At 38.7% G+C, this 72,089-nt stretch overlaps 2 protein-coding genes across 3 annotated transcripts; both read left to right on the top strand.

Moving 5' to 3' along the window:
• The first annotated feature begins 3,134 nt into the window (after nt 1-3,134).
• APO1 (APO RNA-binding protein (DUF794)) lies at nt 3,135-8,622 on the top strand. 2 transcript variants are annotated; one of them, XM_028204733.2, is made up of 5 exons: nt 3,135-3,305; nt 4,085-4,143; nt 4,423-4,496; nt 6,982-7,349; nt 7,469-8,622. In XM_028204733.2, the coding sequence occupies exons 2-5, from the start codon at nt 4,089-4,091 to the stop codon at nt 8,307-8,309; spliced, it is 1,338 nt and encodes a 445-aa protein (XP_028060534.2). In that variant the 5' UTR covers nt 3,135-3,305; nt 4,085-4,088; the 3' UTR covers nt 8,310-8,622. The 2 variants fall into 2 exon arrangements, with proteins under 2 accessions (XP_028060534.2, XP_028060533.2); XM_028204732.2 differs by having other exon boundaries at nt 3,141-3,305; nt 6,976-7,349.
• A 43,852-nt stretch (nt 8,623-52,474) lies between these two features.
• On the top strand, nt 52,475-53,263 carry LOC145805634 (uncharacterized). Its single transcript, XM_082900801.1, has 2 exons — nt 52,475-52,633; nt 52,994-53,263. Exons 1-2 carry the CDS (start codon nt 52,475-52,477, stop codon nt 53,261-53,263), a joined length of 429 nt encoding a protein of 142 aa, XP_082756927.1.
• The last annotated feature ends 18,826 nt before the right edge of the window (nt 53,264-72,089 follow it).

Here is a 72,089-nt window from a genome sequence, read left to right as displayed (position 1 = left end):
TAGAGGTGGTAGAAACTTTCAAAGAGATGAGCGTTCATCGTGAGGAAAAGGAAAAGGCAATGATATAAATGAAACACCAAAATTAGATTACGTCGCAAGTCGAACATACTATTTGTAGATTAGGTAAGAAATGAGAAAATTATGTCAGAAATGTAGACTGAAGGTGTCGAAAGAACACTCAATTGAGATCCAAAGGTAGGATCCTAATAATGTTGATCTATTATGTCAAAGACTTTAACTTAAAATTGATCAAATGAATCATAATAACCATTGTTAAAAAAGGATGCCGAAAAGAACAATCAGATCTTATTGAGGCCATAAAGTCTATTATGGAGGATCCAAGGGTAGTCGTTGTCGTTGATATTTCATATTATTCATACACTAATTCCGATGATTCGAACATTGCCATATCAATTTCTGATCAGGATTCACTTTTAGTTTGTCTTTAATTTCAACATGTTTTGTATTGTGGTTCTTTAATAAAAATCTTATGTTATGCATTTATTATCTTTTAGGGTAAATTATACTAACGACCTCTGAAATTTGAAAAAAAATATATGATATAATTACATTGATCTCCCTTTTAGTAAGGTTAAATGGATTGAAGCTAATACAGATGTTGCAAAAGTATAAAAATAAATAACGTAAAATATACATTTTCGTGTGAAAGAAATGCCAATACCATTTTTTTTATCCATATAATTAAAAAATTATTGATGAAAATGGTGAGTATTATAGAAATTAAAATCACAAAGAAACTCAATGTAATTATATCAAAATTATAGGGCTTACTATATTACCTCAAAAGACTACTTTATCTTTTATCAAAATTCACTTTACTATATATAGAAAGGGAAAAAAAAAAAGGGAAAATTAGTCTAGGGTCCCTCTCCCACTTTTCGTAATGGAAGAGATCCAAAAAAATATTTTTTGATGTCTAAGGTCCCTAAACATATATCAGAGAAATTTGACTCTTTGTCTCTCTAAACATATATCAGCTCAGCTCAGCTCTGTTTTCTCCAAATGTCTCAACTCTCTCTGCTCCTATTATGTTTTTTCATTTACATCCAAAATCTCAACTTCACACACTCTCTCTCCCCCGACGGCATCTCTCTCCTCTCCCTAAAATCCGCCGTCGTTCACAGAGGCGCCGACGCATTCTCCGACTAGAACGAAGGAGCTCGGAAACCATTCTAAGCGACGTTGAGGCCGAGAATCCGGCACTGATTTCCATCAATTCGCCGGAAGATGTGTCGGTGGAGAGGTTTAGGGAGGTTCTCGCGGAGCTTGATCGACGGAGAGAAGCTCTACGGCACAATCACAGTCACTGACGGACAAAGTTCTAAATCCATCTACAACCGATCAAGAGATCATTACGAATCCATCAGCCCGGGCCAAACCGCTTTGCTGACTGGCCCAGCTCGATCCATCTCAGCCTGCGATAGCTTCACCATCGATGTGGCTCTCAAGGATAAGGACAAATTGTCTTCGGACGATGATGTCAGCAGCGAGCAGATACCGTGGAACGTTTACAACACCGCCAATAAGTATGATGAGCCCTTATACGACGACGTTCCTGGCAAGAATGGTTCGGTGACGGTCAACTACGTAGTGTTGAGGAATGCGGTGGGGACTACTGTGGAAGTTACGCTCGTAAACTGAGGTGGGGAAAAATGGCTTCATGTTTACGGACTGCTTACTGCTCGCAATGGAAATTTCATGAATGACTTTGCATCTTCGAGAATCTCCGAATCGTGCTTCGTTGAAATCGCCAAAGAAGGTGCTATGACTCTGTTTGGATTTCCAGAACTCGTTGCAAAGTTCAAGAAACTATCTCCAGAGAATTTTTGAATTTTTGTTGTTGAATTTTTGTGTTTGAGGTAAAACTGCTTTAGGAAATTTGAGAGAAATTCTCTCCAGAGAAATTCTGGATTTTCCAAAGAATTTCTTTAGGTTCAATCCAGAGAAAATTCAAATTTCTCTGGGTTCATTTTGACTGATTTTCTCTGCGTTCAAATTCAAATTTCTCTAGGTTAATTTTCTCTGCCTTCAATTGAGTAAAATTGGATTAGACATCCACAATATTATGTAGAATTAGAGCATTCACATTCTAATTCAGAGGATTCTTATTCTGATTCACTGAATTGAATTTCACTGATTCAATTGAAAATTCAAGAATTTCACTGAATTGAATTCAGTGAATCAGTAGACTCCATCTTAATCAGTCCAATTTTACCAAAGAATAACACTGAATTGAATTTTCTCTGGTTTGACCAAAGAATTTCTCTGGATTAAATTGAATTTTCTCTGGGTTTAGACCAAGGAATTTCACTGGATTGAATTTTCTCTGGATTAATGTTGAGGGACCTTAGACATTATAAAAATATTGAGTGTCCTTTATACTATAAAATCATAATACCAGGGACCTTAAAAAAAAAAAACTCCAAAAAAATACGAGTGAAGATTTGACATGAATTAAAATTTATGCATTTGTTGAATATAAAAGGGTAAGGAATTATTATTATTATTATTTTGTTTGTACTAATCATATGAATAGTTTGGCTATACAAGCTAAAAATGAAAAAGCAAAGGGAACTTCAAGCTACTAAGGAATTGGTAAATTTCAAATTGAAATTGAATATTCAAAATGTGAGTTCTATATGCCACGTCAGCATCACAACTTGAAATCATGTATTTTGAAAATGCGAGTTCTGGTTGAAATCACATTTTAAACCTCCGATTTTAACTTGTTACATCAATGTATAAGTCATGTTAATTTGAAATCGCGTTTTCAAAATGTAATTTTAACTTAAACTCGTATTTTTTAAATGTGATTTGAAAAGTGAGTTTATTTGATAAATAGTTTAAAAAATGGGTTAGGCCTGGTTTGGCAAGTGATTCTTTTTTGTTAAAAAGTCAAAAAGTAACTAAAAAAATTAAAAAGTTAACAACTCAAACTAAAAAGTCAAAGTCTCTCTACTTTTTGTACATCTTTTCGTAAAAAGTTAAAAAATCATCCCAAATATATTAATTTTTTTACATTATATTTTAATTAAAAAATTAAAAAATTATTAAAAAAATCTGTTCCAAACGAGAAAAAAAAAAAGCTCTTATTTTCCTCCTAGGCAAATTTATAAAATGAAAATAAAAGTTAATTCCAATACCAAAAATGAAAATCTCCAAGTAGACTAGTTTCTTCCTCTTTCCATCTTGTTTAGTTCTCTTTCCCTCCCCCAAACAAACATAGCTTTAAGGAAACATTCGGCCAAAGTTTTGAAAGAATTTATCAAAGAAAGAAAACAATTGTAAGTTGTTGGATTTTTTCGCCCTGTTTCCTGGATTCGGAAACGTTGAAAGTAATCATAATCCAAGTAAATGTTTCTTTAATTCTTAAATTCTTTTTATTTAATTTATTGTACTTTTTAACGTTTATGATTTACATGCCGTTCTTTATGATTTTTTTCTTTCCAATTCTATTTTGGTGTATGAGTTCTTTCGGTGGTTTACGATTGTATGATTACGTTGATTTCAAATAGGCATCCACTGCCACACTACCTGTTTGATAAAAAGCCACAATGGATGCAATTTTGCATTTAAAATTCTTCACATCCCTTGATGGTTATCTTTGACTTCTAGGTATCTAGATATGATCAGCGTTGTGCATTTCACCAGTCCAAATAGTAATTTGGTGAACCCAGTTGTGCAATTTGATGTTCATGTGGTATGCTTAGACACTTCCTTTATTTAGAGAGAATTTGAAGGAACCCATTAAGTCCTATTGATAAAGTCTCTTTTTTTCTGAATAAATTTGCAGTGATAAATTTATCACTTAGGACCTGTAGGTAAATAAGTCTACTAAATAGGACTGATTGGTAAGTGTACCTTCTCAAATGGGTTGTCCTTTACAGGATAGTTTTTTGGGTCTAATAGACACATTAGAGCTTTGTTTTTGTATATGGGTTTGTTTTGTTTGTATAGCTTGCTCCTGTTCTGGTGCCTTTCTACAGAACTATCTTTTTACTTTTTATTTTTTATTTTTTATGGAAACGAAAATTTGACAGCAGATATCTACCATTTGCTTCAGATTAATGCTTCAGCAATTTCCATCAGTTTCTTTTGCATCATGCAATCCATCTCAGAGGGGTCAGTTCTTCTTATCTCCTTTGTATTACCTTTATATCTTATATTTGCAATGTGACAATGACACTAAGTCTACATGGATGTGGGTTGTGTGATTTGGAGACCTCAAAACAAAATGAACTATGGCATATGGGCATCAATGCCCAACATGGTATATTTTACGCCACCATTTTGGCTTGCCTGCCGTGATTTGCACATAAAAGAACTGCAAGCTTAGAAGTTTCTCTTTTAGATATTATATTTCTTTACTAGGATGATATGCAATTTGGTTTCTAATTTCAGGTGTTTGCCTTGGCATGGTGGAGCGTAAGAGACCTCGATTACCAGTCTCGAGGTCGTATTCTCTTTGGTTGAAGGTTTTCTATCTCTCTTGTTGAACTCTGTTATTATTTTCAGTTTCTTTATCTCTGCAAATTATTTTGAAAGTAGTATGTGCAGAGTGATTGAATTATATCTCTTTATGCACTTTAGGAGAACCTTTTCTTGTTTACTATGCAATTCATGCATCATTTCCTAAAGTGTGTTATACAAGAAATTCTTGGAACCATGATTTTAGTCCATTGTGCTAAATTTAAAAGTTGATGTTGTTCATCAATGTTGTTGTGTTTGGCTAGCCCAAAATGAAGTATGACCTTAGTAAATATTTTTCAGTTGCCATCAATGGTTACTTTGAGTTTGCTAAATCCATCTGGTCAAAATCCCTGTCTAAGTTGCCTTGAGGTGAAATTGGGCCACCGAAAGTATATCACTCCAGATGCTTCACCATGAAGATAATTTAATAAACTTGCATTTAATTGTTAATGTGCACACATCATTCAGTCATGTATATTTGTCCTATGTCCTGGACTTGCTTGATTAATATATCCCATTCTCTTTGCTTCTTGACTTTCTAAAAAGCATTGGAAAAAGAACTGTCGTTTGGATGCACAACTTTCTTTCACAGTTCAACCTCTCCCCATGTAACATTGACATTGTTCTCCAATTTATGGAAAACTGATTCGTTGCCCTCTCTTATTATGAAGATTCTTCATCTATCTCTCTATGCTTAGAGGTTATATTAGACTTGGAACTTCTTTCTAAAGCTTCATGGATAAAAGCATATTTATGGAAATTTGGTTAGTCATAAATTCCAGCCTAGATTAGCTGAAATTTTTTGAATTGTCAATCTAGAATTATACACGATTACATAGGAGAAAGTCACTGTTAAGTTTTGAGTTGCCTGAATTTGTAAATGGTCTAAGTACTGGTGGGTTTTCTTAGGACTTCAACAAATGATAAGGTTTCAAACTTGAAAGTTAGGTGCGAAGTAGTATCCAATCATTTAAGCCCCAAAACCAAACGAAGAGGTAAATAGTAATGTCAAAATGAAATATTAGGGTGAGGTTAAGCAGGGTCGGGAACTGGGGGAAGCCGAGATCATAGTTGCATGAAGCAGGAGTGGGGATGAGGAAGCGAGGATCCCATAGAAGAGTTTAAGGATGGGAGTGGGAGTGGGAGTGAGGAGCAAGGCCTCTATAGGAGTTTCTTGCTACTAAGGCCGAGATAATTGCTGATGAGTGCATGGGGAGAATTCATGTATAAATGGCTCTTTTGCTTTTGGACCGGATAATGTGTGGAAAGCAAAAAATGGACATTTTACATGACCTTTTTTTTAAGTTGTGAAATTTTCAAACTTCTTGTTTCCATTTTGGTCTCCATTAATTTTGAGTTCAGAGGCATTTGGTTTACTAACTCTACATTCGATGTTTCTCTGGTTTCTGCTTCAAATTACCTCTGGTTAAACTTCAATAATTATACCCACTGAAATGGGGGATGTGAATGTTGGGAGAATATGTGGAGCTCAAATTGAATTTTCACATGGATATGCCTGTTTGGTTGGCCCATTAGTGCTTTTTTTTTTTTTTAAATTAAATTTTTAAGACCCAAATATAGTTATATATGTAGTCTACTCTTGAAGGTAATATAAAATGTAGAGTCGTTAAAGGGCATGGAAGAGTGAACTTGTAATAGCTTGGTGATGGAACAGATAGGGACTAATGAAGCTATCACGCCCAACCTCACTGCTCACATTTGGTGAGGTTTTAACATGCTTAGGTCCTGTTTGTTTCGGAAAAGAAGATGAGAAATGTTGCAATACTCACATTTTTTTCTCTCTATATTAAGACATGAGGGTATTGTGCTATGTTTTGATTAGAGTGATAAAAAGATGTTATAAAATTTTGAGGTTGGATGGAGGATGAAAAATGTACATAGAGTGGATTAATTATCCCAAAGGCGGGATAAGTTATCCAATGAGACACCGATAGCACTAGAGAATTTGTAGCACTGATAGCTTTAATGAATTCTTTAAAAGCATGATTGACAACAAAAGTGTGCTTAACATCACGGAGTACTCCTTGTTCGTTGGTCAATTGGTGCTCTACAAATCCTTTAAAAGGAAGTTAATCTCAAATTCTTTAAATCTATTCTCTCTGTCTCCAGTCAGATTTATCATGGTGGTACTCGTTGAGGGTCTTTCAGATCTCTAATGCATTTTTTTTTTTTTTTTTGAAAGTAGTCTCTAGTACTTTTCTTATCCTAATTACAAATTTGCAGATGGAAAGCTGAATCCACTCTACCTCTGTAATGAAAAGTCGACAACAAAATGCCAATATTTATGCTTATTAAGGCCTTCACAATGTATATTGCACTTTCTGAATACATGTTTTTTACTTGTAAAATGGGTAGAATGAAGCCCTTGACCTTGCTTGTTTTTCCAATATGGTGATTTGTGCTCTGTTTTTATAGTTTATTCTGAGTTAGATGCTATAGAGGCTGACAACAGTTTTGTTTTAGTTGCAGATCACGCAAGAAAAGATTCAAACTGATGGCCTGACAACATCAGGGACTTTCTGTTGTGGTAGTCAGAGGCCTGCTCGAAGATTTAACTCTAAGAAACAGGAAGCAAATCCTCAAAATGTGGATCTTCCTCCATTGCTGCCCAAGCAACAAAAAAAACCTTATCCGATCCCTCTTAAGAAGATACAGCAGAATGCCAGAGCTGACAAAAAGCTTGCACAAATGGGAATAGAGAAGCCCCTTGAGCCTCCAAAAAATGGACTTCTTGTTCCTGATCTAATTCCAGTTGCTTATGATGTACTGGATGCTTGGAAAATTCTAATTAGAGGAATTGCACAGCTCTTGCACGTTGTTCCTGTTCACGCTTGCAGGTACGTTTTATTTGGTATTAGTATATGTAACAAGTCTGCAGTTGTCCCCTACTCTATTCTATGATTTTATTTAGCAAGGTGTATATTTCAGATAAGTAAATGTAATGTTTCATGTGCAGTGAGTGCTCAGAAATTCATGTAGCACAGAGTAGTCATGACATTCAAAATTGCCATGGCCCAACCAGTCCACAGCGCAAAGGCTTCCATTCATGGGTCAAAGGATCAATTAATGATGTACTTCTCCCTATTGAGTCATACCATATGTATGATCCTTTCGGTAAGCGCATTAAACATGAGACTCGATTTATGTATGACAGAATTCCAGCTCTTGTGGAGCTATGCATCCAAGCAGGAGTTGATTTACCAGAATACCCTTCATGGCGTCGCACCGTGCCTGTCCGAATGATTGGGAGGAAAGTGATCGACCGAGGTGGATTTGTCAACGAGCCTGCAAAACAGTGCATCCCTGTAGTTTCAAATTCTTCACTGGTAGACCTTGACACACACAGGGTGTCTGAGCGATTTCCAACTCCAACAGAGTTAGAAGTGCCTAGGATCGCACAGGAGACCATCCGTGCATACGAGGAAGTCAAATGGGGTGTGGCGAAGTTGATGAGGAAGTACACAGTGAAGGCTTGTGGGTATTGCTCGGAGGTTCATGTGGGGCCATGGGGTCACAATGCTAAGCTTTGTGGAGAATTTAAGCACCAATGGAGGGACGGGAAGCACGGTTGGCAGGATGCCACGGTGGATGAAGTTTTCCCCCCGAATTATGTGTGGCATGTTCGGGATCCAAAAGGGCCTCCTTTGAGGAGTGCACTTAAGAGGTTCTACGGGAAGGCTCCGGCCGTAATTGAAATGTGCATTCAGGCTGGTGCTCAAGTTCCTGATAAATACAAGCCCATGATGCGGCTTGATATTGTTGTCCCAGAAAGCGATGAAGCTTTCTTTGTTGCGTAGCGAGGCTTGTCAAGGTGGAAGAAGCTTTATACTAACAAATGTTCTCTACAGAACTTTGTGATACAGTTGACAATGTAAAGTGAGGTACCAAATTTGCATTTGCACAGAGCGCAGAAGGGGTTTTAGTACCTGTGTCGCGACAACTATGTTGAATATGATTGCTGCGCGGTAATTTACAATCATGGTAAGATTTCTGGTTGATGACTGCATCTAATGTAGACATATTGAATGTCGTTGAAATTGAATCTGCTGTAATTCAAGTGAATTTGTAAATTATTGATTTAAATTAAATAGAACACATGTTGAATTAAAATACATCTGATTATAAATATCAAGTAGGCATACCAAACAAGCCTGAGTGCTAAACTGAATAATTTGTGGAAGCTCCTAACAGATATATTCACTGACTTCATAATAAAGAGTTTCAATTTTGTAGAGTTACATGTTCATTAGATGCAGTTGTTTTTCGAGTGTTTTGCAGTAATAGGGTTTCCAATGAATCTTCTTTAGCTACATACTGAAAAATCAAAATATGAACGTCTGATAGATAGCTATTAGGGTCCATTGGGATAATTTTAGATTTCAAATCAAGGGATTTGAGGTTAAATATATAGAAAAACAATGGAAGATGATAAGTTGAGATAAAAGATGGATACATTTTACCAGAATCCTCATAGTTAGAAAGAGAATCCTTAGCATAATTTCAAATAACTAGTTTCAAATTCCTAATGATTATGCTATATAATTCAATCTTGAAATTCACAAGTAAATTATTATATTTAAATTTGAGTTATTGTCTTTGAATGATCAAGATCAAATCACTTGGATTTGAAATCAACATCTGTCAAAACTAGCCTCACTGAGACTCATCAAAGCTGTAAGTTGCTGGTTCAAAAAGTCCTACAACTGAATATACCTTGGCTGCAAAACATCATATGACCTAATGATTTGTGCATGCAGTGTAAAGTGACCTGTTGATATTAAGAAAACTACCACTTCCTGATTTCTTACACATAATTATCCTTTAAAGATTAACTTCAAGGGTTTAGCCGACTGATAAATTGATCCATGACAAGCGTCTCATGAAGTGTAGATTACAAGTTTAAATCTCGCTAAGTGCTTGACCCCCCGGGACTGTATATACTTGGGGAACTATTTACCCAAAAAAAAAAAAGTTATTTGAGAGGTAATCTGTGGATGCTCTCTAAAGATCCAGGGGACTGCAGCGCTGGCAGATACCCTTGTTACCGATACACACATGCACACATATATGTAAAGATTGAGAGGTAATTAAAATTGCAGATTAGGCATGCCATCTATAGTAGCCTTGAGAACTTTTTTGGTTGCAGGGTGTGTTGTTTCTCAAAAAGGGGATGAATACAATGTGGGGGAGAGGTGCGCAATTCACTTTGTGAACACCACCCTCGTTTCATGTTCAAGGAAGGAACAAAGGGATGTTTAGGGACTACCTGCAAAAAAGTGAGTCACTTTTTTCCGTTATAGAAAGAGTTTTGAATATGGTGGGAGTGAAGAAGGGAGTATATTGAAATTTCCTTGTGAATAACATTGCATGTTATTTGGTACCTGGCCCTATTTGGATTGGACTAGGAAATTTTACCTTTTATCTCTTAAGAGTTGCCGACTTCTTTTAGGACTTGGGTTCCTTAGAGCATCTTTAATGCATGAGTTAATTTGATGTTAAGACAGTTAATGATTAATGTGTTGGTTTTTGCTCTAATGCATTTGTTAACTTGTTAGTTTTGAGGATGCTGCTATGAGCAAATCACAGCAGCCCCCAGTGGTGCTCCGATTGAGGCTTTTTTCGACTCTTTTTTAATAATTCGAACAGTTCGTATTGTAAGATTTGTTGAGTATATTATCTTTACAAAAAAATCAAGTTAATCGAAATTCTATAACTCCAAGATCAAATATTAATTATTTTTAAAAAATTATGATGAAGTTAACCATTTATTTGTTAAAAAAATAAACCTGTTCTTGTTATGGAATTATAAATGTCTAATTAATTTTTTTTTTTTTTTTTTGTATAGATGACTTAATTAACTAATCTTATAATATAAACAATTTAAATTATTAAAAAAAAAAAAACTCAAACAATACTTCTACCAGAACCCCGCAAGAAGTTGATGTGGCCTGCTCACAGCAGCATCCCTACTTCCAAAAGATTGGTAATCGTGGCGACACAGTTAGCTTGCCAAGAGAGAGTGAGCTGGAAATGCATGTGGATAACACTCGTTACACTTTTATTATTATTTAATTATTTTATTCTCTTCGCGTACGCAATAAGACACCTTAAAGGAAATTCCTCATTTTGGAACAGATTAATTTAGTAATTTTTTAGTTATTTAAGTTAAAATATAAGTTAAAAAAAATTAATATATTTGGAATGATTTTTTAACTTTTTGTGAAAAGATAGTAGAGAGAAAAGAGAATTTTTGACTTTTTAGTATGAATTGTTGGCTTTTTGACTTAAGCCTCGTTTGAGAACCCTCATTTTTAGTCAAAAAATCAAAAAGTTACTAAAAAGTGACTTTTTGACTTTTAACTAAGCTTTTGGCTTTTTTAAACAAATGATTTGGGAAGTTGGTAAAAAGTGACTTTTGACTTTTTTTATTAATATTTGTTTATGATGTCAAATCATAATCAAATGACCAAACTATCCTTATTTAGTTTAAAATATTACAACTTCACCCATGTAGTATATTTTGACTCATGAGGGGTAAAATTGTAATTTTACCCTTGGTTAAAAACCACCTTCCCAAATGGAAAAAAATTCAAAAAAGCCAACTTTTGACTTTTGCTACAAACCAAAAAAAGTGGCTAAAAGCCAACTTTCCAAAATAAGCCTAAATTAACCAAAAAGCCAACAACTCATACCAAAAAGTCAAAGATTCTCTTTTCTCTCTACTTTTTGTACATCTTTTCATACAAAGCCAAAAAGTCATCCCAAACATACTAATTTTTTTTAGTTCATATTTTAACCAAATAGTCAAAAAGTTACTAAATTAGCATGTTCCCAAACGAGGCCTAATTAGTAATTTTTTGACTTTTTAACTAAAATAAAAGATTCCCAAACGAGACCTTTTAACACTCATTTTAATATCTTTATTGGAACATTTATTCACTTTTTAAATTAACAAAAATTTAACATATAAAATTTGATCTTATTTTTATTTTTTTTCCCTTCAATTAATACATTTTAATTCACAAATTTTGAGACTCCACACCATAAAATGCTCTTGCCAAATTAAGATGCCGATTGAGAATGTTAAAATGTCATATCCTCCCACATCATACGAATTCCACTCCTCCAATAAAATCATATCATGCATGATGTAGTCAACCTGAGCCTCCATTAATTTCACCTGCTTACATAGTCAAATTTTGGAGTCAAACATAATATAAGGGTTGTTTTGAATATAATTTTTAAGTTAATTTTTTTTTATTATTACAAAAAAATGGGAAAAAAAATAAAGAGATGATACTATTAAAATAAGCTAATAAACAATTTCGTTTGGTATGAAGGCTGCGGCTGGGTTGGGTTATTTAGGCCAAGTTTAGCAAGTTATCAAAAAGTTAAAAAGTTACTTAAAAAGTTAAAAAAGTTATCATTATTCACTAAAAGTCAAAAATTATGGTTGCACAATTTCCAATTCTAATTTTTTCCTACACACTAATTTATACAATTTTTTAATACACATTTTTTCATAAAAAATCAAAAAGTTAATCCAAACATTCATATTTTTTTCCTCAATTTTTTAGTTCAAAAAGACAAAAAGTGCACTTATTTGGGACACCTCAAACAACCCCTAAGATAAAATAGGCTAAAAAACTAATAAGATAAAATATCACATTAAATTATAATCATTTTATTTTTTCTCTCACAGAAGTTTAAAAAGTCAAAAAATTCATTCCAAACGAGATTTTTTTATTCCTAGATTAAAATAGCTAAAAAGTTAAAAAATTAACCCGCATCCCAAACGAAGACTTATTTTTGTATTCCCAAAAGAGACCTAAGTGCAATAACTTTTAATTTTGTATGAAAAAATATATAAAAAAATAAAAAATAATATAATAATTTATAGTAATTTTTTAACTAAAATATACTGTCTTCAAATGAGACTTAAATTAGGGAAAAAAAGAAAGAAAGTTAAACTTACAATTAGGAGAAGGAAAATGAGTGAGAGCACTAATTAGTGCTATTACTAATGATGTGGCAGTAGATTCCACCATGAATGATTTGATGTTTTGGCTTTGGTGTTGTATTTTTTTTCTTTTTTTATTGAGTGTCATGTCATTAATGATCTTTTTAGAGTTCCAAAATTAGTGATCTTTATCATTGTTGTTATGGGGAACTGTCACATTGCATTTGATGTTGATTGAAGAAAAGATAGAATAAATAAAAAATAAAAAATCATATATACATCTTTTGCATTGAGTAAATATTATGTATCAACATCCAAAAATCTTGATTTATAATAACAACTTCAACAATATTATTGAGAGATAAAATTTGTCACTTAATCGCTTTACAACTTTTTATTAGTTAAAAATACTATATAAAGGTAGTGTCACAATTATACTTAATATTTTTTTCTATTGTATTTAACGTTGATTGAAAAATCAAATTGAATAAAGTTTGACTTCTCTTTCTCTCTCTTAATTGTATGAGTCGTAATTGAAATCACTGTGATTGTTGAGATTTCATTATATATTGTTATCATCTATGAAGTAGGGTTGGTAAGGACTAACAAGCAACCTACTCAAGGGGTTTCCTTGTCTTTACAAATCCAATTAACCCCAAAACCAACATTTGAGATTCAAATTCAACTATAAAATTCGAAGATTTGAGCATTCTTAAAACAAAGCTACACGGCATTCATCAATTCATTTTCTAAGCCTTGTTTGGAAAAAATATTATTAATTAAGTCGGGATTTTTTTTTTTTTTCTTCTTATTTAGCACAAAATTACCAAAATCAAAATAAATAAATAAATAAATAAAAAGAAGAAGAAGGAGGAGGAGGAGGAGGAGGAAAAAGAAAAAAAAGGCCCAACTCTATTTGGCAAAGGTCCTTTTAGCAAGATTTAAATAAGGATAAATTACACTAACAGTCCTTATAGTTTGGGACTCGTGTTATTTTGGTTTCTAATTTTTCAATTGTGACACATTTGATCCTGAATTTTGAACCTTGTTCCAAATAAGGACAATTGAAGATATCATTGTTTAATTTCAAAGGTAAAATTGTCAATTTGATAAAATATAAACTAATTTGACAAAAATAAATGTCAAAAAAAATTTTAAAAAATTATTTCTACAACCAAAGAAAAAATTAGGTAAAATTGATAAATCTTTTAGACTTTTTTTTTTTACCAAATTTAATTTTATTATGTATTTGGATGATGATCATATGATGAGGGTTGTTAGGATTTTAATGCGTAATCGATATATTAATATATGAATTATTTTTAGTTTTGGATTTTTTGATTTAATAGATTAGTTTAATAATGATATCAAAGCTGTTGTCATATTTAACTTTTGGAAAAAATAGAAACTAATTTAATGAAAATAAAAATAACCACCCATTACATTATCATCATCCAAACACATAATAAAAATTAATTTGGTAAATAAATAAATAAATGTCTAAGAGATTTATCAATTTTACATAATTTTATCTTTACTAGGTAGAAATAATTTTTTAAAGGATAAATTACAAATACACCCCTTGAGGTTTACTTGAAATACGAATGGTCCCCCGTGATTTGAAAAATTACAAATACTTCCCTGTCATAATTTTTTATTTAACAGAATTAATTGAAAAAGTGAAATTTCTAACTGTTCACCTATACAATAATAAAATTATTTGAATTACTAATTGAAATAAAATTTTAACATTATTAAAAACTGTTAGTTAACCTGATGATTTATTAACAAAATGACCAATTTATTATGAAATTAGAAACCTTAGGGGGCATAATGTAATTTCTAGAACCACAAGGGGTAATTTTTAATTTAAGTAAACATCAGGGGGTGTATCTGTAATTTATCCTTTTTTGAAATTCAAAAATATTTTTTATATATTTATTTTTGTCAAATTAGTTTATATTTTATAAAATTGATGATTTTTTCCTTAAAATTAAGTAATGATATCTTCAATTATCCTTATTTGGGACAAGATTCAAAATGTCACAATTGAAAAGTTAAGAATCAAAGTAACACAAACTCCAAACTATAGGAACCATTAATGTAATTCACCCTTTAAATAATGATATTGGGACACTAATTAGTGTCAGTCGAAGTGTAGCACAATCAAGATTATTGAGCGATGCATAACAAGAATCAAGAGATGCAATCGTTAATTTTTAAATATTATCAGCTATGAAAGGAGCTTTATAGTAGTTCAATTGGTCGTATTGACAGTGAACCACCTATATCAACTGCTAATCTACTTGTTTATTTATAAAATCCATTACAAAAATTACTCGTTTTAGTTAGTTACCAAATATATTAATTTTTAGGAAAATTGTTAGGGTAGTCTAGGAGCATCATATAATTTTGTCAACATGGTGCTTCTCTTATCTCTCAAGTACCTAATAAAAGTGGGTTAATATTATTCTACTTATCAAACATTTCGCTGCTTCATTAATTGAGAGTATTACATAAATAATGTCATACAATATTTCAAAACTACTAACTAATTATCTCAATTTTTTATCACAGATTTTTACTAAACTTTTTAAGCTAAAAATCTAGCTTAAAAGTCTTACCCAAACCATTAATTTGCAAGCATTGTCATAGTTCAGAAACTGAACTTAGAAGGAAAGAAATACTTGTCTTAAGATCCACTCCAATTCTAGTTTCCCACTTCTCTTTTGACTCCCTTTGCTAGCTCACTAGCTTTTTCCTCTATGGTGGGTGGTGGATGATGAGCATATTTTGTGGGCACCATGGGGCACCACCAATCAGAAATGGATAATTTATTACTATTATTATTATTTTGTTTTTTTCAATATAAGGTAAATTATACTCTACCCCTTTTCAACTATTGTCCTCAACTAAAATTATAATAACTAACCCCCGTCATCTACTAGTTTTTTTCAATTTGGACCTTTATAGCTAAAATATCATTTCATCAATTGGGTAAATTACACTTTACTCCCTTGAACTATCACCTAATATCACTTTCAGTTTAGACTTTCTTATTTGTTTTATTTTTATTTTATCACTAAATTAATTTTTAGTTTGTTAGAAAAAAAATTGAAAGCCAAGTAATGAAAATATTTATGAAAAAAATCTAAAAAATATTCACTAAAGACAAGAAATATAAAAATATAACAGTTTTTTTTTATTTTTTCGTCTTTAGTGATTTTTTTTTTTTTTAAAATCTTCACAAATATTTAAATTTTAGGTGCATCTAAAAAATTGAAATTTTTTTGACTAAAATATGAAAAAAAAATTACTAAAAATAAAAAATGCAAAAATAATTTAAAAAGAAAACTTAAATTGTATTTTAAATTAAAAATCAAATATTTTTTTTAGTTGAGGGGTTAGAGTGATATTGAGTTATGGTTCAAGAGTGTAAAATGTAATATACTCCTATCATTAGGATGTTTTCATCATTAAGGTCTAAATTGAAAAAAAAAAAATAATACTAATCAGTGTGTTTGGTTGAGTTTTCTGGATTAAATTTTTTGAAAATTGAATTTTTTGATTTTCGTATTCTTTTGTTTTTAGTGAATATTTTTTAAATTTTAAACTTTTTTTTTTTACTTTTTTAGATGCACCTTAGTTAGATGTATCTAAAAAGTAAAAAAATTATGAAAAAATATTTTAAAAAATTAATAAATACATAAAAATATAAAAAATGTATTGAATTCTTGTATTTTTTTTATATTTTTGGTATTTAGTGAATTTTTAAAAGATTTTTTTTACAATTTTTTTACTTTTTAAGTGTATTTCTATTAGGTTTGTCTAAAAAGTAAAAAATTGCTTAAAATATAAAAAAAAAAATTCAGTAAAAATAAAAAAATACAGAAAATAAAAAAATAAATTTTTTTAAAAAACAAAAACAAGCAAGCTGAATAATAAATAAGGAGGTTAAGTAAAGGGTTTCACTTAAGGCTCTTTGAAAACTCACTCTGGTCTAAATCAATGACAGCTAACCAGTGTTTGACTACCCTATCAGTGTCCAAAAATTGCTCCAAAAGAAGAGATGGAAAAGTAGGTGTAAGTGCAGTCTCTTAAGTGACACTCTTCACATAACCAAACGGGTATTTAATTCTTTATCAACAATTTAATTCTTGAAAAATATTTACCAACTTTAAATTATGAGTTTTAAAGGAATTATAGGGGATGGGATTTCACCCATTGATGTAATATTTTAGACTTGAATTTTTTTAAATTTTGATTTTATTAATATTTAATTAAAATTCTACAATTAGATAGATGAATCATTGTTGTTAATTCTTTATTAACCCGACCTCATTAAAATAACTTAGTGGGCATCTTTCTAAAGCTCCCCCATAAATCATAAAACGCTGTGAATGATCTACTTTTCATGAACACCAAAAGATGACAGCGACTTGTTGAAAGAAACCAATTTTAATGTCTTTTTGCTAAGTAGAGAATTAGAATATGATGTCACACTCATTCAGTTTTTGTGTGTTTAATTAACTAAATTTTAAAGGGTAAAATTGAAGGAATGAGAGTAATCACGCCATAATTCGATAGGCTTCTCCGTAGCTGATCATCACCCATACAACATTGGTGATAATCCTTCCCACATGAGAGTAGAAGAATGTGGAACATAATAAATTTAAGTTTAAATTGTTGGAATAATCTTCTGTGTATAAAAAATAAATAAATTGAAATTAAATCAAACAAATAAATTAAATAACGTATCGAAATTATTTTAAAGAACTGAATGAATATTTAAAGATCAAGTCGAGTGTGTGACGCTCTATCATTAAGATAGATTCGCTCCGTTACAGTGCTTACGGTTAAGTGGTGTCTATCTCCCAGAATACAATGATCTTAACAAATTTGTAGTAGCATTCCAAACAAATTTGTCCAGCGAACTAGAACCTTGTGTTCTATACTCTCTTAATTTTCCTTAAAAATTAATATGAAGAGAAATTATGCAAAGGAGCAAAACAGGACAGCAAAATGTAATTTTCAGACTATTTTGGATGCTTGAACACTACTGGAAATGTTGGTATTTATAGGGAAAATTAACAGACCCAAACAGGTGCTATTTTGAATGAACAGGTGCAAAATCGAATTGAACAGATACAGGTTCAAACTATACAGATCTGTTAGCAATTTTGGATCTGTAACTGCCAGTTTCGGATTTGTAACTGCTGGGCAGTTTCTCACACTATTAAAACAGTTTGAAACTGTTAGGAATATTTTGGACTGAAGGAAGTAAAAATGGATAGAAAATTAATTCAATTTTTTGCACAAAATTTGAATTTGATTTCATTAAAAATTCAAATAAATTTTGTTCAAAAAATTAATATAAGAACCGACCTACACCTGCGCCCGGCACGGCTCGGCCGATCGGCGATGGCGGCGCGCACGTGTGGTGGTTTGGGCTAAGGTTTACTTTGTCCATAACTCGTCCCTTCTACAAACTTGGGGTGTCCCTTGGGCTCAACCCAAGTGTTGTCACCTAGACCTTATATACACACATAAGTTCTCTTCAAGTTTCAATGTGGGACTAGCCTCATAAAGAAACCCACATTTAAATCTTTAAATGCCTAATTCCACGAACCCGAAAACAACGTCAACTTTCCATTCATTCATAAATGGTTTTGACGAACCGTTTTCACCGTGTGACTTGCCATGCGGTAAGGAACACGTCACCTTTTCGGACCCACCGCAAAAGACGTTTGGGGCCCACTCAATTTTGGGCTCAAAGTTGGCCTAAAATAAGCCTATATAAAACCATTTTTCCAACAATCCCCCACATGAATGGAATTTGACGGAGAGAAAATGTAACAACATGATCTAATTACAGAGAGTACAGAAATTGGAAATATTCCGTAAAGGACAGGTAGCTTTTGGCTTTAAACATTCTCTTGTGAGACACTATCGGATTTACTCGCTAACCAGTGAACATGATGTATTGAACTGTTCAGCCGTTTGTGTAAACCAATACAATAGAACTCATACAGTATATTACTAGACACAGTTTAGTTCTCACTATTGTGTTCATTATGGCCCTAAACAACCTGGTCTTTCATAAGTGCTCCTAGTTCACACTCACATAAGTAATTCTTATGAAGAGTATCATGCCATACTCCACCAGGTTTACTTAGATATAAGAATCATGAAAAGTATTACTTAACCTAAAACGCTGCAGACATCACTATTCCATCATAGAAATCGGTAAGAGTTTGACTCCCTAGTGATCTTTCTGAGTCATTCACAACTCGGTTGTTCCTTTGAACCTAGATCTTAGGATCTCCAGTTAATTAGGTTGGGTTGCCGTTGTGGTAACTCTTATTTAATAGGCTTAAGTCCCATTTCCCTCGATGAGTTCTCCACTAACTCTCTTGCTAACCCTTTAGTTAAAAGATCCGCTATATTGTCTTTAAACTTCACGTATTCAATGGAAATAATTTCATTAGAGAGTAGTTGTCTCACGGTGTTATGTCGACGACGAATGTGTCGTGACTTACGGTTATATATATGACTCTGCGCTCTACCAGTTGCTAATTGACTATCACAATGTATGCAAATAGCAGGCACCAGTTTTGGCCATATTGGAATATCTTCAAGGAAGTGGCGAAGTCATTCTACTTCTTTCCCAGCTTTGTCTAAAGCTATGAATTCTGATTCCATAGTAGACCTAGCAATGCAAATCTGTTTGGAAGATTTTCAAGATACAGCCGCCCCACCAAGAGTAAAGACATACCCACTGGTGGATTTTGAGTCTTTAGTATCCGATATCCAGTTTGCATCACAATAACCTTCAAGTACTGCTAGATATCTAGTATAATTCAGCCCAATGTTACTAGTAAATCGGAGATATCTAAGAACCCTTGTAATAGCTTTCCAGTGTTCTACTCCTAGATTACTCGTATATCTACTTAATTTACTTACAGTATAAGCTATATCTAGGCGAGTGCAATTCATCAAGTACATTAAGCTTCCAATAATTTGGGCATACTCTAATTGAAAAATACTTTCATTTACATTCTTAGAAAGAAACAAACTAACATCCACAAGTGTTCTAGCAAGATGATCATCATCTTTGCTAAATTTGTCAAGTATTTTATCAATGTAATGAGATTGCGACAAAGCATAACCTTCTGATATTTTGGTAATTTTCATACTAAGAATTACATCAGCAATGCCCATGTCCTTCATGTCAAAATGTTTATTTAACATTTTCTTGGTAGTTTTAATCATTTCATTATTACTACCTATGATGAGCATATCATCTACATAAAGACATACAATGACATAACCTTTGTCTGTGTTTTTAATATAAACACATTTGTCACACTGATTAATTTTAAATCCATTTGACATCAATGCCTTGTCAAATTTTTCATGCCATTACTTTAGCACTTGTTTTAACCATATAATGATTTAACCAATTTACACACTTTCTTTTCTTTTCCTGGAACAGAAAAACCTTTTGGTTATTGCATATAAACTTCTTCATCTATCTCACCATTTAAGAAAGTGATTTTCGCATCCATTTGATGAATTTCTAGATTGTTTAGAGATGCAATGGCAATTAGCATTCTAATAGATGTTATTTTAGTAACCGGTGAGTATGTGTCAAAGTAATCTAGACCTTCTTTTTGTCTAAATCCTTTAACCACAAGTCTTACCTTGTATTTGTCAATTGATCAATCCGCTCATTTTTCTTTTGAAAATCCACTTGTACCCAAGAGGTTTACAACCTGGTGGTAAGTCCACTAATTCCCAAGTGTGATTTTGCAATATCGATTCAACTTCACTATTTACAGCTTCTTTTCATAAAGAAGTCTCGGGATTGGACATAGCTCCTTTAATAGTTAGAGGTTCATTTTCTAACAAAAATGTTAGAAAATCTGGACTAAAAGATTTTGAGGTTCTAGCACGTTTACTACGCTTAGGTTCCTCTTCCTCTTCCTCAATTTGATCTAACTTTTGCTCTTGTTCTTGTTCTTGTTCTTGATCATTACTAGTAATAGCATCAAAAGATCTTTTCTTATTACTAGTCTCTTGTTCAATCTTATTCGGAAACATATGTTCAAAGAAAGATGCATTTCGAGGTTCAATAATAGTATTTATATGCATTTTGAAATATTCTGATTTATGAATCAAAAACTGATATGCACTACTATTCTTAGCATAACCAATGAAAATGCAATCAACTGTTTTAGGACCTATCTTAGTCTTTTTAGGACTAGGAATAGCCACTTTAGCCAAACACCCCTACACTTTTAAGTATTTGTAGGAGATACTCTTCCACGCCACAATTCATAAGGTGTTTGATTCATTTTCTTCCGAGGTACTTTATTTAAAATATAATTAGCAGAAAGTATTGCTTTCCCCCACAAGTTCTGAGATAATCCAGAACTTATTAACATGGCATTCATAATTTCTTTTAAAGTCCTATTTTTCTTTTTAGCAATTCTATTTTGCTGAGGTGAGTAAGGAGCGGTGGTTTGATAAATTATTCCATATTCTTTACAAAACTCACCAAAAGGTGATTCATATTCACCACCTCTATCACTTCTTAGTTTTTTGATTTTCTTACCAAGTTGATTTTCAACTTCATTCTTATATTGAATGAAAGTTTCCAAAACTTCATCATTGGTTCGAATTAAATAAACATAAGTATATCTAATATAGTCATCTATAAAAGTGATAAAATATTTTTTCCCCCCTCTAGTTTGAATTGATTTAAAATTACAAATGTCACTATGAATTAATTCAAGTGGTTCTGTACATCTTTCAATTGAATGAAAAGGAGTTTTGAATAATTTTGCCTCAACGCAAATTTCACATTTATGATTTAAATCAATGTCAAATTTTGATAAATATTCCATATTAATTAATCTACGTAAAGATCCATAATTAACATGTCCTAGTCTACCATGCCATAAATTTGAAGACTCAAGCAAGTAAGAAGAATGTGTATTTTTATTAATAACTGAGGGTACAACGGTCATTACATTTATCTTGAAAAGGCCATCAGACATGTAACATTTTCGCACATACATCCCATTCTTAGTAAGTATAAATTTATCACTCTCAGACACTAGCCTAAACCCATTCTTACTTAACAAAGATCCAGAAACAAGATTGTTGCAAATGTCTGGTACATGCAGCACATTGTTGCGAGTGAGTTCCTTTCAAGATGTCATCTTCAGAACAATCTTCCCTTGTTCTTCAACTTTCGAAGTTGAGAAGTTGCCCCTAAAAAGTTGTTCACCGTTGTCCACTGTAGAATAAGATGTGAACATCTTTTGGTCGTCACAAATGTGGTGAGTAGTACCAGTGTCCACCCACCATTCTTTAGGATTTCCGACAAGATTTGCCTCGGAAACAACTGCAAAAAGATTGATGTCATCTACGCCATTGAAAATATTGTCCACTTTTGTCATATGAGCTTGAGTAGGCTTCTTGCTTGTTCTTCTTTTACTTTTGCCTTTGCTACGGCAATCTTTGGCCCAATGTCCCTCTTTGTCACAGATGTTACACTTGCCCTTAAACTTGTACTTTTTAATTTCCCCTCCTTTAGAGCCTTGTGATGAACTTTCTCCAGAAAACTTCTGTTTCGTTGCTTTTGGAGCATGTTCCACCACATTTGCCTTAGACTCCATAAGTTGCTTACCAGCCCGCTTTTCAGAATTGCGATTATCCTCCTCAATCCTCATACGCACAATTAATTCTTCTAAAGACATTTCTTTGCGCTTGTGTTTGAGGTAGTCCTTGAATTCCTTCCAGCCTTGTGGTAATTTCTCAATTAAAGCTGTAACTTGGAAAGATTCACTGAGAAACTGTCACGACCCAAACCCGGCCCTATGGGTTTAGCACCGTAACCGGCCAGTAATCCGAGATTACCGAAGGCCTGTGGAACAGTAGTACAGTAAAACAGAGTACAGGGCCTGACAGAAGCCAATACAGTAAAGAAACAATGCCCAATGAGCTGTGACAGTCTGTATGCACAAAGACTTTTCATACATTCATACATAAACGGTACAGAACAATATGCACAATATTTACAATCATTCAGACTAGGGACTTAATCCCTGCATAACAGTACGATAAACATTCAGTCTATACAGAACAGTAAGACAGTACAGAAGTGGAAAATCTAAAACACCCCTAAGCCTTAACAGATAGGCTCGGAACCTCGCTGTAGACACCCCATTTTTGACCGTCCTCAAGACTTGGACGTCACCGCTTGGAACACTCGGTGATTATCCATGTTTGTGTTCGTTTGGAGTTCCCGGAGGCCTCGACTCGCGTGCCTTGCCTCAGGATCTCCGAACTCGACCGTTTAGTGTCTGGTTTTGCACCAAACACTTGTGTTTTGCCTTGGAAGGGCAGGGTAGGGCTTGTGGACCATCCCCACCCATCACCGGCAATGGCTAGAGGCCACCGGCTGGTCTTTTTCTGCCATCGGCACTATTTGTTGCCGGTCGGCATAGTTTGTTGCCGGTCGGCACCTTTTTTTGTCGAAACAACTTTTTTGGGCAGCCGACCACTGTTCATCCACTTTATGGAGATATTTTGTGCCAGCTGTGATAGCTGGCACCAACTCTGCCTCCCTCCATACACGTGTATGGAGGGATCTCCCTCTAAGCACGCTTGTTGTATAAGCTTTGCAAGAGGGAGTCTTATAAGATGAAGGGTCTTCCTCTTTGATCTAGGTTAGAATTTTGGAACCAAAAACCAGAGCTTTGAGATATAGATACACTCTATCTCTATATCTCCCTCTCTCCCCTCCTTTGTGTGTGTTTCCTTGGCCTAAAGGTGGTTTTTACCTTACTTTTGCACCATTACACACACTATTACACCTTATTCCGAGATTGAGGAACTTGGGGGGTTGATTCTTGAGTTTTTGGACTGGTTTTGATCAAAAGAAGAGGGCTAGACCATTTGTTCTTCAAGGGTTCTTCAAGGGTGAGCATCTTGCTTTATATTCCCCAAACTTGCAATAGTTTTCTACCTATCTTGCTTGCTGTTTTAGCTCTTGTTTATAACATGAAAAAGGCTTATATTTTCATGCTTTAGAACTTTCATTAAGGTTGTTTGGTGTTTTGAGTGCAAACTCACTCTATTAGGCCTTGTTTGGCCACTTTTGTTGCCTCTTTGGTTAAGCTTTGGTCATCTTTGTATTTTGATCTCTTCACCACTGAAAATCAGTGTATTTTTAGTGTTGAAGAGGTCGGTTTGAAGTCTTGCATAGGGGAGGGACACCCCTCTCCCTTTATTGTCTTGTTTCCTTGAGTTGTGGCCCAAAAGGGTGGCATGCATGCTTGCTTGGCTTTTGCTTCATTTCAGAACTTTTTGGGTGTTTTTAGGTCATGTGGGATCTCTGTTTTTGGCTGGATTTGTGCCTCCTTGTATGCTTGTAGCACTTGCTTTGTATTGCTCCATTTTACTTAGAAGTGCATCTCATGATTAGGCCATGATTCTTGTGTGTGTTGGCTTAGTTCCATGAAGCTTTTAGTATTGTTTTTCCATGCTTAAAGTCTGTTGGTTATCCATTTGGTCATGCTTGGCATGTTTGTTATAGGTGCTATGTATTTTGGCTTGAAAGCTTTGAGCATGTTGACCTCTAGCATGCATGGTTGTAATCACCCTCATGATTTAACATCATTTAGGACCACATTTTAGTCTAAGAATCATGTTTGTATGTGTGCATGCATGACCTCTTTTATGCCTTGAGGGTGTACCCTCTTATGCCTATGAATGAGCCTTGGTGCATATGCCTCTTGGGAGTCACCTTAGCTGCCATTTTAGGAGAGTTTGGAGTCCTATTTTGGTCTGTAAAAATTCTGTTTTTACTTGTTTTAATCATGCCATGAGAGGTCATGTTGGTGGGGGTAAGTTGTCTCCTTTTTGTGCTTTAACCTTGGGACCATTAGTTTGCTTGTTAGCATGGGTATTGGCCCACCTTTTAGACATCTTTTGGCCACTGTTTTGGGACGGATTAAGGTCTGTCCCTTTATGGCTTAAGGCCCCATTGCATGCTTGTTCCATGTTTGTCGCATGGTTGCTTCATTAAGCCTCGTAGCATGTTAATCCCATTCCCAAATTGGTCCATGTTTGCATCATATTTGCACCTTGTATGCTTGGCATTACACATTTGTCATGTTGGTTGCATAATGCTTGTTGTGCTTTACATCTTGGTATCATGTTGCATTTTGAGCCATGTTTCCATAACATGCATTGCATTTACTTGGTTTGGGGTGTCAAACCAAGTGTGGGAATTAAGGAACATTCATACTTCAAGTGATGTAATGTGCCTCGATTCCCGGTCACCGGGGCCTTTGACTCCAACTTGATAAGGCTTCGGTTTTCATTTTGTTTGTTGCATGCATCTTTATATCAAATGGCAAATTTGATTCTTTGAGCCACCATGCACCATTGATGGTTCGAAGATCGAAGGACATGCTTCCTTGAGTTCAAAACATGATAGGAAGTATGACCATGCTTACATGTACCTGAAAACCCCATGCCATGCACTGTCTATTCTCTGTTTGCTGTCAAAACTGTCTCTGCAGGAAGTTTCTGCCGACCGGCAGAATTCAGTGCCGGCCGGCAACAATTCAGTGTCGATTATCAATTCAACAGCCGACGGAAATTCTGGAGTGCCGGTAGGAATTCTGTCTGGCCGGTGGTGCTCTGCAGTGTGTGAGGAACCTGCTCCAGGACTTGGGCAATTTTCAGAGAGACAAGGCAGTACAAACAGAGGTGGCAAGGGTACGGTACGGGTTTTTCGGGCGAGCCAATTTCCGAGCATGCATCATCTGCGCACCCCGAGGCAGAGGCTGTGGCCACCCTCCTTTTCTTTTGCATCCTTTCTTTTAATTAATTAGAAAATTCTGTAATAATTTTATTTGTTTATTATTTGGGACTGTAATATTTATTTGGGCCCTCCGAGTGAGGGCAAATCTGTAATAAGTGTGTGTGGGTGGTGTGTATGTCTTCCAACCCCACTTCTTTCTTCCCTTTTATTTACCTGCTTACGATGGTAGATTAGGGCATGTTTAAATTCAGCATACCTTATGCTATGCATGCGTGCATTCATGCATTTGTACTGCATGTATTGGGCTCGGTACATCACGCTAACTGCATTTGTACTTCAATTTACAAATCGAATATGTGATAATTGATCGCATTACATATGCCATGCTTAGGTTAACCGAGCCTATCTAAATTGCATCTTGTATGTGTTGCATTAGGCAATTTAACATGAACTAGGACACGCACATTTTGCTAACTAGTTTACTGTTTTGGCACGGAGTACTAGGTAAGCTTTTATGCTTTAGCATATCGCATGCGTGTGAATGTTGCCATGATAGCACGATTACCATGAGGCTAGTTGCTTATGTGATATAACTGCTTGAATGCCTGTGGATGGAGGTTGAATTACCTAAATTGGAATAATGCATTAAAACTGTGAGTTTTAAAGCCCACTTGAGGGTGGCAAAATCTGCATTTTAGCCTACTTGCGAGTAGCAAACCATTTTCAAAACAAACATGAAATGTTTTGTTCCAATTTGGGCGATTTGGTCTATACTTGTTTGCTGCGCGTATAACGTAGTAATTCTAGGCTAATAACCGGTTTAAGAACACATAACGTTTTCAAAATTGGATATCGCGGTTAGTAGAGGCCGGTCTTCGGATCGGGCGAAAGGGGGTGCTCATAGCTGACCTTCCCTGATCGTACCCAAGCTCCCGAGCCGAGACAACTCCGGTGATGACGGACACGTGGCCTTCAGCACCGAGTCAGGGTTTCCTAAATTTCCCCATTTTAAAATATTTAGGTGGCGACTCTGTATCTGGCAAAGCAGTCCATGTTTGGCACTTCTTTTCAAAAATCTGTTTCTCAAAACGATTTGCCGGATTTGGACTCTTTGGTTCAAGATTAAGAACCGACACAAATCGAGAGTCCGAACTGTAGCGAGGGTCCCTCGCGGACTTGTTACAGTTTCTGGCGACTCTGCTGGAGAGTTTTAGAGAGCTTGACTCAAACTCGTGATATCCTGTTTTGATCTCATTTATGTGTTTCTTTGCATTGCATGTGCATTGGTGCGCCTAGGAACACAGTGTTTGCCATCTGCCATTCCTGAACGGTTTGCCGGAGGCTTGTCTTGTCAAGACATGTCCGTAAGGCTGACCGGCTATGGGCTCTGACAGCATGGGAACACAAACCCCGGTTTACCGGGGCACCCTTTTTGACCATTCGACCTAGTGCATATTCGGAATCCATAGTGACCATTCCAAGTTACGACAGGTTGTTTACCCGATGTTAGGTTGTCTGAAAACTGCTGCGTGCATAGTGGAACCTTAGCTCCTGACAAAATAGGACAGGGAAACCCTACCCCAACATAGGGGTGTTTTGGCTCTCTTTGCTTGCTATGTGCTTTTTTAGAGTGTGGTTCTACAGGAACGCGCATGTCAGTTTGTAGGACTGAGTAGTAGGCCTGAGGGCATCAGTATCAGTTTATGAATCAGTTATCTGCGGGTATCAGGTTCAGTTTTGGGAACAAAGATTTTGGGGGAACAGTGATCAGTATTAAGGGACAGTGTGTTCGGCTTACTGACTATGTATTATGGATTCTCAACTGTGTACTATATGTTTATTTTATGCCGTTGTGCTGTCCGGTTGTTGGTTTATTTATTGCTTTATTTATCTTTTTGCTAGGTAGTTTAGCATCATTGCTTCCAACCCGGTAGACATTCCCCAAGCACTCTGGATCAGAGGTCGCCGACTCCATCGATCTGAGGATCTGATAGCAGGACAACCGGTGTACCATTCTCTACCCCCGGTTACTAAACGGAAGGCAACTAGGCAGAGGGCATCGGTTCAACAGTCAGTTCAGAGGGCCTTATCTACCCCACCTGAGTTCAGTAGGGATCAGGGTCCTGTTTCACCTGTAGAGAGGGAACGCATACCAGTAATTCAACCAGAGCAGAATAGTATGGCTAGCTTAGAGGAGATGGTGCGCCAACTTCAGGAAAGCATGAAAATGATGCAGCAGGACGCTGTCCGACAGGCAGAATTCGCCAAACAACAAGCCACAGTTATGGGTGAACAAGCGGAGTTAATTGTGAGATTGCGGCAGCAAACTGAGGCGTCAGCTTCACAACAAGTCCCTCCCCCACTAAGGGTTCCGATACCCGAAGAGACGCCAAACGCCCGGAATGTCCAAGAAGATACGGACATCCCAACGGGGCCAGCTCCACCCCCGATTCCGCCTCAACAATCCAAGGCGCCCACTCCTGTCAATCTATCAGATTCCCCCATCGAGTCCGAGGTGGACCCCGTGACATTGAAAATGCACAAGCTTGAGAAGCTGTTCAAGAAATCTCAAGGTGTGAAGTCCATTCCGGACATTGGAGACGGATACATCGACACAGCCGTGACGCTGCCAGATCGGTTTAAGATGCCACAAATTGATCGTTTTGACAGATCTGAGGATCCCATGGTACACCTGCGACTATTTTCGGATGTCCTAAGGCCAATGGGCCTCACCAGATTGCAGAAGTTGTCTTTGTTTGGTCGGACCCTGTCAGGTGTGGCGGCCGCATGGTATGCCAAGTTGGAAGATGACGTCAAAAGAAGTTGGGACGAGATGGCCGAGGCCTTCATCCTGCAGTACTCGTATAACACACAAATCGAGATCACGACCCGGGATCTCGAGACAACAAGACAAGAAACCAAAGAGAGTTTCTCAGAATTTGTAACCAGATGGCGGGCTAAGGCTTCGATGATGACCTTAAGACCCACGGACAAGGACCAGATTCGGATGATTGTGCGCAATCTTCAGCCGAAGCTAATGCAGAAGATGATTGTAGTCCCCTTCCCTACCTTTGCTGATCTGCACGAAATGGGGGTGCAGATCGAGGATGCCTTAAAACAAGGCCTGATTGATAATGACCGGGAGCAACCCCGCAGAACTTTCAATCGAAACACCACTGCAGGCCCGAGTGGCGCTACAACTGCCAGAACCTCTGAAGTGAGTATGGTCACCACCAACCCTTCCCCAAGAACTACAGCAGCCACACCATTCTCCGGTGCGTCTGGAAGCAACCCTCAAACCACCAAATACCCTCCCAGAAATACCAGAACCTTCGCTCCACTTTATATGCCCCTATCCAAAGCTTTGGGGTTTTTGATCAGAAAAGGGCATCTGAAGCCCCTAGAGCCGCGGCCCTTACTTGAAAGACTGCCCGCCACCCACAATCTAGCCAAGTATTGTGCATTCCACCAGCAGCACGGTCACGACACCGACCTGTGCTTTCGATTGCGTCATGAGATTCAAGATCTCATTGATAATGGGGTGATTTTACCCCCTGAGAAACCCAATGTTACTACAAATCCTCTCCCCACACATAACCAAGTTCCACCACCCAAAAGAATCAATTTCATCCACACTGGGATCGCATCCTACGATCCTAGTATCTATATCACACCCTCCTACCTGCCTAAGCTGAAAGTTTTCCTCCCTGATTGCACCGATTTGTGCATGATGGACGTCTCTATAACCCAACCCAAGCCAGTGGTGGTGACCATCAAGAACAGGAAAGAGGTTGTCAAACCAGAGTCTGCGGAATCTGGGAGTGATGTTGGGAACGCTTATAGTCCGAGTGACTACATTTCACCAGTGGGCCAGAATAGACCGAATGTCGAATTCCCAGCCGAGGGAGAGCTGTGTGTAATCCAAGGGGACAATCCAGGACAGGGAATGGATGATTTGACAGCTGTGAAAGAGGATCTTGCCAGGTTCCAGTTTTACGGTAATCAAGATCCAGAAGACCCAACCGTCAACTGGTTCGATTATGAGGAATCAGCTGAGGCCACGGGATGGTTGGACGATCAGCCAGATGTGGTAGGAGGGTTTCAATTAGAACAAGGCCCGGCAGGGGCAAAAACGTCAATAACAGCCGGGAAGGTCGAAGAACAGAATACATCGCCGGAGAGCGCCGGTGTCGAGAGTTTCGCTCGGGTATGGAGCATTTTGAGTACAGGGATCATTGAGCAATCTACTGCGTTGACACAGTCAGAACAGGGAAGATTCGAAGATTCTGAGAGGATCAGGAAGGCAAAAGGCCACGTGGGGGTTGAGACTGCCACAAGTACAGAAATGGAGAATGCTGTGAGCATAGGGATAAAAGGTACTGCAAGTATCGGGACAGTTATGCCAGAACCAGACAGATGCCTGTCGGCTGCAGATGGTATGTGGTGGGAAGACGACGATCTATGTCTTGCCCACACGGACGAAGATTGGGAAGATAACCAACCAGATGATACCTGGTATATCGGCGAGGTCGATCACATGACCAGGAGCGGACGGTACTTCAAGCCTCCACACCTAGATCAACCGGAAGCGGCGGGGAAAGATAAAGAAGCAGAGAAGCAAAAGGAAAAACAACTCGAAGATGAGGCCGTATTGAGACAATTGAAAAAGATACAAGCAGACATCTCCATCTGGGGACTGCTTATGGCTTCTCGAGTACATAGACAAGCCGTCCTTTCAGCCATGGACAAAGCCAAGCTTTCCATAGACACCACGCCCGAATAGCTGGTGGGCTTAGTCTTTTCAGGAGGAAGTTCCCCAGCATTGAGTTTTTCTGACAAAGAACTGCCACCCGAGGGTGCGAACCATAACAAGCCACTCTACATCTCTGTGGAGTGCAAGAATAAATGGATACCTGTGGTGCTTGTCGACACGAGGTCCGCCATCAACGTCTGCCCGGCAAGGACAGCTTATGCGATTGGTTTGAAAGTCGCGGATTTCGTGCCAACGGCCCAGGTAATTCGGGCGTATGACAACACAAGCCGGGAAGTAATGGGAACAGTTAAGATTCAAACAAAGGTTGGGCCGGGACAGCACGAGATAGATTTCCATGTCTTGGAGGTTCCTGCAACGTTCAACTTGCTTTTGGGGCGGCCATGGCTGCATCAAGTAAAGGCGGTCTCCTCTACCCTACATCAAGTGGTGAAATACCCCTATGGGAAGGGAGTAGCCATTGTCTTCGGGAATTCATCAATTCATCCGCCGCCAGAAGTATCCACGCCTGTCCTAGAAATTGAACACGGTATGAAAGATGTATTCATATCAGGCTTTACCTTGGCTGAGGCTCGGGTCGTATAGAACATCATGGCAACTAATGAAGGGGTATATGTCAGTGCCCAAGCAATCTATCTCATGAACAAACTCCAGCACATCCCCGAGATGGGATTGGGCAAGAGCGGCAGGAAAGGTGTCGCAGCATCGGCCGAAGTGCCACATAACCCCTATACCTTTGGTTTGGGCTACCTTCCCACCAAAGAGGATTGGATAAGGAAAGGAAAGGAAATGGCCGGCAGGGCCAGGGCGAAACAGATGGGGAAACCCTTTGACTTGATGCACCAGCCCATTCGGGGAACCCTAAATGGACGCTTCGTCCGGGAGGGGAACGACTTTCCGTTCTGTGGCTTCCCAGAGCCGTGGCTCAACGCGGAAAAGAAGCGCGTACCGGGGTTTGAGATCTTCTTTGATTTACAGTTACCCGAGGATGACATCGCCGAAGGACAGGCAGATCTGTCGGCTGAGGCTGAGCAAAGTAAGGAAGTGCAGTCTGAGGACGATGAAAACAAAATGGGGGCAACGCTGGCGTGTCTGCTTTCAGATCCTCCGATCGAACAGAGGTGCTTGGGGGATAGCTCCTCGGTATGTGTGATTGGGAATGAAGCGGCTGCGGGCCTACCATCAGCTATTTTGGATGCGTCCATCGCACCTTCTCTCATCTGGCAATACGAAGAAGGCTTTTTATCTAGCAGCACCGGGTCAGGTAGTGAGCTGGAATCTGATTCCACTGAATCTTGTGCGTCGGAATCAGGTTCCAGCTCAACTGAGTCTGAGTCCGGTATTCCCGGGGGTGATAACCCGGATGCCACAGTCCTGTCTAGGTCGTCTTTTTCATTTTCTTTTGAGTCTGTTGTAACAGAGGAATCCGACGGCTCAGAAGTGTTTAATGAGAACGACGTGGATGTGGTTTCGGAGTATTTTTCTGTGCCTTTGATTTATTGCTTAAATCAGGATTTTCAAAATTTTGATGAAAACGACGAGGAAGAAATTCCTCCGGTTTTGCAACGGTTAATTGATCAAGAGCAGGAAAGATTTGTTAAACCTTTAATGGATGAAATCACTACTGTGAATGTTGGTACTGAGAAGGACCCGCGGCTGGTCCAGATCGGGTCCACGTTGTCTTCTGAGGAACGCGAGCGCTTAGTCGCTTTGTTAAAAGATTTCAAAGATGTTTTCGCGTGGTCCTACGAAGACATGCCTGGAATCGATCCTGAGATTGTACAGCACCGGATCCCTCTTGATCCCGAGGCCCGACCTGTCAAACAGAAGCTCAGAAGGATCCGCCCTGATTGGGCCCTTAAGATCAAGGAAGAGGTCACCAAGCAAATTGATGCAGGCTTCCTGCTGGTGTCTGAGTACCCGACTTGGTTGGCCAACATTGTTCCGGTGCCGAAGAAGGACGGCAGAATTCGGGTCTGTGTAGACTTCAGAGATTTGAACAGGGCCAGTCCGAAGGACGACTTTCCCTTGCCGCACATTGATGAATTGGTAGATTTCACGGCAGGACACGCCTTGCTTTCGTTTATGGATGGCTTCTCAGGCTATAATCAGATAGTAATGGCACCCGAAGACCGGGAGAAGACTGCATTCACTACCCCGTGGGGTACATATTGTTATAGAGTGATGCCATTTGGGCTGAAAAACGCTGGAGCTACCTATCAACGGGCAGCAACTACAATATTGCATGATATGATCCATAAAGAGGTCGAGGTGTATGTGGACGACATGATTGTCAAGTCCAAAGAAAGAGAAGGCCACTACACCGCCTTACAAAAATTCTTCCAAAGGATCAGAGAGTTTCGGCTGCGGTTGAATCCCCAGAAGTGTACTTTTGGTGTTACAGCAGGGAAGATGCTAGGGTTTCTGATTACACAAAGAGGCATCGAGGTCGACCCTTCCAAAATCAAGGCCATCTTAGAAATGCCACCACCAAGGACTGAAAAGGAGGTGCGAGGCTTTCTAGGTAAAGTGCAATTCATAAGACGGTTTATCTCTAAATTAACCTTGACTTGTGAACCACTTTTTGGTCTCCTGAAGAAAGGAAAGAAATTCCAATGGGATGGCCGATGTCAAGCAGCTTTTGAACAGATCAAAGAGTATCTACAGAACCCGCCCGTGTTGTCACCGCCAGAACCGGGGAGACCGTTGATATTGTATCTTTCGGTAACTGAGACCACCATGGGCTGCATGCTCGCGTAAGAGTCAGGGGACAGAGTGGAAAGGGCTATCTACTATCTGAGCAAGAAGATGCTGGATTACGAGACCCGCTATACACCACTGGAGAAGGCTTGTTTGGCCTTGGTATGGGCTACCAGGAAGCTGCGGCACTACCTGTTAGCTCACTCTGTAATGTTGGTTTCACGTTTGGATCCCATCAAATATCTTTTCGAAAAACCAGCACTTACTGGTAGGCTAGCCCGTTGGCTGCTATTGCTTTCTGAATTCGACTTGAAGTATGTAACACGCAAGTCAGTGAAAGGAAGAGCAGTAGCGGAGTTCCTTGCCGACCACCCGGTTGAGGGGGATGAAGCGGTTGAGTACCTATTCCCAGATGAAGCCATTCTGCACATCGAGGATGAAACTTGGACGATGTACTTTGACGGAGCGTCAAACCAGTATGGGTATGGGATAGGGGTGTTGCTGATAGCACCTGACGATTCTCGTATCCCTTTAGCATTCAAGCTCCAGTTCAAAGTCTCGAACAATGAGGCAGAGTATGAGGCATGTATTGCTGGTCTGGAAGCAGCCCTAGAACTAGGGGCAAGACGGTTGGACGTCATTGGAGACTCGAACCTTGTTGTGTCTCAAGCAAAAGGAGACTGGAAAGTCAAGGAGGAAAGGATGATAATTTACCACCAAACCTTGGATTTATTAATTCCTCGGTTTGAGAAGTTAAATTTCACCCACCTAGTAAGAGAGAACAACAGGTTTGCAGATTCACTAGCAACTCTATCTTCCATGATAGACATCCCGTCCGGAGTCCGGATGCGTCCAGTCATCATTGATCAGAAGTTTGCACCAGCATACGAGTCGATTTCCGCCATAGATGAGGCTCAAGACGACAACCCCTGGTATTACGATATTTGGAACTTCTTGGAAAAGGAGACGTATCCACTAGGGGCAAGTGCCAAGGATAAGAGGGCCATCAGAAGAATGGCTATTCAGTTCATCATCTGCGGGGGTAAGTTGTACAAAAGGGGTCATCTGGGAATGCATAAGCTCTGTGTAGAAGCTGAAGAGTCGAAGCGCCTAATGGAGGCCATCCATGGAGGGGAGTGCGATGCACACATGAACGGAGTAATGCTGGCCAGAAAGATCCTCAGACAGGGCTACTACTGGTCAACCATGGAGGAAGATTGTATCAGCTTTGTTCGGCGATGCCACAAATGCCAGATCCATGCAAACCGTATGAACATCCCACCGTCCAAGCTATACAACATGACGTCCCCGTGGCCATTTTCCGTTTGGGGAATTGATGTGATCGGAGCTGTTACCCCGAAGGGGTCGAACGGACATGAGTATATCCTGGTAGCGATAGATTATTTTACAAAGTGGGTCGAGGCCCAATCATACGCGGTGTTGAAAGCGTCGCACGTCGCCAAGTTCATCAGAAACAACATCATTTGTCGCTACGGGGTGCCAAACGAGATCATTTCGGATAATGGATCCCACTTTAAGAAAGAAGTGGTCGACTTGTTGGAAAAGTATAACGTGGCTTTTCATAAGTCATCTACGTACCGGCCGCAAACCAACGGAGCAGTTGAGGCCGCCAACAAGAACATCAAGCACATACTGCGGAAAATGGTGGAGACCTACCGAGATTGGCCAGATAAGTTGCCGTTTGCTCTGTGGGGCTACAGGACTTCAATTAGAACTTCTACCGGAGCAACTCCGTATTCGTTAGTTTATGGAATGGAGGCTGTTCTACCTATTGAAATTGAAGTTCCGTCTTTACGGGTACTGGCTGAGTGTCAGATAGCTGAGGCAGATTGGCAGCAGAGCAGGTTTGAGGAACTCATGCTCTTTGACGAGAGAAGGCTGAAAGCACTGTACCACGTCCAGAGTTATCAACGCAGAATTGCGCAGGCTTTTAACAAGAATGTTAAGTCCAGAAATCTAAAGGAAGGGGATTTGGTGCTCAAAGACAACCGAGCTCCCATCCACGACCCGAGGGGCAAGTTCAGACCCAATTGGACTGGTCCCTACATCATCAAAGCTATCTGGTCAGGTGGAGCTGTGGTTCTGATGGACTTAGATGGCTTGGAATTCTCCCAACCGATCAACATGGACAAGTTGAAGAAATACTACCCTTGAGAGGCTCGCTAGGCCGAAAACCCGAAAGGGCGACCTAGGCAAAAGTCAGAGCACAAAAAATTAGAAAATATAAAAACTGAGCTCGCAAGGCTGAAAACCCGCAAATGGCGACCTTGGCAAAAGTTAGAGCGCAAAAGGAGAGTGAAAATACTCGAGCGAACCTAAGCCGGAACTACGTATGGCTTGATTCCCATCCTTGGGATACGTAGGCAGCTTCATCCTGAAGTTCAGCCATAACACTTCCCCGATTAACTTTGTCCATTTGATCATTTCAGTCATCTTTGTCTATCAGCATTCGTTGGAATCCCCAGTACAGTGCTACTCAGACTAGGGGCAACTTTCTGTTGCTGTGCAGTGCTGCGGCGCTCTTCAGACTAGGGGCAACTTTCCAGTTGCGGGGATCTGGGGTTGTGCGTCTCAGTGACAAATCTCAGGCATGTCCAGTTCTGATCCACATCAAAAATGTTTTTGAGAAGTTTTAATAAAGCTGGTTTCGTTCAAATAATCTTTTACAACTTTGACCATTTTTGGACCAAAAACGGAAAATTTTCAGTACCACAACTTTCAATTTCATTGATTTCAAAACAGAGTTCTCTTGCTCTTACATACAATTGAAGTTGCTTTTTTATTACATTCATAAAGAAAACTTGGAAGTACTAATAAAGCAATAAATCTGGGGCATAGTCAAGTCAGGTGTTCCTGCGCCTCCTCCCAGAACTGGTTGAAGCCTCTGATGCCAAGCTGGGCCCAATCTGTGCTTCTTCGTTGAGCCAATCCACGCACTCGTCAGACAAAGTGCAACTGAAAGTAAGAGCGGGGGCCAGGAGATCTCTCATCCTCCACGCGATGGCCTGCCAAGCAAGCTGTGCGCCTCGGGCTGGGAATGCAGCAGGATACTCTATCCCCTCCGGCGGGCAGGTCTGATCATGGCCAAATTGGCGTTGAATCCGAAATGGGAAGTAGAATACACAGTGAGTGAGACCAACCAATTGAATCCTAGTCTGCCGGGGCATGTTGTAACTCATTGCCGGAAGGTCCAGCCAAGGGCACCGCCAAGCAATGCGGTCTGCGGACAAACGGCACATCCAAGCGAACCACCATCCCTCATCCAAGGCATTGACTAGACGGTGCCGGAAGAAGTAGCCGCGAGCTGAATATGCTGGGCAAGAGTCCACAACTTGTAGCTTATCCATCAGCCATACCTGGGGAGGGATTGAAAAATGAGAGAGTAAAGAATAGAGAGATGTACGAGAAGAGAAGAGTGAGAATGGGATTTTGTGAGAAAAGACCGAGCTCGAGGGCCGAGTGATGTGAGCAATACATGAATGCGAGATTGGGTGGGAAACATTACCTGCAGTAATAGTGGACTTCCTGCTAATCTGGTCGTCTCATGGCGATAAAAGGCGTCTAAGCCCATTAACGTCTCGGCCAGAGCCATGGCAATACAGCTCTTGCCCTCCCTCAAGCCTTGGGCAACCTCAATCAGTCGGACACTAGCCCCTCCAGAGCCTGAGACAAATAGAAAATGGGATAGCATGCACAAACAGAGGGCATGCCGCCGGAAGCCTTGCCAGTGATGGTTGTTGCGATCACCAGCATCAGAAAGTCGATTGGCCAAACTCGGAATGTCCAGCATCCCGTCACAAATCAGGGACCGAGCGTCACGCATGCTGAGTCCACACATGCGCCCTAAGGATTGGGCATGGCCAAAATTAAGTTGAGGCAGGAGCTCCTCGTCGCACTCGGACTCCATTAAGGCACGGAAGTCTTCGAAGGTAGGACATATCTCTTGCCCGGCGAAACTAAAGACATGTGTCACCGGATTCCAAAACCTTGCCGCGGCATGAAGAAACGGGAAGTGCAAGGGGGTGCGACCCAGAGTGAATAGTGCATTTATGCCAAAACTCCGGAAATTCACTTTTTTCGAGCCATCCAAGCTAGCAATCCAAGCTGTGAGGTTTTGAGCAAGAAACTCTTCCATTGGAGCAAATTAGTGTGAAAATGAGAAAAACTACGAAGTTGGGATCTTTTGTAGGAGATAAGGTTGAGTGGGGGGGACAGGTGTCAACATTCTGCTGATCCCCTCATTTAGTGCCGGCCGGCCAAACTGTTTGCCGACCGGCCATAATAGTTTGCCGACAAGGAAATTTTATGGCCGGTAGCCATTCTTTGTAGCCGATGGTCTCTCCCCCAAGCCGATGAGCTTCCTTCTGGTTTCCTAAGCTGTTTATGCTAGGCATCGGGGAATTTCACCACCTCCAACCCCTTCCCGGTGATCGATCCTTGCGGGGGCACGCCGGTCCGATTGACAACTTGTTGTGCATTTACTTATCGAGTTGTATTTTCACCCTCTTTGAGCTTTTGATTTGTTTATCGAGTTGTACTCACGCTTGTTTGGTTGTATTATGTCTTTGTTTTGCTTATCGAGTTGTAAGTCGGTTCACTACCTGATTATTACGATGCAAATTTCCAAAATGAGTTCAATTTCGTTCACATTGTGGTGTGATACCTTGCGATGCGATGCATAAGAAGTTTACAAATGCAACATCTTTTGAACAAAATGGATTGTTTCATTCCCATCGCGTGTTTTGCAAAAAGTGTAACTTTGAAAAAGAATAAAACCTGCCCGAGGCAGTGCAATGTGCTCAAATTACTAGTAAAAAGGAAAGTAAAGCATAGAGTGACAAGGAAGCAAAGTATCAGAATTGATGCCAGTAAAACTCCCCTTGCGGTCAACGCACCTTCCGTACCTTTGTTCGGGTCAACGACGCGTTTGCGCACCTTCGTTACTTTAAACCATTTGAGGACGCGCACTTTTTGAAATGTGAACCTTCGAGTTGACCTCAGGCCACAACTTCTGCGAACAATGCTCGATGCGTGCAAAGAATGTCCCGCCCTGTATCCTTTTCATACCTCGTGAATTCCTCAAATTGTTTCAATCATGTTGTGTAACAATACCTTTCATTACTTGCGTAGACCGCATCCTAATTTCATTACCTGCGTAGACCGCATTCTTTGATTGCGTAGACCGCATCTTAATTTCATTACCTGCGTAGACCGCATGTTTTGATTGCGTAGACCGCATGTTTATTAATTTCTTTACCTGCGTAGACCGCATGCTTTGATTGCGTAGACCGCATCTTAATTTCATTACCTGCGTAGACCGCATGTTTTGATTGCGTAGACCGCATGTTTATTAATTTCTTTACCTGCGTAGACCGCATGTTTTGACTGCGTAGACCGCATGCTTTACTTGCGTAGACCGCATCTTAATTTCATTACCTGCGTAGACCGCATGCTTTGATTGCGTAGACCGCATCTTAATTTCATTACCTGCGTAGACCGCATGTTTTGATTGCGTAGACCGCATGTTTATTAATTTCTTTACCTGCGTAGACCGCATGCTTTGATTGCGTAGACCGCATCTTAATTTCATTACCTGCGTAGACCGAATGTTTTGATTGCGTAGACCGCATGTTTATTAATTTCTTTACCTGCGTAGACCGCATGTTTTGATTGCGTAGACCTCATATTTCTTAATTTCATTACCAGCGTAGACCGCATGTTTTGATTGCGTAGACCGCATGTTTTAATTGCGTAGACCGCATATTTCTTAATTTCATTACCTGCGTAGACCGCATGTTTTGATTGCGTAGACCGCATGTCTTGATTGCGTAGACCGCATATTGATTAATTTCATTACCTGCATAGACCGCATGCTTTGATTGCGTAGACCGCATCTTTATTACCTGCGTAGACCGCATGTTTTGATTGCGTAGACCGCATATTGATTAACTTCATTACCTGCGTAGACCGCATGTTTTGATTGCGTAGACCGCATGATTATTTTAATTTCATCACCTGCGTAGACCGCATGTGTTGATTGCGTAGACCGCATTCTCGTTAATTTCATTGCTTGCGTAGACCGCATGCTTATGATCAATTTCATTACCAGCGTAGACCGCATGCTCCACTTACATGTTCGTATTTCCACAGCATTGTTATGCTCCCTACTTGCTTTGCGCTGTCACGCATTTCGAGTATACTACTATGCATGTTGTTAACAATTTTGTACCTGTTAAGTTTGTTTTCTTTGCAGGCACGATATTGTATGTACGGTTCATTTGAGGTTGGTGCAACCAGACGAGCCGCACAGGTATTGTATCTCCCAAGTGAGACGTATTGAGAATGGCATAATTCTCTTACATCCTTTCTGCATTATAGTATAGTTTGATGTGTGCTAGCTTAAAACTGTCGCATGTATGCTTCGTTACAGCTTTCTTTGCATGATCATAAGTTATGTCCGGCTCTCTGCATTGTCTTGCATTTTGCCCCTGCCTTCGGGCGCATATCTTGTTTGTCTTGCATGTTTGTCTAAGTCTTCGGCCTTGTCAAAAATGGGTCGTCTCTGGGCTTTGACATTCACTCCCGTCATTGTTATGACTTTCAAGTTCTGTCAAAGAGGGGCAACTGTAGACACCCCATTTTTGACCGTCCTCAAGACTTGGACGTCACCGCTTGGAACACTCGGTGATTATCCATGTTTGTGTTCGTTTGGAGTTCCCGGAGGCCTCGGCTCGCGTGCCTTGCCTCAGGATCTCCGAACTCGACCGTTTAGTGTCTGGTTTTGCACCAAACACTTGTGTTTTGCCTTGGAAGGGCAGGGTAGGGCTTGTGGACCATCCCCACCCATCACCGGCAGTGGCTAGAGGCCACCGGCTGGTCTTTCTCTGCCATCGGCACTATTTGTTGCCGGTCGGTATAGTTTGTTGCCGGTCGGCACCTTTTTTTGTCGAAACAACTTTTTTGGGCAGCCGACCACTGTTCATCCACTTTATGGAGATATTTTGTGCCAGCTGTGATAGCTGGCACCAACTCTGCCTCCCTCCATACACGTGTATGGAGGGATCTCCCTCTAAGCAAGCTTGTTGTATAAGCTTTGCAAGAGGGAGTCTTATAAGAGGAAGGGTCTTCCTCTTTGATCTAGGTTAGAATTTTGGAACCAAAAACCAGAGCTTTGAGATATAGATACACTCTATCTCTATATCTCCCTCTCTCCCCTCCTTTGTGTGTGTTTCCTTGGCCTAAAGGTGGTTTTTACCTTACTTTTGCACCATTACACACACTATTACACCTTATTCTGAGATTGAGGAACTTGGGGGGTTGATTCTTGAGTTTTTGGACTGGTTTTGATCAAAAGAAGAGGGCTAGACCATTTGTTCTTCAAGGGTGAGCATCTTGCTTTATATTCCCCAAACTTGCAATAGTTTTCTACCTATCTTGCTTGTTGTTTTAGCTCTTGTTTATAACATGAAAAAGGCTTATATTTTCATGCTTTAGAACTTTCATTAAGGTTGTTTGGTGTTTTGAGTGCAAACTCACTCTATTAGGCCTTGTTTGGCCACTTTTGTTGCCTCTTTGGTTAAGCTTTGGTCATCTTTGTATTTTGATCTCTTCACCACTGAAAATCAGTGTATTTTTAGTGTTGAAGAGGTCGGTTTGAAGTCTTGCATAGGGGAGGGACACCCCTCTCCCTTTATTGTCTTGTTTCCTTGAGTTGTGGCCCAAAAGGGTGGCATGCATGCTTGCTTGGCTTTTGCTTCATTTCAGAACTTTTTGGGTGTTTTTAGGTCATGTGGGATCTCTGTTTTTGGCTGGATTTGTGCCTCCTTGTATGCTTGTAGCACTTGCTTTGTATTGCTCCATTTTACTTAGAAGTGCATCTCATGATTAGGCCATGATTCTTGTGTGTGTTGGCTTAGTTCCATGAAGCTTTTAGTATTGTTTTTCCATGCTTAAAGTCTGTTGGTTATCCATTTGGTCATGCTTGGCATGTTTGTTATAGGTGCTATGTATTTTGGCTTGAAAGCTTTGAGCATGTTGACCTCTAGCATGCATGGTTGTGATCACCCTCATGATTTAACATCATTTAGGACCACATTTTAGTCCAAGAATCATGTTTGTATGTGTGCATGCATGACCTCTTTTATGCCTTGAGGGTGTACCCTCTTATGCCTAGGAATGAGCCTTGGTGCATATGCCTCTTGGGAGTCACCTTAGCTGCCATTTTAGGAGAGTTTGGAGTCCTATTTTGGTCTGTAAAAATTCTGTTTTTACTTGTTTTAATCATGCCATGAGAGGTCATGTTGGTGGGGGTAAGTTGTCTCCTTTTTGTGCTTTAACCTTGGGACCATTAGTTTGCTTGTTAGCATGGGTATTGGCCCACCTTTTAGACATCTTTTGGCCACTGTTTTGGGACGGATTAAGGTCTGTCCCTTTATGGCTTAAGGCCCCATTGCATGCTTGTTCCATGTTTGTCGCATGGTTGCTTCATTAAGCCTCGTAGCATGTTAATCCCATTCCCAAATTGGTCCATGTTTGCATCATATTTGCACCTTGTATGCTTGGCATTACACATTTGTCATGTTGGTTGCATAATGCTTGTTGTGCTTTACATCTTGGTATCATGTTGCATTTTGAGCCATGTTTCCATAACATGCATTGCATTTACTTGGTTTGGGGTGTCAAACCAAGTGTGGGAATTAAGGAACATCCATACTTCAAGTGATGTAATGTGCCTCGATTCCCGGTCACCGGGGCCTTTGACTCCAACTTGATAAGGCTTCGGTTTTCATTTTGTTTGTTGCATGCATCTTTATATCAAATGGCAAATTTGATTCTTTGAGCCACCATGCACCATTGATGGTTCGAAGATCGAAGGACATGCTTCCTTGAGTTCAAAACATGATAGGAAGTATGACCATGCTTACATGTACCTGAAAACCCCATGCCATGCACTGTCTATTCTCTGTTTGCTGTCAAAACTGTCTCTGCAGGAAGTTTCTGCCGACCAGCAGAATTCAGTGCCGGCCGGCAACAATTCAGTGTCGATTATCAATTCAACAGCCGACGGAAATTCTGGAGTGCCGGTAGGAATTCTGTCTGGCCGGTGGTGCTCTGCAGTGTGTGAGGAACCTGCTCCAGGACTTGGGCAATTTTCAGAGAGACAAGGCAGTACAAACAGAGGTGGCAGGGGTACGGTACGGGTTTTTCGGGCGAGCCAATTTCCGAGCATGCATCATCTGCGCACCCTGAGGCAGAGGCTGTGGCCATCCTCCTTTTCTTTTGCATCCTTTCTTTTAATTAATTAGAAAATTCTGTAATAATTTTATTTGTTTATTATTTGGGACTGTAATATTTATTTGGGCCCTCCGAGTGAGGGCAAATCTGTAATAAGTGTGTGTGGGTGGTGTGTATGTCTTCCAACCCCACTTCTTTCTTCCCTTTTATTTACCTGCTTACGATGGTAGATTAGGGCATGTTTAAATTCAGCATACCTTATGCTATGCATGCGTGCATTCATGCATTTGTACTGCATGTATTGGGCTTGGTACATCACGCTAACTGCATTTGTACTTCAATTTACAAATCGAATATGTGATAATTGATCGCATTACATATGCCATGCTTAGGTTAACCGAGCCTATCTAAATTGCATCTTGTATGTGTTGCATTAGGCAATTTAACATGAACTAGGACACGCACATTTTGCTAACTAGTTTACTGTTTTGGCACGGAGTACTAGGTAAGCTTTTATGCTTTAGCATATCGCATGCGTGTGAATGTTGCCATGATAGCATGATTACCATGAGGCTAGTTGCTTATGTGATATAACTGCTTGAATGCCTGTGGATGGAGGTTGAATTACCTAAATTGGAATAATGCATTAAAACTGTGAGTTTTAAAGCCCACTTGAGGGTGGCAAAATCTGCATTTTAGCCTACTTGCGAGTAGCAAACCATTTTCAAAACAAACATGAAATGTTTTGTTCCAATTTGGGCGATTTGGTCTATACTTGTTTGCTGCGCGCATAACGTAGTAATTCTAGGCTAATAACCGGTTTAAGAACACATAACGTTTTCAAAATTGGATATCACGGTTAGTAGAGGCCGGTCTTCGGACCGGGCGAAAGGGGGTGCTCATAGCTGACCTTCCCTGATCGTACCCAAGCTCCCGAGCCGAGACAACTCCGGTGATGACGGACACGTGGCCTTCGACACCGAGTCAGGGTTTCCTAAATTTCCCCATTTTAAAATATTTAGGTGGCGACTCTGTATCTGGCAAAGCAGTCCATGTTTGGCACTTCTTTTCAAAAATCTGTTTCTCAAAACGATTTGCCGGATTTGGACTCTTTGGTTCAAGATTAAGAACCGACACAAATCGAGAGTCCGAACTGTAGCGAGGGTCCCTCGCGGACTTGTTACACTCGCAGTGAGGCACATAGGCTGGCTTGACAAAACTGGAGTAACCCTGACGCTCCTAGCCGCGGTCTGGTGCCTGTACACCTACATATATATATGAGCAGTGAGCTAAAGCCCAGTGAATAACATAGTGCGTAAAGAGGTTAAGAATGAATGTCCTTACAGTATGAAAACAGTTCATTTCAATCAGTCTTTCAGTTGTTCAGTACAGTAAACAGTCATGTGTGGTACATCCGTTAGCATAGCAGTAAACAGTAGGTCTAGAAGACCGAACAGTAATGATGGCCATCAGTCAGTAAACAGCAGTGGTTCCAACAAGGGAACCGACAGAGATCTCTGTAACAGTAACAGTAACAGTAGGTGCTAAGGATGCCACAATACAGTTCAGAATATAGGACATACATTCATTCAGTTAACAGTAATCAGTTCAGAAACAGTACAGTTCAGTTGTTCAGAAAATAATCATTTGTGAACATATCTTTACACAATCGTTACTCACAGAGTTCGGGCTACAGTATGCTAGACCGTGCCTCCCCAGTCGCCAACCCTACACAGTTAACAGATTGAACACACTAAGCTACACAGCTGGGAAAGATAATAACTTAATCCCTAAGTTGCCTCGATGTGTTATACATCTATATCCTCAATAAAATGTCTTAAACTAGGCCTAAGAATGCCTAGAACGGGATGAGGATGCAAAGATGTATTCGAAAAGCAGTTTCAGAAAAACAGAGTCCCGCTCGAGCGCAGGTTTCCCCGCTCGAGCGGACATGCAACAAAGGTACACGCTCGAGCGTCAACTTTCCAGCTTGAGCATGCTGTAAAAGTACTGGATGGGTGAAATCTCCGCTCGACGAACGCTCGACGCCCGCTCGAGCTTGAGACACAAGACTCCGCTCGAGCGCCCAGTCCTCCGCTCGAGCGGATTGTAAAACAGTGCAGAGATGCTGGATGCTCGAATTCCCCGCTCGAGCGCCACTTGCCCCGCTCGAGCGGGAGTGCAAAATCTGGAAATCCCAGATTGCACCTCCAAGCTCAAACTCAAGTTTTAACAACTCAAAACTCGACCTCTTGGGCTGAATTTCCAGAAAACATTTGTAAACACATAGTTAAACTTGATTCAAAGCTCAATTTGAGAAATCAAAGCCCAAGGGTGTTTAATTCAAACCCAATTTCAAACCATTTTCATGAACATGGAGAACATGCAAACATGCATGAATTCAAATCAATTCAAAGCTTCAATTTGATGCTCTAAGGAGCCAATTGTTTCCAAAACATGATGAAATCATGGACTACACTCAAGACATGAACATGCATGTGACAATTTGCCATGAAAACAACTCAAACTTCTACATTACAAACATGCATGCATGAATTATGCTCTATATCAACAGGTATGAACTAAAACATGACTTAGTTCTACAATGAAACATGAATCATGCAAGAACTAGCTCAATGGAAACAATAAGAAGATGAGTTTCCTACCTTAGTCTTGTATTCAAGATTTAGAAGCTTAAATTAACAATCTACACTTCAATTACCAAGCAATTCAAGATGAACTCCAAATCCTCAAGTCTCTCTCTCTCAAGGTCGGTTGTAGGCTCAAAATGTGGCTGAAGGAGTGTTTTGATCCAGGTGTATAATAAGGCTCAAGTATATGTATTGAGTGGGCCACTCATGTGGCAAATTGGTAAATAAATCAAACTATGCAATTGATCAATATTTAATCTAATTTAATCATACCTAACAGTTTTTAGATAATTATACCATAAAATCACATTAATTCTAAGGATCATAGAACACTAACCAAATCGTGGTTCGGCCGCCGATAAGGCCTTCAATTAGCAGTTTAAACGGAAAACACGAACAGATCAAATAATCAATCAAACAGATAGAATACAAATTAACATACACACTCAGTCAATTCAGTTCCAGTTTTCAGTCAGTCAGTTCAGTACTTTAACCAGTCCAATTATCAGTCATAATCAGTTCAGTTCAACAGTAATCGATGTTTATCGGTAATCAATCAGTCATTAATCGGTAAACAGTATGAGGGTTGTTACAGAAACATGCCTTCTGCGTGAATTTCATGCAGAATGAGTTGAAGATCTTGAACTTGGCTAATTACAGTGTTAGAATCAACCATCACAAAGTCCAGGAATTTCCCAACCATAAATTTCTTTGAGCCGGCATCTTCCGTTTTGTACTTTATTTCCAAAGACTTCCAAAGTTCCTTTGCTGTCTTGATAGGACTGTAGACGTTGTATAATGTGTTGTCAAGTCCGCTCAAGATGTAGTTCCGGCAAAGGAAATCAGCATGTTTCCAGGCCTCGACTGCAGTAACCACTTGTCGGTCAGTTTCATCCTCTTTTAGAGTAGAAGCATTCTCACAGAGAAAACGAGTCAGGTTTAGAGTTGTAAGATAGAATAACATTTTCTGTTGCCATCTTTTAAAATCAGTTCCTGAGAACTTCTCTGGCTTCTCACCGCGATTTACTGGTACTGTCATAACATGAGAGGAGGTTGACGCAATTGCAGCCACCATTCCAGTACTCATTTGAGCATTTGTTTCAGTAGCCATGAATTTTAAATTATAAAACAAAATTATAATTAGAATTTATACTACACAGAAAATTAATCTAAATTCACAGAAATAAATTCTATAAAAATAAAAGAAACAAGAATGTAACTTTTATTTTTCAATTAATTTGGAAATAAAATAAAATTTTATTTAACCAAATTAATTCCACACAGAAAATTAAATTTCTGTAACACTTCAATAATTAAAAAAAAAAATGAGTTTATTTTTAATTAATGAACACACATAAATTATTTAAGAAAACCAAAATTAATTTCTGACAAACTTCACAAATAATTATTCTGAATTGTTAATGACACCAATATATTACTACTAGTTGTCAAACAAAATAGACAGTATATTACTACTATCTGTCAAACAGTATATTACTACTATTTGTTTTCCAACCAAAATATTATTTTGTAAAATCACAGAAAATAATTTTTGCAAGAAGAAGAAAGAAGAAAGGAAATAAACAAAAAATTCTGTAAATAGAATAATTCAATCTGTCTTAAGATTGTTGGAACAACCTTCTGTGTACAAAAAAAAATAAACTGAAACTAAATCAAAGAAATAAATTAAATAACGTACCGAAATTATTTTACCGAGCCGAATGAATATTTAAAGACCAAATCGAGTGTGTGACACTCTGTCCTCAAGATAGATTCATCCCGCTACAGTACTTACGATTAAGTGACGTCTATCTCCCAGGATACAATGATCTTCACAAATTTGTAGTTGCACTCCAAACAAATTTGTTCGGCAAACTAGAACCTTATGTTCTATACTCTCTTTAATTTTTGTTAAAAACTAATATGAAGAGAAATTATGCAAATGAGCAAAACAGGACAGCAAAATGTAATTTTCAGACTATTTTGGATGCTTGAACACTGCTAGAAATGTTGGTATTTATAGGAAAAATTAACAGATCCGAATAGGTGCTATTTTGAATGAACAGGTGCAAAATTGAATTGAACAGATACAAGTTCAAACTACACAGATCTGTTAGCAATTTTGGATCTGTAACTGCCAGTTTCGAATCTGTAATTGCTAGGCAGTTTTTCACACTATTAAAACTGTTTGAAACTGTTAGGAATATTTTGGACTGAAGGAAGTAAAAATAGATAGAAAATTAATTCAATTTTTGGCACAAAATTTGAATTTGATTTCATTAAAAATTCAAATAAATTTTGTCCAAAACATTAATATAAGAACCGACCCACACCCGCACCCGGCACGGCTCGGCCGGTCAGCGGCGTGCGCGTGTGGTGGTTTGGGCTAAGGTTCACTTTGTCCATAACTTTTCCCTTCTACAAACTTGGGGTGTCCCTCGGGCCCAACCCAAGTGTTGTCACCTAGAACTTATATACACACATAAGTTCTCTTCAAGTTTCAATGTGGGACTAGCTTTACAAAGAAACCCACATTTAAATCTTTAAATGTCCAATTTCACGAACTCGAAAACGATGTCAACTTTTCATTCACTCATAAACGGTTTTGACGAACCATTTTCACCGTGTGACTTGCCATGTGGCAAGGAACACGTCACCTTTTCGGACCCACCCCAAAAGACATTTGGGGCCCACTCAATTTTGGGCTCGAAATTAGCCCAAAATAAGCCTATATAAAACCATTTTTCCAACATAAACTTAAACAAACACAATGGTTCATAGACCATTGCACCTATTCTTCCTTAAATAAGATTGATCTTAACAGTTGCAACTATTTGAATTGTCACTTTGATGCCTATATATGGATTGGTTCAGACCACTTGAAGACCACTGAATATCTCACTTTGTTCTCGCTTTCGATTTATCGAGTCTCTTGCTAAACACCCTCACAGGAACTTCAATCTATTTCCATTGTTTGTTTTCCTTTCAGTGGTATCAAAGCAGTGTTTAATTAAGTGCGCAACATGTCGAATTATAGTTGGAAAGAAAGAGAATTTTCAAATTTGTTTTGTCTAAAATTCAGAGCACTATCGACAAGCAAGCACGTTTTTTTGGTGACTTCGATTCGCTTGTTTGACCATCATCAGTGCATTGTTAACCCTTAAGCGCATCCAAAAGAGTTGGTGATTGGAGGAAACAACAATCACAGTCTTGAAGAAATTGAGTCTGAATACTATCGGTGGGGAATTCGTTACAAATCATTTTTCGAACATCAATCCGATTCATTGTCACCACCATCTTGTTCATCGCAAAATTTCAGACGTGGCAGTGATTTTCCCAGTGAAAAATGACAAAAAATCAGTCTAACGGAATCTTATTTCAATTTGTGGTCTTCGACACTAACCGTTGTAAGAGAAGAAGATTCAAACGATAATCATACCATTGCTCCAAAAGATTTTGGGTTTGATCCAAAGCCTAGGAAAATTGGCCCAATAATTAAAAGAACAGCTAGAAAGTCTATGATCAAAGCTCAACAAATTTAACTAAAGAAATTGGCCTAATCCAATAAAAAGACTATCCCAAGTGTGCAGCCTACAGGCGCGCAACCCATTTTTCCTGACCCAGGCCTAAGTCATGCTACTCCGTTTAAAGCCCATCACTTAGCACCTAACCCGCATTCTGCATCAAATCCTCATCTCAGCCTTGTGTTTGACTCGCATCCAGTAGTTGAACCACGTGTTGCTCTTGCTCTACGTGCTGACCCGGCTACTACCCCGTGTGTTGACCCGGTCCTATTTGACCCACGTGTCAAACCGGTTCTCTCAAACCATTGAGCCGGCAGAATCCATTTCTGACAATCAAACACAGATAGGACAGTTGAGTTGAATAAAGATACACCAATCAGACATGGACGGGACGAGTGAGTTGAAAATGGTTGGGTCTAAACTTCAAGATGAAACTGCCTATGTATCCCAAAGATAGGAATTAGGCCTTACGTAGTTCCGGGATAAAGCTTACTCGAGAATTTTCACTCTCTTTTTGTGCTCTAATTTTTGCCAAACAAGCCCTTCCATGTTTTCGACCTCGTGAGGTTTTTTTTTCATATTTTCTTTTTCTATTTTTCATCTTTCATTTTTCATTTTTTTTTGTTTTTGTTTTTTTGCTTTAACTTTTGCTTGAGTCGCGCTTTCGGATTTTCGACCCAGCGAGCCTCTCAAGGATAGTATTTTATTTTATCTTGTACATGTTGATTGGTTGTGAGATCTCTACGCCAACTAAATCCATGAGAATGACTGCTACTTTTGACCAAATAGACGTGATGATGTAAAGACCTGGCTAATTGGGTCTGAATTTGCCCATAGGGTCGTGGATAAGAGTTCGATTGTCCTTTAGCACTAAATCTTCTTCTCTCAGATTCCGGGATTTAATTTTTTTGTTGAATGCCCTAGCAGTCCTGTGTTGATACCTTATCCTTAGCATTTGCTCCTCGTGGGCGTAGGATCTTCAACCTCTTCTATTGAGGCTATCATCTACTCTATGAGGATCGAATGCATTTTGACCCTGATTGGTATATCCACCACTGAAGCTAGGGTTGTCAAAGAGTTGGCAAACCAATTATTTGTTCGGACTAGGTGGGTGACTAAGTTTGAGTCCCTAATTGCATCTAACCTTATTGTCTCTAGTTCTAGGGTTGCTTCCAATCTGGCCGTATCATACTCTAGTTGACTATTTGGATTATGAAAGCTAAAAGGAGTTGGGCCTCAAGGTCAAGAGAGATCTTATGTTGTACAATCTCAAGATCAATTCCAAGCATGTCTTCGTAGGACCACGCAAAAACATTTTTTGAAATCTTTTAATAAAGAGACTAATCGCCCATGCTCTTCTGAAGACAATGTATAACCAATCTAGGCCAAACAATGATCCTTCTTAGTATCCACATTAACATAAATGATCTTATTCATTAAAGGCTTAGCACATAGTCGATCAAACTTTGCAAAGCCTGATGAATTTTTTCCTCTTTGTTTTTATTGAAATTTTTGGTCAATGCAATGAATTAAAGTCACAGAGAAGTAGGCGAAAATTACTGCATTTTCATTCGAAACTTTTAGCTCAATGGTTAAAACAGACTCAAAAGAAAGTGAAAAGATAGACACAGATAGGACAGTGATGTTTAGGTTATCAGCCTTGAAATCACCAAACTTAGACTTGGTGGAATCAAACTCAGGCTCAACACTCAATTTAGAACTCAGAATAAAACCATTTTTAATGGTTAAAGTGCAGGCCATCAACCGCGTCTAGAATGAAATTCATGCAATTTACATATGGTTCATTCTCGATCACAGAAATGATCACAATATCCCCCGAGTTTACTGGTCTCGCGCTAGTCTCAAGATCTATCACAGAGTCAGCCAGTGTCAGACCCAAAACTTCTCCTGTGTTTTTTTGCTTCTTGATCACCATGGCTCAAGAAAACCATAAAGAGGAAAGCACAGGCCCGTGAGAATATCTGTTATAATATCCAGCTCTGGCTCTAGATCATCTGCCACAATGGAGTTTCGGGGTTTTGGTTGGGATTGAGGTGCAATTATCATGAATAGATTAGCGCTCTTCGGTATTAGCACCTTGGGCTTAGGCAAATAGGAAGGTGTGATATATATGTTGGGGCTGAAAGTGGGTGGTAGTGTATGGATGAGGTTGAGATGGAAATGCGGTGAGGCTTGGTCATGGGGTGGCAATAGGTTAGAGGTAACCTTAGCTCTTTGGGGTTGAGGCAAAGCTATGATTTTGCTGTCGATGAGATCTAGAATCGCATGGCTTAAGTGAAAACAATGATTAGTTTCATGACCATGTTGTTTGTGAAAGGTGTAGTATTTATTGGAGTCATGTCTGATTGGTAGAATATCAGGGAGAGGTCAGGGATCAAGGAGCTTGAGGTGCCCCTTTTCTACTAGGATTTCCACGGCATGAGTTTGAGACATATGGAGTGGATGAAAGGTTTTATTTGGGGGTCGGGTTGACTTGGCTATTTGTGGGCCAGCGTTGGCGAAGGGATTGGTTGTTTTGGCAGTGGTGGCAATGACTGTGTTGACTTCTGAAGGTATAGAATTGGTAGCTATGCTACTAGGGGAGTAGCATTGGAACTGCGAGTGAATATCTTTCTTACGAGCTCATTTCCTTCTGTAATGATTCCTTGTTTGATAGCATCCTCAATTTGAACCCCAATCTCATGGAGGTCCTTGAAGTTGAAGAGTGGAAGAACTATTATCTTCTGCAATAATCTTCCATGCAGATTTTTGACAACCATACGGACTTGATCTTTTTCCAAGGGTTGATTTGTCATCATGGTTGCTTTTGCCCTCCACTTGGTGATAAATGCCATGAAGCTCTCATTGGACTCTTGTCCGGTCGCCTTCAACTCTCAAGTGGTTACTTCGATTTGTGTATTATATGAGTATTGTGTGACAAATGTTTCAGCTAACTCCTCTCAGTTTTGCTTGACCAAATCATCTAACTTGGCATACCAAGTGACAGCCACTCCTGACATGGTTCTTCCAAACAAGGAAAGCTTTTGAGATCGAGGTGGTTCCAAAACTAGATAAACCACTGGAGGTGGATGAGATGTAGACGCCCCGAATGGGTATTGCAATCCGGCAAGAGCCTCACTATTGGTAGCAACCTTGTTGGTAACAGCATTAATGCTTCATTAAAAGGACAAAAATATGTTTTCTATATCTACCGAAGGTTGGTCCGTTACTATTGGAGGTTGATCTATCACCACTGGAGGTGGATCCATCACAAATTCTAGAAATTCTGGTTGGAAATGTACTAACAGTGAGATTTTAACCTTTTCTCCTTGTAACTGGCGCTAGAGAAACTAACACTGGTTGTCCCTGAACCAAATCTATAGTTTTACTAAGTCTATTAGCGTGAGTCCACAAAACTTAGAGGATATTAGATCGTTTTGAAGCTATAGTGCTACGACTACTTAGCAAGAACAAAAACGGGACCCCTAATTAGAATTTCAGCAGCATTCTGGCGCAACTGATTAATGTTAAATCATGTTGAAAAACTGAACTCAACCCCACAAAATGAAATTCCTGAACCATTCATCTGAATTTGAGAACCCATGTATAGATCTCATACATAGCACATAGTAGGAAAGAGAACAAGCACCCTTGTCCTAACTTTGAAATGATCTAGGATTTCACTATTCAAACAAGCAACATCATACACCCCAGAATGGGGTAGCATCCTGTCCTAATTTTGGAAGTTACTAGAGCTTACTATATGTACTAGGTCAGTCTTTGGTCAAAAAGGGTATCTCAGCAAGACACTGATATAACTACCCAGTCTGTTACCTATAAGTGAACAGCAGATCAAGCGGGTACGTTGGTGATCCAGGTCCGAGGCTTATGCTCCCAGTTCATAAATTTCTTCCTAAATTGATTTTTGTTGTCAATATTGTCGGTGCTTCATGCAAGCGCAATGATGAATTGAAAGTTGCGCAAGCTGTTGAAATTGAACATATGATTGACATTGATGAGCTCGAGACTGGAAAGGAACTTAACCAGATTGGCACTTTACAATGAACTGGAGATACTCGTTGGAGTTTTCACTTCAAGTCAGTTTCAAGCTTAATAAAAATATTCAGTCCAACATGTGAAGTTCTTCTCAACATCATTAACGAAGGAACGACTTCTTCCCAACGAGGAGATGCAAACTCAGCCTATGAAACATTGCCTCCATTTGAATTTGTCTTTATTTTGCATCTCATGAAAGAAATGTTGGAGATCACTGATTTACTTTGTCAAGCTTTGCAATACCGATCTCGAGACATCTTAAATGCTATGAATCTAGTTTCATCTACCAAGGCACTTCTGCAAAAGTTTAGAGATGAAAAATGGGATGCTTTACTAGCCAATGTGAAATCATTTTGTGAGGTACGCAACATAGATGTCCTGAATATGAATGCTCCTTATATTGGGAGAAGAGGTTGAGCTCGTGATCATCAAGATGATTTTACAGTTGAGCATTATTATTGAGTAGATATTTTTTATGCTGCAACAACTTCTCAACTACAAGAATTAAATGGGCGGTTCAATAAACATGCAGTAGAGTTGTTTAATTTTAGCTCAGCTCTAGATCCTCGAGATGTGTCTGAAACTTTTAGAATCGACGATATTTGTCGATTAGTAGAAAAGTTTTATCTGCAAGACTTCACATATCAAGAAAAAATACAATTGAGAATGCAACTTTACCATTATGAGCATAATGTAGTCTACTATTTTGAATTGTGTTAGTGGTTGATAAGGATAAACAAATCTACGATCTATCAACTTGTTTATAGAGCAATTATACTTGTTCTTCCTCTTCCAGTTTCTACTGCAACTGCGGAGCAATCATTTTCAACCATGAAAATTGTCAAAACCAGATTTCGCAACAAAATGGAAAATAAATTTCTTACAGACTCTTTGCTTGTGTACATTGAAAAGGAAATTGCTGAAAATTTTATCACAGAATCAATCATTGAAGACTTTCGAGATATGAAAGAATGTCGAGTTCCACTTTGATAGATGATTGAGTTGATTTGTATAAATAATTTTTTAATACATGACTTTGTTTTTATTCATATATTAAGTTTATTAAATATATGGTTGTTTTATTTTTTACGTATTAATTTAATATTAAATTTTAGTTTATCTTTTGAATTCAAAAAAATAGTAATTTATATCAATTCATATAAAAAAAATTTATTCATGTCTTGATCACTCGCAAATGAATTCTTGGTTCCATCCTGTACATACACATACATGATATATGTGTTTGTGTGTGTTGTCTGAAGATCATGATTCATCATTGATGTTCTTGATTTGGCCCATTCTCTTGTAAAGCCATTCTCATGTATATAAAGCTTATCAAAGGTTCCACCCAAAAAAAAAATAATAATAATAATAATTAAATAAATAAAATTAGTAAAAGGTTTGAAGCTAAGTTCATGCCCATGCATCAAACACCATGTGGACCCAAATGGTTAGGTTGTGGACTTTTTTTCGTTAACGCGTTACCTACTCAAAAGAAAATTATTCAAAATTTTATTTAAAATTAAAATATGTGGATAAAGATTTGTTTTACATATTGCTCACAACATATTAGCGTTTAATCTAATCCTACCCTTCACTTTCGTGATAAAATTCTAATTAACATTTTCATGATACTTAAAATTATTTTATTGCTAAATGTTAGTTTATGATCCGTATTGTTACGTTGACTGTAATTACAATTTCATCCCTTAAAGTAAGTTGTGAGGTTGTTATAAGAAACATTTATTTTTAACGTGTGTGTCCATTTTTAAGTAAATGTTTTGGACACAATAATAATATGAGAGTTATGGTGTAAATATCATAGATTGAAAAAAAATTAAAAAGCAACAAATTATATTAAAAAAGTCAAATATTTTCGTTTCTCTTTATTTTTTGTATTTTTACATTTTTTTTTTATAAAAAATCAAAAAATATTCTAAATGTATTAATTTTTTTCATATCATATTTTAGTTAAAAAAAATTACTTAACTAACATATTTCCAAACAAAGCATCCACTATAAAAAAGAACAAAAAAAAAAAAATTGATTTTCATTTAATAGCATTACAATGGAAAACCAATATTGATAATTATTATGTTATTTTACACCAGAGAAAAGACATTTTTTTTTTAATGATAAAAGTGTTGGATGTCAAGATGATAAGTTTGATGTTCAACCAAGTGACAAGTTCAGTTGACCAACCTGTATACTTCTATCCCACAAGTCAAGATATCAATCATTGTTAACAGATTTTTTTTTCTTAAGTTGATTATTGAACTATTGGGCTAGTAGTTTCCTCCCAATTATGTATAAGTGTTGATGTTCAACCAACTGACTATAATTGTTGGTTGATGAGTTTATGTATATAAATAATGCTTGGGACCTCTTTTTGGGGTCACCCCCTCGCTCCTCTTTGTCACGTGGCGGTTGGTGATTGGAGGAGCAGGAAAAAAAAGAAAAAGAAAAAGAAAATGTAACCAATGAGAGAGAGAGGGGGTCAAAGGGGGTGGAGGGAAAAGGAGGGATGAATCATTGTTGTATATATATATATATATGATTGTACAATTATAAATCTTATTTTGTAAATACTATATGTTTGTTTAGGTGGATATGACTTTAAGATTAAATTATTAATTCAACAAAATAAATAACCCGATATTTGGTTACAAAAATTGAGGTACGGACTAACCGTCTATCAAAACATAATATCTCACATATGAGAGATTATTGAATCCCAATAACAGTTTAAGATACAAATCAGCGGATTAAAAGGGTCCGGACTAAATGACCAAATCATGAAAATAACCCCTTGTTTCCCCTTTATTAGTATGTAATTGATGCCTCTATTTGTATTTTATTTATTTATTTAATTATTTATTTATTTTTATTTTTTTTTTACTGATGCCTCTATTTGTTTGGAGGAGAATCTGCTACGAAAATCTTTTTCAGCAAAGGAAGTTTTGTTTGGTATTATTAGTATGTAATTGATGCCTCTATTTGTATTTTATTTATTTATTTAATTATTTATTTATTTATTTACTGATGCCTCCATTTGTTTGGAGGAGAATCTGCTACGAAAATCTTTTTCAGCAAAGGAAGTTTTGTTTGGTATTAGCTTTTTTTTAGTTGGTTTTTTTGTGTTGAGACTTTTTTAAGTCTTGTTTAGTCTGGTTTTTTTGAATTTTTGACTTTTGTGAAAGAAAAAGTATAATAATTATGGTTTAAATGTGATATTTTGTCTTATTAGCTTATGTAGCCAATTTTATCTTTTTGCATTTTTTTAACCAAAAATCAAATGCCAAACAAAGCTTTAAATTATTTTATGTTATGTATTTAGGACTATTTTGGGAAGATGATTATAATTAAATTTTTGGTTAAAAACTGCTTATAAGTAACTTTTTTTGTTAAAGAGGAAGTGGGTTATAATCCGGGAAGTGGATTATAACTCACTTCCCAAAAGGGGCCTTACTAATAGGTTTGTTTGTAATAGTTTGTCTTGTTTGGGATGTGGATTGTTTTTTTGACATTTTAGCTATTTTAACCTAAGGCTAAAAAATCTCGTTTAAGACAGATTTTTTAACTTTTTTGACTTTTGTGAAAGAAAAAATAAAACGATTATGATTTAGATGTGATATGATATTTTGTCTTATTGACTTTTTAATCTATTTTATTTATTTATTTTTACTATTGTAACCCACACTTTTTATGCCAAACAAAGCCCAGTGAGAGAAATCTCCTTCTATTGTTTGAAAATAATTTTATTTTTAATTCAGTCATAAGTTACACACACATACATAATTTCTTTTTTCTACAGAAACTTTTTTTTTTTTTTTAATATGAAAACAGAAGTTGGTTTTTGTTAATATATACAAATAAAGTAAGAAGCATTATTCTTTTTTTTTTTTCAAAGACATTTTTTCCTTCAAATAACACAAACTCCTCTTTATTTTTATTTTTTTCCTCTACAGCAAACTCTTTTTCTTTTGTATTTTTTTTTTCTACAATTTTTTTTATTATAAAAAAATAGAAAATTAGAAACTACTTTATGTTATAAGTAAGAAACCGTCTTCTATTTAAACTAAAACTGTTTTACTTTTATTTTTTTCACTAACATGTTTGTTTTTTTCAAAGATAGCATAGAAATTGTTTTCCAATAAATTAAGAAAGTGGATACTACGGTCATTACATCAAATATGCTACATTCTGCTCATTGTAGGCCCATCATAATTCTAGCATATTTTGAAAAGTGGGTTAAAAATTATTTCTTAATTTTTAATTTACTTTACTCTTTCACAAAAAATTAAAAAAATTAAAAAATCATTTTTAATCATCTTTCCAAAATACTCCTCTAAATTAATCCAAATGTCAGATAAGATATGCAATTGAAAAGAATTGTCAATATCAGGACTAACCGCCCAAGGGATACTAATCCCATGTAATCCAATCTCCAATTTATTCAAACCATCATGACCTAAATATTCTCATTGTGTGGGTGATTTTTCGACCACACTGCCCGCCTAGTAATCAGCAAGAGAGCACTGGCAGAATAAATGGCTTCAGCAAACCTGTAACAGAAAGAAAAAGGCTCCGGCGGTGGCTCTTCCACCCGGGGGCACTCCGACGATCAAGTCAGTATATCTCTCAAAGATAATCAAGTACTAAACTCACAAGCTTGAGTATAAAACTGCGTACCTTAGACCCATGGGGGTGCCTCTCTTTTATAGTTTACTCAATCCTAGTCCCACTAGAAGCCTGACTTTTATGGACTTCAACTTAGTACTTACTTTGGATTCCTCAATAGATAAAGATAAACTCTCTTAGAACTTTATCCTTATCTTGGCAAAGTTTTCTCTTTTCTCCAAGACTCTTATCCCTTATCCGCTTATCTCGGATTCCGATATCTTCGGAGATAACCTCGGCATCGCCAAGATAACCTCGGCACAACTACCATGACACGTGGCACATCGGCTGACACGTCGGCGTCACCTTGCCACGTGTTGGTACTCAGAAAATATATCCCCACAACTGCCCCCTAGGTTCTATTACCTCGGCATTCTGAGGTGATGGAACCTATATCGATATTTCTTTCTGCATAGTGGCTCAAAAACTGCTTGGCCGAGATAATTCATTTTCGAGCCGATGTGTTCTCTTCGGAGAACAAGAATTCAAATGAACTCCACCACGCGCATGAGCTGTCATGCACATCTAACCGTTCCTTTCACGTGTTTTGTCTTCATTGGCCCGTGTCTGTGACGCACCTGAAAGCTGTCTTTCACTCGTCTGCGCCGTCTGACGTGTGCGTTGCTCCAGGCGTAATAAATGCCCTGCTTTTGCTGCCGTTTTCAAGTTTTTGGATAAAACTTTTCTTTTCCTCTTCCTTTCTCCACTTTTTGCATTCTGATTTCTTGCTTTTTCTCTCTCTAAAAGCTCTAGCATTCTTCGAATCTGCCATTGCTCTAGGCCTCAAATTCTGCGACCATCCTTATTCTTCCATTCCCGCGAAACTTTCGCCACTGTTACAACTGTCGTCTGATCTCGGCGAATATCGCTCCGGCTTCATTTTATCCGGTAAGCAACTGGCCCCCTTACCCTCTTTTTCTAATTCTTGATTGTTTCTGAAGTTTCTTGCTATTACTGTTCTTCCTAGGCATTATTTGTGAATCATTCACCTGAATGCGTCTTATTTCATGATTTTTTACATGCCATGAACACTTTGCACTGTTTCATCACTGTTCTTGGCCCTTAACCTTTTGTATTCTTCGTGTTCTTGATAGCCCATCCCTGTTCTTGTTTCTGAAACTTCGCTTTTGTTCTCTATTTTTTGTGTCTTTACCAGATCTGTGCCCTCGATCTTCGTCTGTATAGTTTTAGGTTTGGGATTTGTCTGTAGAACCTTCATTCTTTAGGAAAAACTAAAACAAACCTTACCAGTCCTTACCCAGGTTTGAAACCGAGGTTCTAGCAACCCTTCTGAAACACCTATCTTTTGAAACACAGCCTTTTTTGTTTAGGCCGACGTAATGGGTATGTGGAGACACCGGGTAAACACCCCAACCAAACTTGAATTCTTTAGGCAAGAATTCTCCATTCCTGCCGATGTCCACCTGAGGCTGGCTGAAGATAATGACTCTATCATGCCCACGGACAATTCAATGCCCTTTCCTATAGTAGCTTTTACTGAGTGCGGACTCCGGCTTCCACTCAATCTCCTTTTTCGTGAGGTTCTCCACTTCTATAAGTTGAACCCCATGCAACTTACCATCAACTCCCATCGAGTGATTAATGGTATCATACCCTAACTAGGCAGGAAAATTTTAGGATCACCCTTACCGATGTACAATATTGTTATACCATGTACCCCCTTAACCTGAAGGAAAGAGGTTACGTCTACTACCTCAAGCCGAGGCCTACTGAATTCAAAATTGTAGCCGACCTCCCGGACTCCAACAAGGGAGCCGGGGATGACTTTGTCATTGCTTCGGGAAATTGGGAATTTGGTCCAGACGAAGATGTTCACCTCTACCCTCTTCCTCGAACAGTTAAAGAGGGCAAGGGTAAGAGCCCAGCATCAATACTTAGTTATTTCTAAGTCTTTAAAACTTTGTCTGTATCTAATGCCTGTTTGTTTGTCCTGCAGATCTTCATCAACCACCAAAAAACTTTCGCCAATCGTACTTCCCAGGAAAAGATTTAAAGAAGCTCCTTGATCTTCCAATCCACAAGCGCAAGGCTCCCCTGTTACTAAATTTTATTCCGACATACAAATCTACACTACCCGACGTCCCAAAAAGGAAGAAAAAGATTCTTTCTCCACATTCTGCCACAACTCCTCCCTTTGCTTCCACATCACGAGCAGACGAAGGATCCACTTCTGACCCAGTCGATCTGCCATCTACTTCAGCCCCATACTTAGTCCCAATACCAGAAAGAAAACGTCGGCGTCGACTTATCAAGACTGCTGAGATGGGTCGCCCGAAGGCTATTGCTAAAGATCTTTTAGCCGACTTACCAGCCGATGTTGATGCTGTTCCAGCTCAATCCATGCCCCTACCAAAGCCCAAAAGAATCAAAAAGGCTCAGCCCAAGGCCAAAGCCGCTGAGGTTGAGGCTGAGGATGCTCTGCCCATCTCTCAACTGGCTGAGAATAGAAAGAGTACCTCTACTTCTGCCAAGAGGTCTGCTGAGGCCCAACCATCAGGATCCACTCAATCAAAGAAACCGAGGTCTGCCTCAGCTACTACTTCGGGGTCCAAGAAACACAATGTCCCCTGGGCCCCAAAGTTGACTTTGGAGGATAGGCCAATTATGTCAACTGAGAGTGCCGACGACATTAATGTCGGTGTCGCCCTCAGTACTGCTCTTCTTCTTCCGAGCGATCTGGAGCGAAATGCTGGGTACAGCGAGTATGAGAATTATGCGCTAATGCTCCAGCACTCCGTTCAAGTAAGTGTTTCCTGTTTTGTTTTTCCTTTCTACTTCATACTTAGAAGATTTTCTAACACTTCTGTTTTCTTTCAGGCCATCCAGCACGCCCATTCGTTTTCAATGCAATCTTTTGAAAATCGACAAAGATTGATCGACATGAAGAGGGAGGTTTCTGCCCTCAAAAAGGAGAACAAAGCTATTCTGATAAAGATGAAGAAGCTGGAAGATCAGGCCGAGGCTGCCACTAAGGCCCAACAGATGGCCGAAGAAAAAGCGGAGTTTGCTAAAGCCATTAAAAAAGTTGCCGAGGCCGAGAAGAAAGATGCCGAGGTAAAAAAGGCTCAAGCCGAAAAAGAGCTCGAGCAGGCCCTGGCCACTAAAAATGCCGAAATTACTGAAGCCGATGAAAAAGCTTACACCCAAGGAATGGCTGATGTTGCTGAGGACTACAAACTGCAAGTTAGGCAGGCATGCAACAGGGGCTTTTCCCTTGGTTGGATGTCCTTGGCCAAAAAACTCAGTGTTCCTGAAGATTCTCCTCTGCTCAAGGCTGAAGCTATTCCTCTCCCATTCCCTCCTCCTGCTCCATCTTCAAGTCAAGCTGAAGATGAGGCAGAATCTGAGGCTGAGGATGAAGATAATAATGAAGATGAGGCCTTGGTGAGGAAATCCAAGGATGCTATTGAGGCCAAGTCCCCTCCTTCAACTGAGCAAGTCGTGGACTTAACTTTGGATGAAAAGGGTGATGAGATTGGGGAGGTGCCTGGGGAAGTTGCTACAGGGATATTATCATCCGACCTCCTTTTAGCTGAAAGAAGTCTTGACAAAACACTTTCAGAGATTGATGCCGAGCTTGAGGCAGAAAAGATTGCCGAGGAGGTTCCACCAGAATCTTTCGAGGTCCATGCCCAAATTGCTCCTGAAATTGAAGAATCATAACTTCCATGTCTTTTGTTTTTTTTTTTTTTTTTGGACAATATAAATTCCTTTGTATGGCCGATGTGCCTTCTTCTGAACAGTTATTCTTGGATTGTTCCCTCTTTTATGAAAGACTACAACTGTATTCTCTGAATGCTTCAATCTTTTAATTTCTGTTTGATTTGCTTCTGCATGGTTCTGTACTTAGAATATTTTGTATACTTTTTCCTTCCTTGTGCAATCTTCTCGGGGTTACATACCTCGGGTATAATAGCTATAAAGCTTTTACTTCGGCAGGATAGTGTCCTGCAAACTTTTCATAAATTCCAACAAGTGTTTAACATATACTATTCAATATTAACTTTGCAAGTTTCTTCTCAAGTTTCAACAAGTATGTAAATAGCGATCTCGGTTTAACCTACTTGTAAATTGTTTTAAATTTCGACGGATGATCACATGTCGGTTTAACATTATCTTGTAAATTGCTACAAATTTCAACAAGTGTTAAGCATCTTCTTTGGTTGGATCAACCTGTAGATTGCTATAAGCTGCAAACTATAACCTTGGCTTTACTTTGACTTGTAAATTGTTACAAATTTCAACAAGTGAGGAGAAGCAGTAATCTCGACTTATTTTCAACTTGTAAATTGCTACAAATTTCAGCAAGTGAAGATAAGGAATCAGCTTAACTCCAACTTGTAAATTGCTACAAATTTCAACAAGTGAAGATAAGGAATCAGCTTAATTCCAACTTGTAAATTGCTACAAATTTCAACAAGTGAATTAAGGAATCAGCTTAATTCCAACTTATAAATTGCTACAAATTTCAACAAGTGAATTAAGGAATCAGCTTAATTCCAACTTGTAAATTGCTACAAATTTCAACAAGTGAATTAAGGAATAATCTCGGCTTAACTTCGACTTGTAAATTGCTACAAATTTCAACAAGTGAAGATAAGGAATCAGCTTGACTCCAACTTGTAAATTGCTACAAATTTCAACAAGTGAAGACAAGGAATCAACTTGACTCCAACTTGTAAATTGCTACAAATTTCAACAAGTGAAGACAAAGAATCAGCTTGGCTTAACTTCGGTTATGCATCATCTTGGTCTAATTTTAGTTTAAACATTATTTCGGTTTAACCGACTTGTAAATTGCAACAAATTTCAACAAGTGGTAAACGCATTCTTCTTCTTCCTACCCCCAATGTGAACCTGAGTTCTACTTGGGTTCTCATTATTGATGTCTCCAAAAACATAAGTATGCAATTTTATCAGTCATATGTGTTGAAAGAACTCTTGAAAGAAAACTTTATTAAAGACATCGGCAAAAAATACTGCACATCTAATGATAAAAGAATTTCAAATTACAAGTGTTCCAAGGTCTTGGCAGTGCTTTGCCCTCGTTATCTTCAAGCCGATAGGCTCCATTGCCTAATACCGAAGTAATTCTGTAGGGTCCTTCCCAGTTTGGCCCAAGCTTGCCCTCTCTGGGATCTTTTTTGTTGCCGACGACTTTTCTCAAGACTAGGTCGCCGACTTGAAAATCTCTTGGATTGACCTTTTTGTTGTAAGCTCTAGCAAGCTGCTGCTGGTATACTGCTAGCTGAATTGCAGCCTTTTCTCTTCGTTCTTCCAAAAGGTCCAGATCTCGGGCTAAGAGTATGTCGTTAGTGCTATTCTCTACTCCCTGGGTCTTGATCCCTCGGATGCCGATCTCTAATAGGATGACAACTTCTGTGCCATAAGCCATGGCAAAGGGGGATTCCCCTGTTGATTTTCTCGGCGTAGTCCGATATGCCCAAAGTACGTTGGGCAACTCGTCTACCCATTTTCCTTTTGCTGCCTGCAGCCTTTTCTTTATTCCATCCAAAATTACTTTATTGGATGCTTCTGCTTGACCATTACTTTGGGGAAAACTTGGTATTGAAAAGTAGTTCTTGATCTTGAATTTGGCACAAAAGTTCTTGATGAGTTTGCTGTCAAACTGTATTCCGTTGTCAGCAACTATTGCTCTTGGAATGCCAAATCTGGTGATGATGTTTCTCCATATAAAGTTCTTGACGTCCACATCTCAGATTTTGGCAAGAGGTTCTGCCTCTATCCATTTTGTAAAGTAATCTGTTGCCACCAGCAAGTATTTTCTCTGCCCAATTGCCTGGGGAAGTTTCCCAACCAGATCCATGCCCCATTGGGCAAACGGCCAAGGGCTGGATACTGGGTTTAGGTCAGCAGCTGGCTGATGTATCAAAGGTGCGAACTTTTGGCATTGTTCACACTTCTTTACGTAGGCTTCAGCATCCTTTTGCATGTAGGGCCACCAATACCCCTGGGTAATGGCCCTGTGGGCTAATGATCTGCCCCCAGCATGGCTTCCACAAATTCCTTCATGAATTTCATACAGGAAATCTTCAACCTGTAAAGGGTGTACGCACCTTAAAAGTGGTCCGGTGAAGGACCTTCTGTAGAGGTGTCCATCTTCTGTCAGACTGAATCTTGCCGATTTCAATCTAACTTTGTGTGCCTCCTTACGGTCTTCTGGCAATTTTTCTTCTTTCAGGGACGCAACAATTGCATCCATCCAGCTTGGCCCCATATCCACACATATTGCTTGCTGCTTTGTGCTCTCTGGTTCTATGCTTGGGCCCGACATATAGTCGATCATAATTGTTCTTGTTTTTCCAGTCTGTATTGAACTTGCCAGGTAAGCCAACGCGTCGGCGTGGGTGTTGTCATCTTGGCTGACTTGCAGTAGTCGGCAGTTCTGAAATAGGGCTGCCAATCTAATGACCTCTTTTGCATATGCCGACATCCTTTCGTCCCTGACTGCAAATTCACCTGTGGACTGGTTAACAATAAGTTGTGAATCACAAAAAACTATTACCTCATCTGCTTCTGCTGCTGCTGCCAGTTTTAGCCCTGCAATTAATGCTTCGTATTCCGCCTCATTATTTGAGGCCTTGAACCCCAAACGGATGGACTGTTCTACTATTTCTCCATCTGGAGATATTAGCAGTACTCCTGCCCCCGCTCCTTGACGGTTTGAACTTCCATCGACGAACAGTCTGAATGAATCGCCGATGTAGATGCTGCTAGGTTTGAGTTTTTCCTTCCTTTGCTCTTTTGCCTTTGGCTGGGCTTTTCCTTGCTTACTGGGATACTGCTCATCTTGGCTCAATGGAGCCCGATATTTGATGGTTTCAGGTGTGAATTCTGCCACGAAGTCGGCCAAAACTTGGCCCTTTATTGCTGTTCTCGGCCTGAACTCCAGGTCATATTGGCCCAGGGCCACTGCCCATCTTGCTATCCTTCATGTTAAGTCTCCTTGTTGCAACAAGGACTTCAGTGGGTGCTCTGTTAGGACCACAATCTTGTGCGCCTGAAAATAATGGTTCAGCTTCTTGGAAGCCATTACTAAGGCCAGCATTAATTTCTCCAGTGGTAGATACCTTGTTTCTGCGCTGGCCAAGGTTTTGCTTATATAGTAAACCGCCTTTTGCACCCATTTTTCTTCTCGGATTAGTACTGCACTTACTGCGTGTTCTGAAACTGCCAAGTACAAAAACAGTTCTTCCCCTGGTTCTGGATTGGAAAGAACCGGAGTTGTGGTTAAGTACTTCTTTAGGTCGGTTAGAGCGGCTTCGCATTCTTCTGTCCACAGAAAGTCTGTGGCTTTTTTCAACAAGTTGAAGAAGGGTCTGCATTTATCTGAGCTTCTGCTGATGAATATGTTTAGGGCTGCGGCCCTTCCAGTAAGCATCTGAACCTGTTTTGCCGACGTCGGGCTCTGCAACTCAATGATGGCCTTGATTTGGTCTGGGTTGGCCTCAATGCCCTTTCTCGTTACCAGATACCCTAAAAACTTGCCTGATCCAACTCCAAACGCGCACTTTGATGCATTGAGTCGGAGCCGGTATGTTTTGAGTATATCAAAGACCTCTTTTAGGCCGGCAAGATGACCCTTAGATTCCTTGGTCTTTACGACCATGTCATCGATGTAGACTTCTACTGTTTTGCCAATCAGGTGCTTGAACATTTTTGTTACTAACTTTTGGTAAGTTACTCCTGCGTTTTTCAACCCACAAGGCATTACCTTGTAACAGTACAAGCCTTTAGGGGTGATGAACGCAGTCTTCTCCTCGTCTGGTGGGTACATGGCAATTTGGTGATACCCCCTGTATGCATCCAAAAAACTCATCCTTTCGTGCCCTGAAGTTGCATCTACTAGCTGGTCAATCTTGGGCAGAGGAAAGCTGTCTTTGGGGCAGGCTTTGTTGAGCCTGGTAAAGTCTACACAGACCCTCCATTTACCGTTCTTCGTTTTTACTACTACTGTGTTGGACAGCCATGTTGGATAGTGAACTTCTCGGATGGCCCTGGCTTCCAGAAGTTTGTTTACTTCTTCTTCTACTGCTTCGACGTGCATCAACGTCGGTCTTTTGGCTCGTTGAAGCGCAGGTTTTGCCGACCTGTCGACATTCAATCTGTGGCAAGTGACCTCGGGGTCAATGCCAGACATTTCATAAGGTGTCCAGGCGAACACCTCAATGTTGGCTCTCAAAAAATCTTCCAGTTCTCTTTCCTCTTCTTCGGCTAAACCTGAACCGAGAAGAAAGAAACGTTCTTCGTCGCCCTCCTAGACTAGGATTTTTTTTAGTGTCTCTTCACTCTTTTCGGTTGGCTCTTTGCCGATATTATCTAGGACCCCCATGTCCTCGTCTTCAATCTCTGCCTCTTTTGGCTCTCAAATGTTGCAAGTAGACTTCGTTGCTGCCATAGGGCAACTTTTGCCTGCAGTTGATCTCCTCTGATTTCTTCAATTCCATGCTCTGTGGGGAACCGTAGTAGTTGATGCAATGTTGAGGAAACTGCCCCCATTGCGTGCAACCATGGTCTTCCCAAGATGATGTTAGATGGTGAAGGTGTGTCAATCACCATAAATTCTGTTTTGATCTTCTTAGTACCAGCTTGTACTTCCACGCTTGCTGCGCCAAGTGGCCATGTCGGCGTTCCATTGAAGCCGACCATAGGGTTGCTGAATTATTCCAGGTCGTCAAGATGAAGGCCCAGCTCCTTGTAACATCTGACGTACATGATGTCACAAGAGCTGCCTTGATCTATTAGGATGTGTTTTACTTGGCATTCCCCAACCTGAAAGGATACTACCAAGGCATCATTATGCGGATGCTGGACCATATCTAGGTCGACTTCAGTGAAGGTTATCATTGGTCCTTGGCTTTCTTCAGGCCGAGGTTTTTTTTCCCCGATTTGGTAGATATGCTGTAAATGCCTTACCCTCTGGGTCTCTCCTCTGACTTTGTTCTCGTTGACCCTTGAGTGGATCACATTAACCACCCTTGGTCCTCCTGCCTGTGGTTGTTGTGCTGGAGGTGGTGGAGCTGCTGGTGCTTGAGGCAATCTTGTCTGTTCTTCTCTGGTCCTGGCCTCATCAACAAGGTCCCTCAGATGGCCTTGCCTTACCAAGTCTTCTAAGTGTGCTTTTAGGGCTCTGCAACCCTGGGTTGGGTGCCCTTCTTCATTGTGGTAAGCACAACGCCTACCCATGTTTCTTTCCATGAATTCTCCTGGTGCTCTTGTTGGAGGTCTGAAATAGGGTTGGTTTCGTATTTGATCCAGGACTTTATGGATGGGGATTCGGAACACCGTCGTCACTGTCTGTTTGCCCTTCAATTCCGTTTCTTGTTTGGATGGTCCGTTGTTACCTCGGCCTCGCTTCGGCGAGCCGTTTACTTTCTCTTGCTTTATCTCTTTATTTCCCGATGTATCTTCCTCGGCTCTAGCGTACTTCTCAATTCTTGCCATGAGTTCCTCTATGCTTTTTGGCAGTGTTTTTGCCAAAGACTTCCGTAGTGGGCAGTCATCTTTCAGGCCGTTCTTGAAAGATACGACCGCCACTTCTTGGTTACATTCGGGTATTCGATTGAACACCTCGTAGTATCTCTTCACGTAGGCCCTAAGGCCTTCTTCCTTGGTGATTCTTAAAGCCATCAGGGCGTCGACCCTCAAAGGCTGTAGTTTGTTTGTTACAAACCTGGCCACAAACATTTCGGCCAGGCCTTCCCATGTCTTCACGCTTCCCTTTGGTAGCTTATGGAACTAATCGGATGCAATTTTCCCAAAGGATAAGGGAAATACTTTGCAGAGCAATGGCTCGTTCCCACTGTATAATGCCATTGAGTTCAGGTATAGTCCAACATGGAAGTTGGGGTCTGACTTACCATCATAAATTTGGAACCTCGGCATACTGAATCTCTTTGATGCTTCAAATTTGTCAAGTTCCCACGAGAATGGTGTTCTCGGCTTAACTTTGGAAGTCACCTCAGCTTCAACATTCTGCTGTCTCCTTTTGAAATAGTCTCTCAAGTCTTCCTTACTCCTACCTGGAGCTCGGCTATCTCTGGACTTCAATCTTTTTGGCACACTACTTTCGGTCTCGTGGTGGGCCCGTTTCGATCTTTCTCCTTAGGTTGTGTCAAAGCAGAGTGCTTGCCCTTGAACATGACGATGTTCTTTGGGCCCTGGATCCTTCATGCAATGTGTCCTTTGGGACTCTCCTTGCCTTGGTTCCTCTCGTCCGACTTCCCTGGAAGGTCGGTAAGAGTGGCTTCCACTCCTGGTGTGCTGAGGGGCTTCGGGGATTGCTTTTTTTCCTCCCTTCTGGGTATTAATCGCTGGCATTGGCGTATCTAGCAGCGGGTATGGTGGCTGCATAACATTATTTTGCATCATGAAGTTGACGACCGACTGTAGGTCCGCCAACTTGTTTGCCAAGTCTTTTACTTCCTCATCCCTCCGTAGGCACCTATCCCTCTATACCTGAAGGTTATCTTCGTTATAGTACTAGTCTTGGTCTGTTTTCTTTGAAGTGTTGCCCTCCTGGCTGACGTCTTTCTCGACGTGGCCTTGGTCATGAATTCCTGCATTATGGTTGTCTCCTTCAACATCAAGGTCAATTGGTCTGCCACTTCCAGCAGGAGTGTTGCCCCCAATGTTTTCCCTCTGTTCGTTACTGGCCATCTATTCTTCTAAGATTCCCATAGACGGCGCCAAATTGTGTGGGTGATTTTTCGACCACACTGCCCGCCTAGTAATCAGCTGGAGAGCACTGGCAGAATAGATGGCTTCAGCAAACCTGTAACAGAAAGAAAAAGGCTCTGGCGGTGGCTCTTCCACCTGGGGGCACTCCGACGATCAAGTCAGTATATCTCTAAAAAATAATCAAGTGCTAAACTCACAAACTTGAGTATAAAACTGCGTACCTTAGACCCATGGGGTGTCTCTCTTTTATAGTTTACTCAATCCTAGTCCCACTAGAAGCATGACTTTTATGGACTCCAACTTAGTACTTACTTTGGATTCCTCAATAGATAAAGATAAACTCTCTTAGAACTTTATCCTTATCTTGACAAAGTTTTCTCTTTTCTCTAGGACTCTTATCCCTTATCCGCTTATCTCGGATTCCGATATCTTCGGAGATAACCTCGGCACAGCTACCATGACACGTGGCACATCGGCTGACATGTCGGCGTCACCTTGTCACGTGTTGGTACGCAGAAAATATATCCCACACTTACCAATTAACAAAAAAATAAATAAATAAAAATAAGTTTGATATTTAGAAAATAGCACATGATTATGAGTACTCTGCAAGAAAATAATAAGAAAAAGTGACCACGTGACTGCATGTCATTAGACAAGCATGCCATCATGATGGAATTCTAGACTAGTTCTGATAGGTTTTTTTTTTAAGCTATTAGGCCTAGTTTGGAAAGTGATTATTTTAAAAAAAAATTAATTTTTTGACGATTTTAGTAAGTTATTTTAATTTTTGTATTTAGAAAGATGGAATAAATTTTTAGTTGAGTTGTTGTGTTAAAAAGTGTGTTGAAATGATGTTTGAATTTAAAATGATAAATTTGTCTCTAAATTATAATTTTTTAAATTGATGTAAAGGGATAAAATGGTAATTTAGCCGTTGATGATAACTTTTGGGGCTGTGAGCCTTTTTTTTTTTTTTTTTTTTGAAAAACTTTGAACAGTTTTGCTTTTTAACTTATTTCTCATTTCAAGCTATAATAGTCTCAACCCATTATTCCCAAACAGCGCCATAATCTTAATTAATTGAAAATAATTTTTTTTTTTAAATAATCTAAACAAGTATACTATTTAACTTTTTATAAAAAAATATGTTAAAAAATAAAAAATTTATATAATTAAAAAAAAGAAAATATATATATACTTCTATAATATACCCTAAATAAAGCCGACCGTATTTATTTATTTATTTGAAGGCCAAAGGCCACTAATGCCGGGGGAAACAAGTTAAGAACAGTCCATTTTTTGAGTCCAACCAAAAGTGTTTTGATAGCATCTACTTTCGGTTCACCAAAACCATTAAGTATCCGTGTGTATATATATATATATATATATATGTGCCTTTGCCCCAAAGGACGCACGTCCCCCTCCATTGAAGGTACTCCCTCCCTTCCAAGGAAGCTTTTTCATTGGATTCATTTTAAGAGGGTAATTATGGAAATTAAAATCCACTTGACTGACTTTAATTGGGTTCAATTCTAAATGCACACCTGCCTCACATGCAATCGACAATTCAAAAATGTTGAGAGTCTCATAAATAATCACTTAGATTTTTCAAAACGGGCAACGTTTGTTTTCATTCTAGTTTTGAATTGAATTGTATTGTTAAGCTTCCGTAGATAAATTACAAGATTCATATCGATGATTTAAACCATCTAATATGTAAAGTTCATCGAATATTTTATCTCCATAAAAAATCAAGTTAATCGCATTTCAATTGCTACTTGATCAAATCACATTTCCATTAACAATTTTTTTAAACATCATACTGAACGATGACAAAAATGTAATCTAATTAAGTAGATATCTGATCAACGTGATTTTTTGCAAAGATGAAGTATTCAACGAGCCCTATACATTAAACGATTCAAATTATCGATACGAGTTCTGTGATAAGCCCACGGGACCCAACAATACAATACAATTCGATTATAGATTGGATACAAGTCACATCCTTTCGGAATAATGTGGTTGTGAATTAGTAAATTGTTATTGCAAGTATGAAATAAATAAATTGATGTTTCTAGATAAATTTTGGAGTAATTTTCTAGAATGGTAGTATTACTGTTGATAAGTACACTTAGGCCCCGTTTGGGGACCTACTTTTTTAGTCAAAAAGTCAAAAAGTTACCTTTTTAGTCAAAAAGCCAACAACTCATACAAAAAAGTCAAAGATTCTCTTTTCTCTCTACTTTTTGCACATCTTTTCGTAATTAGCCAAAAAGTCATCCCAAACATATAAGTTTTTTTTACCTACTTTTTTAGCCAAATAGCCAAAAAGTTACTAAATTAGCATGTTCCCAAACGAGGCCTTAGTCTTCGTTTGGAAAGAGTTAAAATAACTTGACTTTTTGACTATTTTAACCTGACATTTTAAGCCTCGTTTGGTTTTTGTTTTTGACTTTTTTGACGTTTGTGAGGAAAAAAGTATAATGATTATAATTTAGATATGATATTTTGTTTTATTGACTTATGTAGTCAATTTTTTCTTTTGTGTTTTTTTAGCCAAAAACTCAAAACCAAACATAGCTTTGATTTCTTGTGTTTATTTTTTTGTTTTGGTCAATTAAATACTCTAGAACATCCTAGTTAGAAAAGGGTCAGGATCCTCTAGAGTTGTCCTAGCCTGAAGTGAAACAAAATCATGTTATTTTGCTCATTGAAAAATGCTTGGGAGCACTAATTAGTGCTCCCACTAATTAGGTGGTAGTGGGTCCCGCCATTAATGATGTGATGTTTTGGTTTTGGAGTTGTATTTTTTTTTTTTTTTTTTTTACTTTTTTAATGCATTAGTGTTATTAGTGGTAATATTTTTAGTGAAATGAATCATTGTTGTTGCTCATTTTGTATAATAATAATGATGATAATGATGATGATGATGATGATAATGATGAGAGAGATATGATTGCCAAAAGGCAGTAAAAAAACTACTGGTGCCTCCTCTACCATTAACCCTACCCTTGTCAATCGGCCTATTCTTCTTTTTTTTTTCCTTTGTCGTTTCTTGCTTCCTGCCTCTATTCTCTCCTCTCCTCTCCTCTCCTCTCACTTTCCCCAAACCCTAAATCTAGGGTTTTAGAGACAATGTTGCCATTTGCGCCATTTCTCACTTCTCTCCTCCTCTTCCTCCTTATTCTCCCAAACTCTAGATCTAAGGATTTTAGAGGTAGTGCCGCTGCCATTGCCCGTAAGCCCCTTCATTTATCAATGATAGTCCTCCTTATTTTTTTTACAATTTTTTTTTTGTTATCCCTTCAATCTATTTTTTAATATAAATAATCTATTTTAAAAAATATACAAAATAAATTATTTGAATTAGCCAGAGTCACAATCCACCAAAATCCACAATGCCTCTCCCGTTTGGAATTCTCAAATCGATGTACATTTCATTTTTTTTTTTCAGGTGGATAAAAATCATTTAACAAATTAATTTTTATAATCATTTTCAAAAAAAATTTCTTAAAACAACACACTTATGTTTTGGAGAGCACAAAAATAAAAATAAAATAAAGAACAAAATAATTATTTTATATTAGAAAAAAAACAAAACAAGACAGAAGAAGCTTCAGTCAGTGTTAGGTGGTGGTGTGGTGGGGTCCACAGCTGCTTGGCACGGCATATGAATCAGTCGGTCAAAAAGACTGCGTGACTGTCTTCTTCTTTTTTTGTGCCTCTGCCTCAGTCAGTCAGTCTGTCCCAGAAAAAGGCCAAATTCCAGACACTCAGAGCGAAGCCGGCCAGCCTGTTCTCCACACAATCCCCCTCCCCCATGCTTCCTATCATTTTGTTTAGGTGATGTTTGGTAAACATGTTAGGCTAAATAATCATAAAAGAATAAAAAAAAATTAAAAAATCACAAAAAATTATAAATTATAAAAAGATAAAAAAAAATTACTATTCCAAAATTAAAAAGTTAAAAAAATCAATCAAAAATGCTAAACAAATAAATAAATTCCAAACTAAAAAAATTAAAAAACCAACTAAAAAAATCATTGCCACGGAGGCTTATAAATTCAACTCATCTCTTTTCAAATTTCATTATTATAATAATTTATAATTGAAAAATATAATTTTTTTTTCTTACAAATCTTTTTGAAAGACGTAATAAAAAAAAGACAAATTAATAACTTACGTTCTTACGTTTTTTTTTTTTTTTTTTCAAAATTTTCAATCAATCTTGTTACGTCATTTGTGAAGTTTGTAGGTAAAAAATTATGTGGATGTTACTCTTGTTTAAAATTTTGTATAAAAACAATATTTGTGTAACATTTTTTAATAATTTAATAATAAAAAAATGTAACAGATGGTATTTGTTTGATAATATTTTTAAGTGGATTTTTGTATTTTTCTTTCTTTC

The sequence above is a fragment of the Camellia sinensis genome, chromosome 13, assembly GCF_055761805.1.
Source record: "Camellia sinensis isolate YWXY chromosome 13, ASM5576180v1, whole genome shotgun sequence".
Lineage (NCBI taxonomy): Eukaryota > Viridiplantae > Streptophyta > Magnoliopsida > Ericales > Theaceae > Camellia > Camellia sinensis.
This window is presented reverse-complemented; position numbering and strand designations above follow the sequence as displayed.

What these genes read in the sequence shown, in the direction of transcription:
- LOC145805634 (XM_082900801.1), top strand. Translation starts at nt 52,475, where the DNA reads ATGTTGGAGATCACTGATTTACTTTGTCAAGCTTTGCAATACCGATCT. An exon ending in ATGTGAAATCATTTTGTGAG is followed by an intron (nt 52,634 to 52,993) that starts GTACGCAACATA and finishes GAATTGTGTTAG; the next exon opens with TGGTTGATAAGGATAAACAA.
- APO1 (XM_028204732.2), top strand. Translation starts at nt 4,089, where the DNA reads ATGCTTCAGCAATTTCCATCAGTTTCTTTTGCATCATGCAATCCATCT. An exon ending in ATGCAATCCATCTCAGAGGG is followed by an intron (nt 4,144 to 4,422) that starts GTCAGTTCTTCT and finishes TTCTAATTTCAG; the next exon opens with GTGTTTGCCTTGGCATGGTG. An exon ending in CGTATTCTCTTTGGTTGAAG is followed by an intron (nt 4,497 to 6,975) that starts GTTTTCTATCTC and finishes GTTTTGTTTTAG; the next exon opens with TTGCAGATCACGCAAGAAAA.